The sequence below is a fragment of the Dermacentor andersoni genome, chromosome 1, assembly GCF_023375885.2.
Source record: "Dermacentor andersoni chromosome 1, qqDerAnde1_hic_scaffold, whole genome shotgun sequence".
Lineage (NCBI taxonomy): Eukaryota > Metazoa > Arthropoda > Arachnida > Ixodida > Ixodidae > Dermacentor > Dermacentor andersoni.
Window position 1 is genome coordinate 295,321,381 of NC_092814.1, and position 72,089 is coordinate 295,393,469.

At 47.8% G+C, this 72,089-nt stretch overlaps 1 protein-coding gene across 1 annotated transcript; it reads right to left on the reverse strand.

The window, feature by feature from the left end:
* Positions 1 to 9,085: 9,085 nt before the first annotated feature.
* On the reverse strand, positions 9,086 to 55,700 carry LOC126548578 (uncharacterized). Its single transcript, XM_050196825.3, has 8 exons — positions 53,676 to 55,700; positions 19,914 to 20,114; positions 18,594 to 18,977; positions 17,252 to 17,526; positions 14,850 to 14,953; positions 13,323 to 13,567; positions 11,800 to 11,963; positions 9,086 to 10,845 (listed from the first exon to the last, which is right to left on the reverse strand). The coding sequence occupies exons 1-8, from the start codon at positions 53,860 to 53,862 to the stop codon at positions 10,681 to 10,683; spliced, it is 1,725 nt and encodes a 574-aa protein (XP_050052782.1). The 5' UTR covers positions 53,863 to 55,700; the 3' UTR covers positions 9,086 to 10,680.
* Positions 55,701 to 72,089: the final 16,389 nt, after the last annotated feature.

The following is a 72,089-nucleotide window of genomic DNA, read 5'->3' on the forward strand; positions in this document are numbered from 1 at the left end:
AGGCGCACAACCTCGCTGTTCACGAACGGTTTCAGCAAAATATGGACTCACGGAATTCCGTTGGACACCATGTAATACATCGGACCACACACACACACACACACACACACATATATATATATATATATATATATATATATATATATATATATATATATATATATATATATATATATATACACACACACATATATATATATATATATATATATATATATATATATATATATATATATATATATATATATATATATATATATATATATATATATATATATATATATATATATATATATATAGTAGTTGTTGCAGGTCACACGGGGACGACATTAGGAGAAATGGGAAGGTGACTTGGCGCTCTGGGAACATACGGTGGTGGTGAAAAACGTTTATTGATGAGAAGAACAAAAGTAAAAACAGATTAAAAAGCAGCGTTGTGGGCTCCCTTCAGGCTGCCGGTTGTGATGCCTAGTCGCGACGTCCTCCGCCCAGTTCACCAGCCGGAGTTGGATATCCGGCTCGGTGCTGGGCAAAGCAGCCTCCCACTGCTGTGGATTGGTTAGGCGCCAAGAGGCGGGGGGGGCAAGTGTACCGGGCAGGAGAATAGGACGTGAGCGTAATCGGCGCGGGAGCCGTCGCATAAGCGGCAAGCCGGCGAGCGCGTCCCAGGGTGGAAGAGGGCAAGACGTGCGGGAGTAAGATAGGTATTGGCCTGAAGGTGGCGCCGCAACTGTTGGTGGTGCTGGGAAAGGGATTGGTGCGGAGGGGGGAAGGTGAGACGAGAGAGGCGATAGTGCAGCGTGATATCGCGGTACGTGAGGAGCGCGTCACGCGTATGCATTTCTGGCGGGGGCGGGCTTGCTCGGTCAGTCGAATCTCGAGCGATGGAATTGGCCGCCTCGTTACCAGGATGGGTCGCGTGAGCGGGCACCCAGATGATTTGGATGGGGCGAGAGGGAACGGTATCGGAACGCAAGATTCCGATGGCCGGGTGTGCCACCCGTCCAACCGCGTAGTTGTAGATCGCAGGTTTGGAGTCGCTGAGGATGTACTTCACGGAGGTTTGCGTGATGGCAAGGGCAATAGCTGCCTCCTCGGCCTCGACAGAGGTAGAAGTGTAGACTGAGGCAGTAAGAGTGGGTCGGAGAGAATCGTCAGTGACGGCAAGGGCATGTGCTGGGTAGCGGCGGTACGGGGCAGCATCTACGTAAGCCACGGCGGCCTGCCGTTCGTACTGACGCCAGAGCGCGGAGGCTCGCGCTGCTCTACGGGAGGGGTGATGTTCTGGATGTATATATTTAGGGAGGGGATTAACGGTTAGGAGGGTGGAGACATGGGAGGGGATGGGCAGTGTTGTGGGAAGAGGAATAAGAGGGGAGAGGTTAAGGGTGGAGAGAAATGCGCGACCCGGGCGGGTGCGGGAGAGACGGAGGAGCTGGGCCGTGCGATGGGCCTCCGTCAGCTCCGTAATGGAGTTGTGGAAGCCCATTGACAGTAACCGAGCCGTCGACGTAGATGCGGGAAGGGACAGGGCTGACTTATACGCCTGGCGAATGAGGCTGTTGACTTTGTCTTCCTCGGTACGAGAAAGATAGAGATACGGAAGAGAATAAATCAAGCGGCTGAGAACAAAGGCCTGGACCAGGCGGCGGAGGTCGTGTTCGCGGATACCGTGGTGACGATTTGCAAAGCGGCATATGAGGCGGACAGTGTGGTGTACAGTGTTTGTGAGTCGAGTGATGAGGGTGGTGTGCTTGCCATTGGACCGAAGAAAGAGTCCGAGGATACGGAGGGTAGAGACGAGAGGAATGGGTGTGCCGTCAAGGTAGATGGTGAGTGGAGAAGGCGACAGTGGGGCCATCCGCCCAGGCCGAAGGAGAAAAAGCTCCGATTTGGTTGGGGAGCAGCTCAACCCGATGGCCCGGGCGTGAGTCGCTACCGCGTCCACACCTGCCGGTTGAGTGGTCTTCATGTCGCCAAGATTGCCGGTGGTCACCCAGAGGGTGATGTCATCGGCGTAGAAAGCATGAGACAGAGCTGGGATAGCGCGTAGAGCACGTGCCAGCGGGAAGAGGGTGATGCTGAACAGAAGAGGAGACAAGACAGAGCCTTGAGGGATACCGTTGTTGCCAAGGGAGAAGGAAGGAGAAGAAAGTGGACCGTATGAGATTTCCGCTGTGCGGTGGGCGAGGAACGCGGTGACGTAAGCATGGACAGGGGGTCCGACATGGAGGGAAGAGAGAGCACCCAGGATGTCGGTGTGGTGTACTTTGTCGAATGCTTTGGTAAGGTCCAGCGCCAGGATAGCTAGAGTGCGTTTGTGGTGGGAGGGGTGTAGAACGTCCTCAGAAAGTTGGAGCGTGACATCCTGGGTGGACAACTGGGGACGAAAAGCGAACATGGAGTCCGGATGTAAGTCATGATCATCCAGATAGGTCTGGAGGCGGGCCAGGATGACATGCTCGAACAGCTTGCCGAGACAGGAGGTGAGAAAGATAGGGCGGAGGTGTTCGAGGGCAATAGGATTGCCGGGTTTGGGGATGAATGAGACATGTGCATGGGTCCAGGAGGATGGAAGAGTGCCAGCCTGCCAATGTGTATTGAGGAGGTCAGTAAGGGTTTCGAGGGAGGGGGTATCTAGGTTGCGGAGTGCCTTGTTAGTGATGCGGTCCGCCCCTGGGGCCTAGGTGGTGCGGAGTGCGAGTAGCGCCGCACGAACTTCGCCCACGGAGACGTCCGCCTCAAGATCAGGGTTTGGGGAACCGGAGTAGGTGGGAAGCGGAGTAGGGAGGTCGGTGCAGTGGTAGTGGTCCCGGAGGGCCGCCAGGAAGTCAGTATCGGTGAGTGGGGAGGAATGAAGGAGATGGGAGATTTCCTTGCGCTGGGAAGCTTTAGTGTGTGTAGGGTCTAGCAGCACCCTGAGAAGCGACCACGTGTCGCCGAGGCCCAGGTTGTCTGCCGTCCGGTCGCAGGTCTGGCCCCCTGTTGTCCAAGGAAAGAGGCGCAGTGCTCCTCCATGTCCAACGCGAGTCGGGCCAAACGGAGGCGCAGGCGGCGATTGTATTTCTGAGCCTGCCACCAGCGGTGGACAGCGTGATAGGCCTCCCAAAGGTGCAGCAGACGGCTGTCTGCCGTAGTGGAGAGTGGTGATGTAGGGAGTGTGGATGTGGCAGTACATACGTCCGCCAAAAGAGTCTCGGTCCAGGCAGAGAGATCGGTGATAGGAGCAGAGGAGGAAGTAGAGAGACGAGTGGAGCGGAACCGGTCTGAGTAAACTGTCTGGGTCAGACGATAGAGGCGCGAGCAAGGGAGGGGAGTGGGAAAGTTGTGCAGAAGACGTAGTGATCGCTACCGAGGAAGACCCATGTATTAGTCCAGGTCGGATTGGCGACATTTTTGGAGAGGGTAAGGTCCGGATTGGTGTCTCGTTGAACATTAGATCCTATGCCGGTGGGGCAAGCTAAGTCATTAAGGACCGAAAGGCACTCGTTGTGGATGATAGTGCAGAGTGAGTGGCCTTTCCGAAGGTTCTGGGGGTAACCCCAGCTGGTATGTGGGGCATTGAAGTTGCCGAGAACGACCAGGGCCACTATATTGTAACGATGCCTTATGCCTTATTCTATGCTATTCTTATCATCCACCACACACGGCCGCCTGATCCCATTGATAATGTGGGCAGACCGTCGCTCTGACCACTGGCCAAGCGCGAGAAGCCTGAAAAAACATAGAATCGGAAAAGGCACCGCTACAAAATACCGGCCCAGGGCGTTGCGGCCAGCGCAGGAGAGCGCTCTGCGGAGGACGAGGAGGAAAGGAGCTGAAGGGGCTTTGGGAGGACTGTACACATTGAGAACAAAGAGGCTTGTCTCAGTGCGACGGCGAGGAAGGATTTCAAGGAGGAGATGGGCACAGTCCGAAACGTCCAACTGGTGCTACACGGCAGCAAGGTTGCGCTGCACCAGTGTGGCAACGTTTGCGTGGAGCCCAGAAGGGGGATGGAAGGAGGTGTAGTCGCGCAGTTTCACGGGAATTAGGGGCTCCTGGAGTGCCAGCACGGAGAGGAGAGTGTCGGGAGGGATGTTCTGGAGGTGGAGCTGCAGGGTGTTCCGCTTGCTGCGGAACCCCCGACAGTTCCACTGCCAGAAATTAAGGCGCGTGGGGTGTCTGGCCATGATGGATGGCGGAGTCCCCCGACAGAGTTGGGGTAGGTGCCGGGGTGAGTGGGGCAGGGAGCGACAGGTGTGCGACGGTGGCCTCAGTCGCGCTTTGGCGGGTCTCTAAGGCCGCGACCCTGGTGTCTATAGGGCGGTAAGGTGGGATTCGATGGCGGCCACACGGGTGTCGATACTGGCGACGCGCTCCTCAAGTCGCGCAAAGCGGGCCATGACGCGCTGCTCAAACGCCTCCAAGAAGGAGGTTGTTTGGCGAAACACGTCACGCTCGGGCACGGCGGGGTCGGAGGAAAGTGATCGGCGTTTGAGCGGGGGTCTGCGGTTGGGAGAGGAGGTGCGCGATAATGCAGCCGAGGATGCCGTATTCGTCGGCTCCACAGCTAGCTACTGCGGCTGTGGAGGTGCGGGAGCTGGGGAAGGAAGAGGAGGAGTGGAGGAGGACAGACGCACTAGCGCCGCCTGCAGCTGGCGCGACAGCTCGGGAATTTGAAGCTGCTGGGCAGCGATAGTGGCTTCGAGGGCCGCGGTTTGGGGGTCCGACGTGTGAGGCTGCGGTTTCCAGCTTACCGGTGATGTGGTGGCGGGGGAGGTGGACGCCTCGGACCTAGGCAGAGGCGGGAAGGAGAGAGTGGCGGCTGGTAGACTGGGCACCACGGGAGACAGTGGCGGCGGGGGCGGGAAGGCCGCGAGGTCTTGAGGATGCGCCCGGTGGGTGGCGCTGGTGGGGGAGGCTGGTGCTTGGAGGTGGCTGGAAGCGATGACCAGCCGTTCCGGTCGAACCAGAGCCCGCACGGGCGCGAGCCTGTGATGTGGGCTCCCTTGCACAGGATGCAGCAGGGGACGCAGGTCGGGGGCTCGACTGGCTTGTGGGCCTGGCCGCAGCGGTGACAGAGGGCGGACTTGGGCTTGGTGCAGACATCCGCGCGGTGGCCAGGAGCCCAGCACTTCGTGCAGGCCTCGGCTCTCGGGCAGAACGGGTGGCAGCGGTAGGCCCCGCAGTTGAAGACGATGGTGGAGGGGAGGGTAGAAGCGCCGACGAAGGTGATGAAGATGGATTTGGAACGCCCCATCTGGCGTGCGTCAGCGATGGCGTAGGGGGTGTTCACGTTCATTGATTGGAGGTCTTGGACGATTTCGTCCTGGCTTTAGGAGTCCACTGCGTTGTATATGATGCCGCGGAGGGCGTTGTCGGGTGCGGCCATGTAGGTACGCAGGAGGTAAGAGATGGCACCCAGGCGGAGTTCCGAGACCCGGAGGTAGATGCGAGCGCGCGGCTCAGTGGGGTGCTGACAGTAAAGGGAGTTGTACGGATTATCTGTACACGGTCGGCGGTGCGTGCGGTGGCGTAGTCGATGGTGGCATGAGTGCAAAGGATTTGGAGCAGGGCTCCGTTAGTGGTTGTGCGGAGGTCAAGCCCTCCTCCCGGTCTGTAGACGATCTTGAAGTCCTCCGCTGGGAGGCGACGACGGAGAGTGGTAGTGCAGGGGGTCTTCGATGGTGGCGAGGCAGGCGGTGGCGAGACGATGGGATGGTGGGCCGCGGCTGTACGGTGTGCTTTCACGGCCCCGACCCAGCGTGAGTCAGCTTCAAGCTCGGCAGGGCTGATGGAGGCGTCTGCGACTTGATATTCCATGTCGGCGGCTTGGGGGGTGTGAGCTGTATCGACGTAGGCGGCGACGTAGGCGTTGCGCGGAACGCAGCTCCCGCGTAGGCCGAACATACGGTACGGTTAAGCCTTTGACACTCAAAAGGGCCCCATGGACCGCGGAACAGATTTCTACATCCTCATTCTGATCCGCAGCATTCTTTGCACCAATAATACACTTTGTGGGTGGCTGCTGCCGTGGAGTCTCTCACCTCACGGGGGTTGCGCTGCCGCTAGATGGCGTAGCTTGTCCAGAGAGCAGCAGGTGGGTTGTCAGCAGTGGCGGCGGGTGCGCGGTTTTGCCTCTGCGATAGCGACTCGGCCAGCGGATATCGCAATGCTCTCCACATACTGCGCTCCGCCCGCCGCGGCTGCTATGGCGTTGCGCCGCTAAGCACGAGGTCGCGGGATGAAATCCCGGCCACGGCGGCCGCATTTCGATGGGGGCGAAATGCAACAACGCCCGTGTCCCGTGCATTGGGGGCATTTTAAGGATCCCCTGGTGGTCAAAATTAATCCGGACTGCGGCTTGCCGGATGATCAAATCGTGGTTCTGGCACGTGAGACCCCACAAATCAATTCGACACGCTGCGCTCTATGGAGTTAGCTACAATAAGATATTAGAAAGGACGTGCATTTACTGCTAGTTTTCTTGCGGAACCTTCACCAGTTTTCTTGGGAGGGCAATCTTAAGCCAGAGTTGCGCCACTATATTTCGTGCCACTCGCACCGCCATTCACCGAGCGCCATTAATGTGTCAAAAATGGGCTCTGCTGAGCTGCGGAGAAGCCGACTTGTTGGGAATCATAAACACATGACCTGGCTTAACGGAAAGAAAAGACGGACGTCTTCTCCACTATTACCGGTCTAAGCTCCCTTTGAACAGGATAATTCACCAAAGGCCTGATGCATTTGAAGTGTCCATCGCCAACCTTATTTTTAATGCATACTTGTCATCAAGAGGACGTCAGCGGGAGCTAGCAATTTCCGCGGCATTGAAGAATTATTAATTTTTCTCGTACTTCTAGAATATCGTCTACCTGGGTTTGCTCTCTAATGGATGCTGTCGTCCGTTGTCTCTAAGAGAGTTCCATGACTTTAGAACCTCAAGCCTTTATTTTTTGTGCGCACTGTTACGTTCAAGTACAGTTTCTTTCTGAGAATCACTATTAATCATTGGGATTCATTATTAGGTGACAGGCGTACCTTACCACTGGATCAGTTTCTATGGAGCATTAACCATATTTAAAGGGACACTAAAGGCAATATTTAAGTCAAGCTAAAGTGATAGATTAGGGCTCAAGAATCTCAAAGGCGTCAATATTATCGCGAACGCAGCCCTAATAATCGAGAAATCGAGGTAAATGCAGGACATGGTTAGAGAGTCCCCCGGGACATTCAAGTACTTGCCCGACAACGAAAGCGCTCCTCAGTTAAATTCTGTCACTAATACTCAATCATTTGTTGCAAAAAACATCCTTGTATTGTATTATAAGACGAAACAAAATCCTACTTGTCTGGCTCTATCTCATTTTTAGAAAAAAGAACTAATTGAAATTACCCTTGATAACGACGCGGGCAGTCGAAAGGTTTCGCTTTCGCTCGACTACGCGCCGCCCACGCTTTCGCGTTTCACTGTTTTCGTTTTCGCGTAGTGCTGCGCTGGTTTTTCTGGCTCGCGAAACTCGCACAAACTGCAAGTAGCAGAGAATTCAACTTCCATGTGATGTCGCGGGATGCCTGAACGGTCTACGCCACTTCACCAAAAAGCAGCTGCAGCGGCGAATCCACCGCTATGTCTTGGCTCGGTACTGCCGTCTGTCGGGCGCCGTTTTACTCACCGACGGCAGCAAAGGATGGTGACGGCGTATGCAACGTCACCACTCCCCCGGTCGGCTGGCGGGAGACTTGAATTTCAAAAAAGGCATTTGTACCCTTCAGATGCTACTTTCTCGTAAAGTAAGTCTTTTCTCGGCGCGAAACAGGCGCTGCGAGGTTTCTCGAAGGGTATTTCAACAGTCCACATCGACTTATCATTTGCCTTTACTGTCCCGTTAATGAGCCATTTTTGGAGTGATTTGTATTCGTGTTATTCTGGCTATGTCTTGATTTCATGCGTGTACAAGCCTGACTATTCTTTTTTTTTCTGTATATGTGTTCCACTCATGCTATAGCCCCACTAGGTATCTATGTATGGATGGATGGATGGATGCATGCATGCATGCAAGCGTGCGCGCGTGTTTTCTGCTCCATCGCTTTTTACGCGGCTCCCACATAACGTTCAAGTTGCTTTGTGGTTCTGTATGTTTCGGCCCCATAGGTTAATACAGTCGGTATGCTCTGATTATATACCTTTCTTAAGAATATCGCCTAGCTATACCTTTACGGCTTGCGAATACCTGTCCATCTTTATTCTTCTGGATATGTCCTTCTCGTGATCAGTATCTGATGCGACTACTTGGCATAGATAAACGAATTCCTGCACAGCTTCAAGAGGACGGCTACCAATCGTCAACTCTCGCTCTGTTGCCAAGCTATTGAGCAGTTGTGCAGCTTCCTGCATATTGACTTTCGAATCTACTTTTACACTTTTCCGGTTCAAGTTCTGAATCATTTGTTGCAAGCCATCTCCTTCTGCTTATGTCGAGGTCATCTTCACGCGCTCATGTCAAAGACACATTTAACTCACTCTGGAGATTCGCTTATGAAGGTTCCGTAGGGAGTCATACAGGCCTCACACCCATTTCTCCTAATAGCTGCCTCAAGCAATCATTTAGATATGCTATGCTCTCTGCTCCGCCAAACCTGCGTCGAATGCGAAGAGACACTCACTGACTGAGTCAAATGCTCATTAATGTTTCGGAACTCGAATGTATCGGATGCACATGTGTCATTAGTTAACTCGTGCAAGACGTGAAGTAATGAGCCGTAATGGTTTTGAGGCATTGCGCTATCCGTCCGTTTCATAATCTTAGGCTCGTTGAAACAAAATCTAGATATCACGGCGGTCACTCTACACATTGCCACTCCCAACGACAGACAACTGGCAATGGGAGAAATGATGTACGCAGCGGGTAAGTGGGAGGGAAAAAAGGGGAAAGGTGGGTGGGTAGGTCGAGTTTCAAGGGGGGTAGCTTCAGTTTAGTGAAACAAGAGTTCTTGGGCAAATCAGTGTACCGCCATTTCTTCGTGAAACGAAGAATCGGCGATACATTGTTTTCTTTCATTTCTTTTTGTGTACAGCTTGCATTCAAGTGAGAGGCAAACAGCCCGACAACACAGGTCCGTTTTATTTACATAAGAGAAAATAAATAAACTGCCAGCAGCACCAACTGTTCACTTTCATCACCAGCCTTCAACAGCATCAACAGCATCAACAGCAGCATTCACTCCATCGTTCATCATATTACGGTCCCACCCTGGCCACTGACAGCATCACTGGCGTTACAGAGTCACGCCGAAGGGTCAGCGGTCCAGCCAAATGCGACCACGACGGTGCGGCATGGGGCGGTTGTACGAAGGCGGTGTGCAGGGCTTCTCTCCCGAGGAGGGCAACAAAAGGCCTCTACATTGCGTCTGACATCCTTCACACGTTGGAAGCCCGTTAGAACTCGTTTCTAGTATGAATCACATTGATACTTGAAATTAAATTGAATGGGTACTTTAGTCATGGACTGCGGTGATATTCCAAGAGTCCTTATTGCATCCTTGGAACACGAACTCCAACGTGCACTTGCAAGTGCAATCCACGAATAATTATTAAATAATCAAGCATTGTCAATGTTTCAAAGCAAGGTCCTATGGCAACGTCTTTCGAGAATGGGACCAAAAAAGATAACGATAATCAACGAAGACGAACCTGGGTACGTATTCCAAAAAAAATACGCTAGAATATTTTGCAAGAGTAGGTGCCAGACTATCGTGATGCTGTCCATATTGTTAGCGAAGGCGACCGGCCAACGCCAAGGCGCACTTGCGAACAAAATGTTTCGAGAATTAGATCCTAGAAAAACCTTATCGTACTCTAAATACTCTTGTTAACGCTTAATAAAGAACGAGAAGAGCGATGGTGAACGATTGCGGACGAGCCTGCGTCCGACCGTAAGTCCGTTTAGGTATGCGCTAGCGCCCAACGTATGCCACGTGCCTCTTCGTTAGAGCATGGGCAGCCATTTCTCTAGGCTTCCCGGGAGTTCCCTGCAATGCGGCTCTATGGTCGCGTTGGCCTACAGTCAATGAGTAATGTTATACAGAACCAGGAAAGGCGTCTGAACGAGAAATCCGGCAACTAAAGTCTGCTCGTTCCTTCGGCGTTAGGTTCATTTGGTAACCGATCAGAAGTTTCTCGAAACTACTGGATAAATGACAGTAGTATAAAAACAAAACAAAACAAAAAGTTGCCATTCGTAAGACCCATTGCTTTCACCGAGTTCCAATTCATTTCCCCGCCCTTTTCGTTACCGTTTAATCTGCGGTCACTAGTACTTGAATGGCATGCACGGCCTAGCATGAACTACGCCGCGGCTAAACATCTCGAGACAATGCAAATATTTCTTACTTTAGCATATTTTTCACTGCAGCCTTTAGTTAACGCGGTAAGTTCAACCATCGTTTCCGTGCGTTGTTAAAGCTGCTACCCGCTACCCGACACCGCAACTTCAGCGGAGCGCTGATCTGAGCTATCCGACGCTCGGCGCCAACGAAACCGTATAAGCCATTTCCGAACTGTCCAGCGTGTGACACGAACGCTAGCAGCAGCCGTAGTTGCCCACGGGGCACTCGTCTGCGAAAGTGCGCCGGCGTGACGCCCACTCGTTCCGATGGCCCGACGCCGTCCGCTGCGTCGTCACAATGGCGTGTTCATTAGCGCAGGCCAATCTTCTCGTAGATCCAGGTGACGTACGGTGACACGCGCGTGAACACGGTCGGGTACTGCGCCGTTCCGCTGCACGACACGCCGAAGCTGTACATCCCTATGACGGTCCAGTGCTTTCCGTCCTGTACCATCAGCGGGCTACCTGGGATGCCCTGCAACAATGGAGGTATATATATGGGAGGGGCGGACAGCATAACAGTCGGCGCTTGTCGTTTTCGAGGCCGTTATCGCAACGTACTGTCACGCCGGAATGAAACGCGCAGGAAAGAAACAAAGCAGAAAGATACACGAGGCGCAACTATTTCATATTGCCACGGACGATGTTGGTGTAGCCGCCCACCAAATGTGCTCTAGCAGTAGACAGTGGTGTGAATGGATCACGCAGTTGTCTCGCACATAGGTGAGAGAAGGCAAACACGCCTTCCGGTTTGTCTTCTCGTGTACACGTTTCATTCCGGCACGAAAGTCAATTATGACTCGGGCTTAAAAAACAAAGTATAGGTACACAACGCGTGAGGTGCGACCGCCGAGGGCTTTGTGGAGGCCGCGATGTAAATCGAGTGGTTAAATGTATGCGAGCTATAGAGGGGGGGGTGGGGGTGGCGGAGGCAAATAAATCAACGAAATGTAACGGCGTCCCGAACGCAAAGGAACGCAGTGTCCTACATTACATTGCTTGAATACGAGGATGACGCATGCTTTCACTCGCACTCGACCATAATAAGAAAAGAAATTATTTGCTACTTTGCCCTGAAACGCCTCCGATTGGAGCTACATCGACGTGTCAGGTGTTTCGCCTAAAAATGCCGCTAGCTGTATGTATGGGGAGGTTGGCAGCATGATCATTATTGGCAAATTATATTGTGCTACTTAAAAACATTAATAGTCTAAACTCACTTATCCAACTGAATCCCAGTTTCAAATAACGTTTCGTTGCTGAATGAGAAAAGTGCCGCAGTGTACTGACCTCGAATATAAGCAGTCAGCGAAACTTAATAGCATAATAAGAGAGAGAGGGGGGGAAGAAAACACGCACTGCGTCCGGTCGCAGGCTTTATTCCCCCAGCTGAGGGCCTCGAAAACGAAAAAGGGAACCGGGAACTCACCACGCATTCATCGCCAACGTTTGCGGTCAGCTGGGTGCAGATGAAATCGTCGTGAGTGATACCCGCCGGGTACGGGGACAGATCAACACCTGCGTATGTGTGGTTGCAGCTCGACACGTCGATCACTTGGTAACGCTTCTCGCCCATTGAGCCTGGGTGGAAGTCTGCGACGTCAGACAGGGAGAGAAGGCAGAGGTCGCTGTTACTATATGCGCACAGAGCCGACGGCAGGCTATTGGCGAACTCTCGATGAGGACAATAATCAATTTGCGTGTAGTCGAGTCGATAAACGTCTTAATCCTGAAGGATTTTGCAGTGTAGCTGAGCTGACATACGCGAGGTAGTTTGCACACGCGTATTTTACATATCTGTGCCAGGTCAATGCTTATAAATACATATCCAAGAAAATGGACGGAGGGCAGCCGTTAGCTCCACGCGCGGCCTGGGCACGCATGATGTGGAGGTTGTGGGTGCGCGTTCCAACGGCGGCCAAGTGGTCTTTTTCCCGATTTCGTTTCGTGTGTCCCTTATTAAGGGTATGGGCTCCCGTATACACACAATAAAACATTCTTACGCTAGAATCTTTCATAAAATCATACGCTAGCCAATCATGACTGAGCATATTTTCAGTAAAGGCAGCCAGCCGATTGCAAACTGAACTTACGAACTAAAGGCGGAAAACTTTGTGAATTTGGACTATGAAGTTTACTGTAAATTTAGGAATCATCTTTAGTCATTTATACAGTTCAACGAAATGCTACGGCTAGGAATTAAAACGGGAAAAATGACAAAAAGAAGTCCTTCACAAAGATACGCGATTGAAAAAAGTTGCCACAGCAACTTCAGGTTTCTATTGTACACTTTTTTCCCTGACGTGTATACGTGCTCTTGCTCATGAATCGTCGTTTCCGCCCTATATTGATGAACTTGCGGATGCTACGGCGGGGCATTGGGCCGTTATCCAAGATGTGACTGCAAACGACGCCTCAGAGATTTAGGCGCACGCCCTTGCGTCTTGTCCCTCCCTAATGCTTTTTTTTGCGTGATTATACATATGACATAAACGGGCTGCAGACAAGGCGATATGAAATGGTACGAACGACGTTAAGTATTACTTGCGACAGCAAGTAAACTTATGCGTGATTACACATCTTGTATTCATATTATGACGCACAAAGATTATGAGATATAAGCGTATAGAAACCAGAGCCTCGACTCACAGAGGTTTTCTGCCGCATAAGAACATTTCGTCACTCGCCCGCTGCCTTTACTAATATTATGACCACTCTTGCGATTGACCATGGCCTGCTTTCACGAACCGCTCCAGCGTACGAAGTGATTTGTGAACGCGAGCCCCGATTCGCGTGCAAGCGATCACATGCAGTTGGACTCTTTGGCTAGGTATTACAGTGCGAGCGGAGAACGGCCAAAACCAAGAGGAGATTACCAGCACGCAGCGCTGCCGCGTAGGACTTTCACGAACGAAGATTCTGATTACGTGGGCTGCCTGTCGAGGTCCTTACCCCTCTGTCGATTGGACCAACTGACGGCGTCAAGAATGCTGCCGTTGAGCACGCGCCTGGCGTTGAGCACCGTCGGCAAGCAGATGGGCGCCAGCTGTCCGGGGGTAAGCGCGGGCTCGAACCTCACCACGGACAGGTCGTGGTAGCCGTCCGGGACACGGAAGTGCGGGTGCGCCTCGGCACTCACCACTCGTCGAAGCGTGACCGGTGCGTTCGGAAGGTTCAGCATCACGGCACTGTTCCTCCTGCGACAACGTTGTTGTTGAGAACGTTCGTTCTAAAACGGGCAAAGATTAAGGCGATCGAAATTTAGGCCAACGTTCTGTGCATGACTTTCGTGTTGTTCTGAACTATGGGGCGTTACGCGCCAAAACCACGATTTGATTCTGAAGCACGCCGTAGTGGGGGACTCCGGATTGATTTTGACAACCTGGGGATCTTTAACGAGCCCCCAATGCACGGGAAACGGGTGCTTTTGCATTTCGCCCCCATCGAAATGTGGCCGCCGAGGCCGAGTTTCGGTTCCGCGACCTTGCGCTTAGCAGCGCAACACCAAAGCCGCTAAGCCACCATGGCGGGTTAGGTGTTTTTCGCGGTGTTAGCGCAGAAACGCTTACTTCAGTGTCATAGGGCGCGATCGAAGTGCCCGTCTTGCATACAACTTTGTTTGGAAACGATATTGAATGCGGCATAGGTTGCCGGCACTGAATTTCTCGCTATGATATATGTAGTTATCGCATATGCGTTATTCCGACTCCATATTTGGGCTATATCGTGACCTTTTTGATCTTTCGTTTTAACCTTTAGACATATTGATAGCGGTATTCGGCATATATTTGCTAAGACACGGGAGGAGGAGGAGAAGGAAAGAAAGAGAGAAGGCAGGGATGTTAACCAGAAATGTATCTGGTTGGCCCTACCCTACTCTGGGGGACGGGAAAGAGGGAATAGAAAGATGAGATAGAGAGAGGAAGATGGGGGAGGAAAGACACGGTGAGATCACGCACGCATGCGTAGGGGCTGAGCAAGTCAAAGGCGTTCACATCAGCCACTAAGACGCAACCAATGAATAAGGCAGCAGATCGTTTATGGGTTCGTGTTTGCAGAACAGGATAGTAAAGAAACATTAAGGAGATGTGGTTTAAGAAATGCTGGAAACAATGCTAGCATGTGAGAAGAAAGGAAGCTGCCTTGTATCATTTTGCTATGACTGGCAGGCATATGAAGTTGGCGACACTTTGACAGCGCATAGCATGTACAAAACTGTTTTCGACCACGTTTACACTGCAGCTCACGGGAGTTACAGAAAACGTCGGCGTGGCACAGTGTCACATAAACAAAATAAATTATTACGTTATCTGTGTCGCATTAATACACCTGGCTTAGTCGTCGAGTACCTGGGTCGTTTCATTTCGGTGTCCTTCCTTAAGCTTGGACACTGCGGCGTAAGTGAAGAAACCAAACTTTGTGCTCATGCACCGACTTGGCAGCGGCAGTCGTCTCACATCTAGAAAATTTTCATCTCACCCGTTGTCCGGTCCGAAGCATTGGGCAGCTGTCAGCACATGCTGCTGGTCGAGCAACACGCCGGCACACCGCCTTGCGGGGTTCACTTGGTCCACTACGGAAGCCTGCGAGTGACGAATCATCTTTCGCACACAAGCTGCAGCAAGCGGTGCTTTAATGCAAGTAGCAGGTCGCGTTTTGTGAACGTTCTTAGTAGTTTGTCGTGAGTCAAGTAGATACAAACATGTCGTCGACATAAATTACTTCAGTTGAAAGAGTTTATAAGTCTATAGGAAATATTCATCAGTTTCTACTTTCGTGGTAAAGGTTGATGATTCACGGGGCTCAATGTCCAAGCGCAACAAATGGGCTATGAGACACGCTGCAGTTGGAAGCTGCCAATAAATTTTGACTACCTGGGGCTCTTCACTTAATTGCTCGGAACACGACTGTCTTTGCAGCCTGTTTTCAGCAGAATGCGGCCGCCGGGGTCGGAAAGCGAGCACTAATGACACCAAGTTAGTGTACGCCGAACAGACCTCTCGCTTTGGCAGGGGCTACGGAGCAGCTTTGACAATTCTATTTCTCAAGTTCATCATGCGTTCTTGTATTTTATTGTTTATGAACAATTCTAACGTAAGAGCGAATGTGAGCCAATCCTGATGCTGGACATAACATTAGCGGAAGCTACCGGCGATTGGCAAAAAGAATTTACGAACGAAAAGTCCCCCGAAAGAATTTGCGGTTTCAATCTTTAATCTTTGCGTATTTTTTTCGTTTTCTTCTTTTTTTTTTTGCTTTAAGATATATTTAAGATATAGTTGGCTGCGTGAACGTGCGGGAACGTTTATACAGACAAGTACGTGTGGCGAGTCCATCGTGTACGTCTTGTGGCTGCTGCGAGACACTTCAGCACCTGATATTTGAGTGTCCCGCTGTCAGTGCGCAGCGCATGTCGTATAGTGTGAGACTATCATCTCCTTGGCCGGCGGTGTACGACACTCGACGAATGTTTGTACCCCAGTGGTTGTGCGTCTAAACCTCATCAGGCTCATCGCGCGCTACTTACTTTTCTAGAGTTAGCTAACTTAGGTTCACGTTTGTAGCGTCGAACATCTTGAAGGGGCAGCGCGAAAAAACGAAGACAGAAGGCAGGAACGCCTGTGTGTTCCTGCCTTCTGTCTTCGTTTTTTCGCGCTGCCCCTTCAAGATGTTCAACCAGTACCAACTCGCCCAAATGTCGATCCTTCTGTAGCGTCGAAACTATTCTATTCAACATTCTGTAGTAGCGTGATCTTCAGTGACCGGCCCTACTGTGTGTGATCTGTACTGTGTGCTGCTTTATTCTTTAGATTTGTCCTGTTGCTTTTCCTTTCCTCTTTCCTCCCCTCCTTCCTATCTTCCATTTCTGTGTTGCTGTCACCTCCCTTCTGAAGAGTAGGCAGGCGTTGTGCCCCTTACGGTGGCAGTTGCCAGCCTACTCCTCGCTTTCCCTTTCCTTGTATATATGTAATAATTGTATATATGTGTTCAAAACAAATAATAATATTAATAAGATATATTTTTCGGCACTTAAGCAGAAAGCAGAATCTTTGTCTTACTCTCCCTCTATCTGAATTTTATCTTCGCTCTGGTCCCTGTTCTTGGTAAAGTTTGCTTGGTGGTGGTGGTGGTGGTGGAGGTGTCAAGTTCGTAAGACAATCAAAGCCTAGCAGACGTTTTCTAGCCTTTTCCCCCTACCGCAAGTCGCGATATATATGCAGCACGTGGAACACAAGCGCGTTTAATTCTATATCAAACGAGTACTGACGGAATGTTTTCTAGTTTTCATTTTTTTCTGATTTAAATGAAGCTCCTGTACCTTTAAATCGCAGAAACATTACTGTCAAGCTTCACAGCACTATGAATTATTCAATATAATGGCTCCTCTACAGCCAGTTTCGGTTTCGTTTCTACTCTGTTGTGACGTCATGACGCAGTATGTGGTCACGTGACAGCCGGATCTTGCGACGTTTTCACACTCGTTTCGCCTCACTCGGTCGTCCGCTATGACATCGGCTCTCACAGCATACGAGGTGACCGAGCGCACCGAGCGAGTGTCCAAACGTCGCAATGTCATGCTCCCATACTCTGTCCAGACATCATAAAGCAGTACCCTCCTGGGAAAGGAAACAGAAACGGGTTGTAGAAGAAAGATATTGTATTATGTTTTCCAGGGCGCTATGAAGCTTGTTATTATTGTTTCTAAGGTTTAGAACTCTAGGATTTTCATTTAACGAAAAAAAAATTAATAGGGGTACATGTCACGTCAGTATCAATTTAAGCATTTATTCACTGTCCGAACAATCTCGCAATATTTGTGCCATCAATCATTCGTTCGAAAATGCTGACTGAGCAGAGACACAGCATAGGCGTCCACTTACCATCCATGGCCAGACATTCTCGGGTGGGGACGACTGCGTCTGCTGCTGCTGCTGCTGCTGCTGCTGCTGTTGCTGTTGGAGCCGGCCGTTGGGCTGCTGGCGCGGGAGCAGCGACAGCGCGTTGAGCGGCCGCCGCTTTCTCAGTCCAGGTCTTCGAACCCTGCGGGCGTCCAGAGAGTAGACGGGCTCATCCAAGAGTAGCCGCGCCGGTCGTAGCCGGGACTCGGTTTCCTCGGGTCGCAATCCGCAACTCCTGACTGGCGGCGGAGTTTTGTCTGCGGGGCCACGACGGAAGGGTGAAATTAAGGCCCACTATAAACCGACGGGGACGCGTGCAAGTAACGCCGATATACGTAGAGCCCTGACTGCAACATCGCCTAGGAAAACATAGTCCCGACGAGGCCAACTAACTCTTCCGGAAACTGCACGCATCGGTAGAGGACACATCATGGCCACGGATGTCTACAGGGGTGTTACTTTATACGCGTAGTGCGCGTCGTCGGCGTGTTTACATGTCAGAACATGCTTTATATGTATATCAGCGATGGCGCCGCCGATGAAATGCTTGCGTCGCATCTCTTGTCTATGCATTATTGTCCCATTTGAAAATGTAAACGCGGTGATAAGCTTTATCAACTGTTTTATTGGTAAACGTTTTCGTTGATGTGTTCTCGCAGATTTTAGTGCGCAGTTCCGCAGAGGGTCACTGTTGACGCGTGGTGGCAGGAAGGTTCTTTCTGCCTTTCTTTTTTGTTCTTTTTAGTACGTGGCCTTAGCGCTCGCTGTGCTCCATTACATGCTTCGATTGAAATAAGTGCATCAGAATGAAGTTGTGCTTCAAGCAGACACACGGCCTGTATGGCGCAAGCATATTTTTGCAGTAGTTGGACGTTTTTACTTTTCAGCACGCATAGGTAAACTTGCATGGGGCCGCGCTCATACTAATAGGCGTATGAAATAGGAAATTTAGTCAGACCAGCATAATCGCAATATGAGATGGCGTTTACTGTGTATAATGCACACTTCCAATTTCTTCGTTGTCTGCCTGCTCTTGCTTGCAACACATCATTCTGAAATTCAACATCATTTGATGAAATTCACACTAAGGTCATCTGTCGTCATTACTGCCGGCTCGCATGCTGTTTAGCGCAAATGATTTCGTTGCAAGAATGAAGGCAGGCTGGGATGACCAAACTGACGATTTGAGCTCATTGAATTATTAATTGCCTGAAGAGAAATTGCACTAACTGAAAAGGCGCGAGGAATTTGTGACTCCGACCACTCCAATTCACGGCTATTTGTGAAGTTACGCCTCGTTAAGTAAGCGATGCCAAGAGCGAACCTTCGTCGCAGTCGCAGCTGTCGTCTGCGCCGCCTTCTGAGGGCTCACGGCCGTCCGACGTTCCACCGGGTGCGGTGGCGGGCGAACCGGTGCCCTCCACAGACGGTGGCCCTGTGACCGGAGTCCCGGGGTTCGGCTGTGGCGGGCTCACAGGAGCTACAGGAGGTTCCACGGGAGGTTCCACAGGAGGTTGCACGGGAGGTTCCACAGGAGGTTCCACAGGAGGTTCCACAGGGATTTCCACAGGCGGTTCAACAGGAGGCTGCACAGGAGGCTGTACAGGGGGTTCCACAGGAGGTTGCACAGGTGGCTCTACAGGAGGTACAGGCGGTGTCACAGGTGGTTGCACAGGAGGCTCTGGTGATGGAACGTCAGGCAGTGGACCTGATAAAAGAGTGGCAAGATTAGGCTTTTTTGAAGGCTAAAGATGATAGCAACAACAACAACAACAACAACAACAACAACAACAACAACAACAACAACAACAACAACAACAACAACAACAACAACAACAACAACAACAACAACAACAACAACAACAACAACAACAACAACAACAACAACAACAACAACAACAACAACAACAACAGTTACTTGTTTGGGAAACATATACATTTGACAAGAAAGGGAAAGCGAATAGCAGGCTGCCACTGGAAAGGGAACAGCGCCTGCCTACTCTTCAAAAAGGGGAAGTCAGAAACACAGAAATGAAAGATAGAAAGGAGGAAAGAGGAAAGAAAGGGCAAGACGACTAATGTGCAGCCAGGGAATAAGAAGCAGCAGCGCGTCTGCGAAAGAGAATGTGCGTTGCATGTGAACAAGAGTCTACAATGCGCTTTCAATGCCCTCAAGTGTGTAAAAAGAAAGCTTGTAACATAATGCATATGGTGCGTATACGTGGTGCAATTAAGGCACTGCAGGACAACGAGGGATGTAGTTCAGCCGACCGAAATCATGCAATATTACGCACGCGACCTGATTTGCGTCATATATATTTCACGGCTTCCACGGTTTACGGTTGCCAATTGCATGGTGTAGTTGTAAGATTCTCCGCGACTGAACTTGACGACTGACGAAAACTTTACAAGGCTTTTCGCTTTCCTTCCTGCCAGTGTGCGACTGTGTCAGTGTTTAGTGGTAGAGGGTTCCTACATTATTTCCACTACAATCTTTGTGTTAATGCCCCTTGCGCTGTTCGTGCCTAATGACACCGTGTCCCATGTTATATAGCGTTGTGAGCCGATGAAAGAGGGAAATCAGTTCTACGAACATTGGGAAGAATAAAATGGACTACCGCAAACAGGCTGCGTGCATACGTACGGGGCTGATCTGGAGTCACCGGAGGCAATGCAGTGGGCTGCGCGCAGCAGACCAGTGAAATGGTTCCCTGCCAGTCGCAGATCGTGGGGTGCAGACCGCGCCGGATGTCCCTCTGGGCCTTCGGACAGTTGGCCACGGTCACGCAGTACGGCTCAGTCGGCGCACACTTGTTGCCTTCGTCGGTTTCAAAAACCACCTCGCCTGAAGTGGGCACAAAAAGACAGAGACGAACGTCATGCTCGGCAAACGTTACGGTGGGAACATTATTCCCCTGGCGCTGATTTGGCCTTTCTTAAAGAAGGATGCGATTTGCAAAATTTCAACTGTTTTGCGTAAGCAGTTGTGCGTCTTTATTTACATTCGGAAGCACCCGGCGGGTTGATTGACGCTGTGCATGTGAACAGGGGCGTCCCCATTGCAAGAACTTTGACAATTCTCTTACTCCATGCGAAATAAGAATTACGCTCCGGCCAAATATCCCGTAGTGAAAACGCTGTTCTGCTGTCTTTCCTTTCTAGATAGAGCTGTAACACATGTTATAATGGGAGCGAGGTGTTTCTGAGTGGATGGTCCTCCTGTAGATGTAATTCGGTTATACCGCTACCGCAGGTGGTCAAAACAGTGCCGTTGTCTTGACAGAGGGAATACCACACGATGGGGTGGAGATGAAACGCGAGTCATCCCGGTGTGTTTCCAAATACAAACTATAGGCCTTACGCAAAGCGCAAAGTACGTGTGCAATTGAAAATGACATGCCGAAAACGCTTGTTTCTGCCACTAAAATGAGCGAACTGACTAACAGCAAGTTCTGTGATATTTTGATGAATCCCGCGTCCTGCGATGAGTATGGAAGTTTCTGAGTCATTGCGCCACCGGTCGAGTTGAATCAGAGTGAAGTGAGAGTTTCAAGGCATGAAACGACCTATAAAGATGATCCTATGTACCAGCACAATGTATATAAACAGAACGCGCCAAATAATTTGGCGCACTAAAATTCTCCCTGCTCCTTGAAATGGGTATAACTTGCCATCTGTCCATTTAGTTTCCACAGTGATGGTTACTTGATTGTAGGCCGAACAATACGGGAGGGCAGTGTTAGTAAAGTGAGTAATGTCACCGCCAAATTGCGGAAAACGCTGAGTATACGGCTGCGCATTGGGTGATAAAGGATCAGTACGACACAGCGAGAAGAACGGAAAAGAAAAAAAAAAAGAACGGAAGGCCATGGCTAATAAGCTGTCCGGACAACAATAAACCAAACCAAACACGATTACATTCCATGGCGTTCCCGTTTCCACTTACGCCATACGATAGCAATCTAGGGATACTGAATGTAGGATGCTCTAAAATATTGTTTTCGATGAAACATGTATTTCCTTAATATTTTTATCACTCTCTGCGGTTCATATAAGCCTCTGATGGGGCTATCGTCTCTTAAGAGGAAGCTTTAGCTCGGGCTCAACCTCAACGCGGCCTATTAAAATAATGTAAAACGCAGAAACGCTTTTCTGAGATAACCCCTGGACCGATTTTAATGAAATTTGTTGCATTTGAGAGAGAAAGGTAAATTATAGTGTCTGTTTGAAGCGAAATTTCAATGTAGGCCAGAATTTTGTTTCAAACATCTTCAAAAATTCGGAAGTTCGAAAAAAGAAAGAAGCACGAAGTTTACAAATTAATAGCTCTGCAGCAAGAACAGATATCGGGGTTCTGCAAATGGAATCCATTAGATCATTCAAAGCGGACAAATTCCATAAGTCAATCTATAGTTTACGTGAATTCGTTACGTTGTGTACAAGGGTTCTGGAAAGCCTGTCTTTCCATATTAGTTATTTTTTTGAAATTCATGTGTAACATATCAATTTTGTTCGCTTTAGATGTACTATTAGATGTAATTCACATAATTGTGATATAGTTTTTCATTGCTGAGTTACAGAGTTGTAAACTTGATAGTTTCGTATTCTAAAATTTTGTGATTTTTGCCAATTTTTAATATAAATTGACGACCTAAATCAAAAATGCGAAACCAATAGACACTAGATTTTAAGTTTTTCTTTTAAATGCAACAAACCTCGTCAAATTTGGTGCAGTTTTAGCAAATTTAACGCGAGAAAAACGAATTCTCCTTCTACATGTATTTAGATGGGAGCACCCGCGCTAAAGCTTCCTCGTAACAACTTTCCTTTGTAAGGGTGGAGACTATACTCGGGGACGACTTTCTGTGGCAATAAAGGGAAAGCTACGGAGGCAAAGCGCGCACAAGTGACAGCGCTTCTGGAAAGAGTCCCGCGTTTTAAGCCACGTTCGTTTAGGCTGGGGAAGACAAAACACAAACAAAACATCTTACTAGCAACAGTTAAATAAGACAGAACACACCACTGAGTGTAGAGGTTTACTTATTTTGCGGCTTTTTCCTTCCGCGTCTAGGGAAACGCGAAACCGTCGCACGTGGAAGCTGCGTCGATTCAGCGTCTGTCCCGAGCCGCCAAAAGCACTGTCAAACGCTGCCGGACTACTTGGCGCGGTAACACATGTGCAGCAGGCACGCACCCGTAGGTTTCCCTTCATTGCCACAGAAAATTGTCCGCGAGTATACTGGCGTAGTCAGGAGGGGAGGGAAGGTCACAGGGCACGCCCCCCCCCCCTCCCCTTCGCCCCGAAATTTTCGTGTTGGTATGTGGCCTGCCCTGGCCTCATCACCCTCGCCGTCTCCGGTCAAGTGCGTGCCCTCCCCAAATAGGTGACCCCCCCCCCCCCCAAAAAAAAGAACAAAACAAAAAAACAAACAAACAAACAAACAAATTGATCCGCTGATCTGTCAAGAAAGTTGGCGTAAATGTTTATCTGAAGAGAAAGTATGACAACGAAAACATTCTTTCCAGCCCCTCAGTGATCGCCGTTTACGTGCGTCTATATCACATGCAAAAAAAAAAAAAAGAATTTAGTGAGACGAAAGTCATGGTAAAGGCATACTGACAAGTGCAAGATGTCTTGTGGCGCGAGATTTCTGTACAATTCGCGAATTCTAAGCACTCGCAACAGGCTTGAATTTTTTTTTAGTTATATTTTACACGCCCTAGCACTGCACACGCCGTTCAAGTTTAGTGATGATGCTGGACCGCTGATCCAGTCAGAGAAAGGAAATGAGTAATGGTGACGGGCTGATAAGTTATGGGCCCTGGAACGCAATTCGCCCGCCTCATCATTCATTATACTTTCTCCGCTTTTGCCCTTATTGTTCTGAGGATTAATAATTCAACAAGCGTTTTACTCCGATTGCTTTCCAAGCGTGTATAGTGACAACATGTTATTTTTTTAACGCACATCTCTTTCAATTTCAGTGCGGGAACGTTATCAAAACTAATGGACAGTGCACCTAAATTGTTTGCATTGGAGATTTCCGCAGACGGCCTAACAGGTTTGGTTTCTTTTGCTAAGCCGTTTAAAGGCAGTCATCAATTTTTACCCATGGTCTCTAATTATTTAAGAAGAGAGTTAAAGGTAAGAGAAGCATATATAACGTTAACCCACCCAATATTGACGAGTGTTGCCTACAGGTAACTTACCAGATAACAATTTTTGTCTCACCGAGTTTCAGTATTGAGTACGAAGTTTCTGGCTAATTGTCTTCGGCCAACACTGAATGACAGGCAGCAAGCGTCATTTGTTGGTTTGGAGCAGGAGCACGGGCTGAAGAAGTTTGGCATGCTACTCGCTTTATTTTGACTGCACTGTCAGAGGAGACAGACCAATGTCAGATCTCCGGCTGCAGTAGTGTCACAAACGCGATGTAAAGCAAATGAAATGTACACCTATGGTTCACATATGATGAGAGCTGCCTGTACGAATTCCAAATGAAGCCTTAGGTGGTTTGGGGTGAAGCCCACTTCCAGTTTTCTGCCTGTGGGGTTTCCCCCCTATTGGTGAAAAAAATTCCGCAACATATATATTTTTGTTTTTGTTGATTATGCTTATTATTGATATGTTTTGCACATTTAGTTAGAAAATAAACTTTTTTTTTCTGGGCATTTACATGTCTCGCCCATAAAGGGTTAAGGAATTGATTACGGTGCATGTTTACAGATTACAGCTGGCCGTACTGCAGCTATTTTAATGAATGCACTTGTTTGTGATTTTCAGCCGGCTGTGAATAATTCACGCGTGTTCACAAATCAGTTCGTATGCAAGGGCGCCAACCGATCTTGATATCGAGCATATTAGTGAAGAGGGCGGGTTATAACAGTTCTTACGAACTTCTTCAGTTCTTCATGGATTAGGCTCACGGTCGTAGCTAATTATTGCACCAATAAACAGTTGCCGCGAGCGAGTGTGGCTCTATACGCCATAAATATATGCAGCGAGCATGACAAGGCTTTTTCCTGCTTCTTTCTAGTCAGTAATAGTCACCACGGCTCATTGCTCATGAAAGTAAGTACTATGCCAAGTCATTGTAACGCGAGCAGCGGCGTGCGTGGCCTTTGCGTGGTCCTTGCGAAAGTCATGAGCCGTGTTCCGAGACACATCAGAGTTTGTCGTACATCTTCGCGCTCATTGCTTTTGGCTAGGCTGACCAAAAACAACGCGCCCCGCTGTTCGCGTTGCAATGGGTTGGTATATAGTATGCATCGAATTCTGCCCAGTGCCGCATCCGCGGGACTTTTCCTTCGTATGCTTGCTTGTCAGTGGCGAGCGGCCTTCGCTAATAATATGTTAGCTGTCTCGATCGCACGGCGCTGTGTTCCCGATAATTGTCCGAACAGACGAACTACTTTGCGAATGCGCCACGAGGTCTGCAAGCAGTGTGCCCAGAGAAACTGCAAAAAAAAAAAAAAAGTTTTTTATGGCTTTGTCATCACAAGAAAAACTTTTCTGCATTATGCACTTATTCACGGAGATGTGAGAAACTAGTGATCAAGCACTACGCAGTTCCGTGTCTTAAATTTCCAGCATGTACACGCCTGCAACTTCAGAGGAGCGCCGCAGGGCAAGAAGTTGGCGTGATGTGAACTTATCACGGAAAAAAAAAAGAAAAGAAGAAGGAAAAAAGAAAAACCGAAATAGCCAGGTGCCGAGAAATTCGCCCTTTGAAAATTTTTACAGGTGGCCGCTGTGCTAAGCACGAGGTCGCGGGATCGAATCCCAGCCACGGCGGCCGCATTTCGATGGGGGCTAAATGCGAAAACATCCGTGCACTTAGACTTAGGTGCACGTTAAAGAACCCCAGGTGGTCAAAATTTCCGGAGTCCCCCAATACTTATATGGTGGTTTTGGCACGTAAAATCCCATACTTTCACTTGTTGACTCGCCTCGGTAGTTCAGGGGCTATGGCGTTGCGCCACTGAGCTCGAGGTCGCGGGTATCATCCCGACCACGGCGACCATATATATATATAATTATATATATATATATACTTACCTACTGAATTAAAGATATGATAAATTAATGGCAATGAAAGAGTGGATGAAAAGACAACTTGCCGCAGGTGGGGAACGATCCCACGTCTTCGCATTACGCGTGCGATGCTCTAACCAATTCAGCTACCGCGGCGCCGTTTTTCATCCGCTTTCTTGAATATTTATGTTTCCTAGTAGAACCCTGGGAGTGTCAGCCAGCGCCACCGCTCACAAATCTTCACAGCGGATGTGGAACGTACTTTCTGCCGCAGGCGTCACGAGTACGTGAGGCGTAATGCGAAGACGTGGGATCGTTCCCCACCTGCGGCAAGTTGTTTTTTCATCCCCTTTCATTGCCATTAATTTATCATTTCTTTAATCGAATTAGTAAGTACAAGTCATTTCCCCTATGTTGTCCTTGGCTTCCTTGTTTGTTGGCTTCTCATGATACGTACCCATATATACTATATCCAGGAACGCGTATGTCGCCTTGAAAAAGACAAGTCCACTTGTCGAAACGTTAGCTACGGCTTTCGCCTTGTTCTCGTTTTGCTCATCGTGTTGAATTTACATCTCCCGCTTTCGTCGTGTTTTCCCTTGATTTGCCGAGTTTAGGGCATATGCTATAGCAATGCAGATCCGGAGCCTATGATTAGTAAATGCCATTTCGCTCTGTAAAAATAGATCTATCGAAATTGAGCGTCAAGATATACCTAGTAAACGATTACTCTTAATGTATATATTTCGTTTCGGAAAGCAGCGGCTCACCCGCCTTGCTCGTCACCAGCCTGCTCGCTCGCGACGTAGGTGGGTGGCGTGATAATACTGACCCTATGACGGGATTTGTTTTAATTTTCTTACTACATATATTTTTTTATATTGTTGTTCCTGTTATGCGAAAAGGAGTAGTCGTCACCATCATAAGGTGACTACATCTCTTTCCTTTATTTTCAGGTAAATAATAATAATAAAAAAACAGCTGGCGCGCTTTGCAGTATCCGTGTGTGCCGGAGCTGACCACTGCTCACAAACCAGTTCACCGAAGGAAAAGGTTAGCTTAGGTTTGGATCGTTTAGGTTAGGTGCTGGCCAAATGGATCAGGGGCATACAGTGGTGGGTTCAGCTCATTTAAAGAGCGCAGGCAAGCGATTTGAAAGCAGTTTTAACACAGCGTACATATAAGTGCGGAGCTGTGCTAGAAATTTGTTTAAGGAGAAATATTTCACGTTCTTGGATAATAATAGGCTTCAAACCTTCATCGTTAGGATATGCTCTAGACTTAGCAATTAAAAGGTAATTACATAATTTAGTTAGTTAGGTTATTGCTGCAGTACTTTGCCGCGCAGATAGCGCCTATCTCTCCATACGTCACGGGGCCTTGATTTGTTCGTTACACTTTTATTCGTTTCCAAATTATTTTTCCCCTTCATTATCGAGCTGCACGACAGCGTGCTGCTGTTATCTCTGGAATTAGTGACTCTGCGCAACGGATGGGACAAAGTGAACGCAATCGGATGAATCGAACCCTTACAAGATACGGTCTGAGGTCGGAAGACAGAATTATGCTGCATGTGTTCCCAATGTGTCATTTTTTCTTTGTTTTGAATGCGAGCAATGCGGGCCATGTAGTGTGTACACACAAGTCAGTAGTAGCCTCTGGCGGTTTCGTTTTGTAACTCGACTGAAGCGGTGCGGTCGTTATTGCAGGGAAAATTATTCCTATACGCAGCATGCGTTTTCACAACGAGCGCATGGCGTCGTGGAAATAAGACTGCTTCTCATCCATATAATGGTATGGACCTACGAGATCCACTCTTAATGCATTTTATGGAAGGGAATAAATCATCCATTGCGCATACATTTAACAAGCCTTACGCCTACAAGAACATACAAGAACATCTTATTTCAATATTCCAAGCTGACCTCGAAGTTCTCGAGATGCGACATCAAAATATAATTCCCTGTGTTCAAATTTAAGAATGAGTCACACGGCGGTCGACGAGCCTCGTTGTCGTGTTATAATTCGCAGCCTCGCTCGTGTTCTTCAGAATTGAGAGACAGCTATAACACGACCTTCGCACACCTCTGCACGGTGAAAAAAAAAAAATATCACCGTACCCACCTCACGATGAATGGCAACGTTAATGCGATTAGCATTCAAGCAACGTAGCGACACAGCATATTACCACCGCTGAAACGCACCATGCATGAGGTGCATATGCAGTCGGACTCCTCTCTCGAGCTTCCCACTGGACAAGCTGCTCCATCTAACGGCACCGCCGCGAAGTACGCACATGGCGCATGACTGAATATATATTCACAAGATTGTCTGAACATATACGACGCGAATTCGATCGCGCCCAGCACTGGAAAAAGTTTAGAGGATTTTTTTTGTCATTAAACAGCGGCACATACTCCGCGACCCAAGTTGGCATCACATAGTTTCACTGAAATGCGCCACATAGCCAGCGACCCAATTTTTCAACGGCTGGTTTCGAACACGGTTCCCTCAGCGCAGTAGCTCGATGCTCTACCCATTAGCACATGGAATACCCAGTGAACCAAGTTGGCGGGAAAATGGTTAGAGACATAGAAACACACAAACGTCCCTGAAACTGCATGAAGTGTCGCAAGAGTGTTAGTGGCAATTAAAAAAAGAGGCGAAATACAAGAAGACGAGGTAGAAGTTTCAACAAGAACATCAACAAACTTTAACCCCCCCTTCGCCTACTACTTACCCATCCGTTTCCCCCCGACCCACGAACCTATTAAAATAAAATCGCGTTTCGCCTTATCCGCCCTTCCGTCGACGCTCCGATGCCTTTAAACTGAGCGTCCCCCATTGGTGCCGTGTTCCGTGAATTGTGTTGTTTTTTTGTGGTCGCTACTTTTGCTCAGTGAAGCGCAGTCGCTGTTTGTTCAAGCCGCCGTAATTAGCTTCCGCAGGCTCGCTCCGATTGACGTCGTTAATGTGGTTCGGCGGAACCAGAAACTGCGCGGCCATGAAAACAATGCCTGACAGATGCTAATGGCCCCCGTTATCTCCTTCCTCACGCTCCGCGTAGCAGCGCAAGTTTTCTTTTTTTTTTTTGTCTGCGCACAGAAAAAGGCAGAGTACTTTTTGGCTGCGGGCCGTCGTGACACACGTGTCAGCAGACGCCAACGGCTGCTTCCTGATTCGCAGCAATTCATGAAGAAGCTTGAAAGCGCTAAGCAAAGAATCGGCGCAGCTCTTCTTTTTTTTCTTTCGTGCGTCCTTAGCGGCGTCCATGCCCGATAAGCAGCGAGTCGGCATTTTTTCCTTTCTTTGCTCGGAAAACACAGTCAGGCTGAAATTGCGCGACCTATAGGGGACTGGCTTGCATGGCGAGTAGGCGATGGAAGACCGCCTGCGTAGCAAGTATTTTTCATAAGCGGCGGCGTTGGTGCAGTGTCGTTGTTCAGCTGTTTCCTCAAGGCGCGAAAGCCAGCTTGTTGGCTTTTCTTCGCTGTACTTCGTTGCAGTTCAAGTGCCTCGGGAGCCGGAGCCGTACTCTGAGGCATGAATTTCTTTCAAGGGAATGGAAACATTGCCGCACATCTTAAGGAAAGCAGATTGCATAGCCTAGCACTTCAAGGTATCCTCTGGAATCATGTATTAGGCGCGCAATTAATGACGGCAAATCAATTAGGAGGAGATGGTTGACTAAGGCGAGTGGCTGACGAAGGCAAAATGCTTCGTATCCTATATACAGGGTGTTTCAGCGAACACTTTCAAGATTTTTTTCAAGGTTGCCTGTGGCACATAGCTCAATTCTAGTTTATGAGCCGGTCTACTCGAAGCGTCGGACACTACTTGCACAAAAAATTGATATGCAAAATCGACTAATTAACAATAATTCACTAATTAACTTTTAGCTAATTATCTTATGACCCATATTGCAATTTACCAATTCTAGCAGTGGACTTCGCAAGGCGGATCCACTTGGAACGAATTCTAGGACGACACCAGTTTCGAAATATAAATTCCCGAACTTTGCGGAGAAATGCATTGGCGTTTCAGTTACTTGTGTGCTTCAGTGCATGAAACGACGTTTTGTTAACAAATTCACTGGAACGCCAATGCATTTCTCCGTAATGTTCCCGAATTTATATCTCGGAACTGGTGTCGTTCTGAGAATTCGTTCCAAAGGGATCCGCCTTGAGAACTCCACGGCTATAATTTGTAAATTGCAATATGGGCCATAATGTAATTAGTTAGAGACTAAATTAGTGGATTTTTATTAATTAGTTGATTTTGCATCTCAAGTTTTTGTGCATGCCCGCCGCTTCGTGTAGACCAGCTCATGAACTAGAATTGTGATATCTGCCACAGACAACTTTTAAAGATTTTTGTAGTTGTTCGCTGAAACACCCTGTATATTCAAAAGCTTGGATAGCCACGACACTCCCTCTCTCACAAGCTTCCCAGGCCTGCCACTGGAGTAACATGTTATGATATTGCAACCACTCACTACCATCCATTGTCACTACGCATTCCTTTCATTGTCACGAAATGCGCTAACCTATGCCCCTTATGTACTAAATCTATCTACCTTACTACATTAAACAACAAAGGGTGCTGGAGAGAGAGATGAACGGAATGAGAAAGGCAGGGAGGTTAACCGGATAAGAGTGTGGTTTTCTGCCCTGCACTTGGGGAAGGATAAGGGGACATGAAAGATGGAAAGAACAGGGCGGAGAGAAAAAGCAACGAAACGGAAGAAATAAAGGATAGGGAAGGTTGTGAACGTCCATGAGCACTACAGCGTCTCCAATAGGCCACTCGAGCGTAAAAATTTCAAAAGTGCCTTCACTGTCTTGTGATGGCTGTATAGGTGGCCGTTCTAGGACTGTCTGCTCCGAAAGCGGTCGGTCGTCAAGACGCGTCATCACGGTCGCGAGTGACTGCCTGTGCCGGAGATATTCACGATGGGTACCGGCAGAATTCAATTGTTAGGCGGACAGCCCGCAAGTGGTTTGGCCAATTCGATATCGAAGTACCCACCCCAATTCTTGTCGTAAATCACACTTTACCGCGAACGGGTTGAACAATCGTATTAATGAATTAATTCTGGGGTTTTGCGTGCCCAAACCACAACTTTATTATGGGGCACGCAGTAGTGGGGGGACTCCGGATTAATTGCGACCTTCAGGGGATCTTTGACGTGCCGTCAATGCACGGGACACACGCGTTCTTGTATTTCGTCTATATCTAAATGCGGCCGCCGCGGCCGGGATTTGATCCCGCGACCTCGTACTTAGCAGCGCAACACCATAGCCGCTGAGCCACCGCGGTGGGTGAAGGTGAACAATCGCATCTTCAGGAATCATCGACTGGCCACTTGCGAGTACGAAAATTCTTATCTCGGCCGCTTTATGTTGAAATAGGGACCACATGAATCAGCTGTTCGCTTGTTGTCGTTCATTAATTCTGAATGCGCACAGTAACGTACTCTTCCCGTAGTCAACAGTCGCCAAAGAAGAAGAGTGGCACCTATGCCAAATTCAGCCGAACCGGTGCATGGCTGGGTTCACAAAAAAAAAAAAAAAAGCAAAAATCATGTTCGTAACAGGATCTTCATGTTCAGAACATGAAGTTTCGTGCACGGGGTTACACTGAGGACATTGGCCGTAGAGAAATGGTACAGAGGAATCAGACAGCGGTGCGCGGTACTCTGAGTATCTCCGCCGCATAGGGGGCGGACGACGCTGAGGCACTTCTTCCGAACAGAATTAGGGCTTGTGAAAACTTTCCTCTCAGAACTTGGCTACGTTCCAGAGACATTTTAATGTAATCCATTGATTGTCACCTGTGTGACGTGCCCTCGAAACCATTATTCATTGTTTAATAAGCTGCAGAAATTTTATTTTGGGATCTGCTTCAACAGTCTTCAAAAAGATTACGACATAAATCCTCATTCCGTGCGATATCCGGTGCAGCTAAAACAAATATTTTTCTTTCTTTTGGTTTTACGTGTCATAAACCACGATACAATTATGGGGCACGCGATAGTGGGGCTCTCCTGAATAATTTTCACCACCTGAGCTTCATTAACGAGCACCAATGACGAGCACGGTACACGGACGCTCTTGCATTTTGCCGCCATCGAAATGTGGCCGCTGAGGCTGGGATTTGAACCCGCAACCTCTTGCTAAGCAGCGCAACGTCACAGCCGCTAACCCACCATGGCGGGTTGTGCCAACTAGTTGTGACGATGTACCATTATAGGCTTGCATATAGGCTTGCATAGCCTGTGGAAAACACACATGTTGGAGCGACGCTCCGAACCCATAATTTCCTCGGCCACTCATTTCAGTCAAATGATCGTCCAGCTGAAGGATCTATGCGAACAAATCTAATTTCGTCCAGAGTGGTATACAGTATTGGTAAGATGGTCATTCTTATCACCATGTTAGTGTTTGTTGTGAAGCTTAACTTTTAGTAAACCAACGTGCCTCAAGGACGAATGGGCTTTATGGGGCTCTTCATGTGTGTCTGTGTCGTCGTGCGAGTGGAAGAGACTCATGTCAGCTCGTCCGTTTTCTGCAAGCCTAATTCATTTCCTGAAATAGATTTCATGAAAATCAGAAAAGGAAACTCTAGTCGTGGCTCACTGTTTAAGCTGCTGGACCTGAAATTCATTGGAGTCTTCACCGCGGCGGTTCGAATCTTGTAAAGTGCAGAATGTTCTTGCTATTATCTCATGCTTTTGTTACTACTGAAATATATAAAGAATGAAAACGCTTCAAGAAAATTAAATTACATTCTGGAGCTTTACGTGCCAAATATCCTGAATAATACTGTAGCGTTTCTGCGAAGATGCTTTATATCTTTGAACGATTAAACTAAGTTTTCGTCACTAATGTATCTTCTCTATGTTGCCATTACTCATCATCACTTATCACTACGCGATTCAATTGCCAGAGTGTGTCGAATTTTTGTTTCTTTTGCTGCTGCTGCTGTATATTACGGTTATGCATGTTGTGTATGATGGTTTTTTCCGTTACATTAAAGAAAGATAAAGCATCAAATGTAGAGACATTCCCACAGGCCTTTTTTCTGCTGAATTTACCACGGTCATCTTGAACAGTTCTGTATTCTGTCTCTCATTGCAATTTTCATGCATCACGTGTATCATGCAAGGCGCATATTTCTTCTGTATTTTCAGTACACTGATATATGCCAAATAATTCTTTCTATTGTTTCCTGCACTGCCGTGTAAGGGAAAGGCCGGCGCTTATTGAGCTGCAGTATGTATAAATAAATATAAAAGGAGTGAAGACCTTTTGTCAAGCCATTGCGGCTTTTAGTCCTGCCCCTCCCCCCCCCCCCCCCCAGCTGTCAAATGAAAATAAACTTGATTGGTTGATTGATTGAAAACCAGACATAATTATGGAGCACGCCTTAGGGGGGGGGGGGGGGGGACTCCAGATTAATTTTGACCACCCGGGTTTCCTGACCTGAACACGATAAATTGTCGCACAGAGCGGTGCCATAAGACTGCTCCAAGACACAATTCAATATCTTGGCTTAAGGCATACGAAAGAACACATTAGACTAATTTTATGGCGTGGAAGGTTGTCGATCACAAGTTTTGACGACACTATAGTTACTGAGAACCTAAACAGTAAGTCTAATTACCATAAACTGTGTAAATGAGAAATCATGCGTCCAGAAATAGGCAGCACGCGCGAAAAAGAAAAAAGAAACGCTTGACGGGATGTATATACATGCGCAGAACTTCACTAGCATGCCTTTCAGGCTCCTTCCTAGAGGCATATGTATAGGAGTAAAGACACTAGCTGTTGATAAATGCGGTCTCTGAACTGCTCACAATTGTGCCCGCAACTCTTCAAGCATGCCGTCACGCGTTCCCTTATCTTTACTCCGTTGCTATAACCGAGTGCACAAATTATGGACTATACAGAGGAACTTTCTGATCTGCCCAAAAGTTTACTCTCGTACCGCCGATCGACGTTCGCTTCCAGTGACCCCTGTCTCAATGCGACCGACATACGGACGCTCCCTTCAGCATAGAAAAACTACTTCTTAGCGCACAGTATACATTTACGAAGAGCTCCCTTGCTTCGTGTCTGGCATAGCCACGTTACGGCATCGCTCAGAGCCAGCGCGGTTCTTTTGGCGCCGAACGTTGCATGCTTATTCAACTTCGTCGTCCGTACAGTCGTTTACAGTGCGCATTTAAATATCATTACGTCACCGTGCGCCTCGGCGCTTCACGCTGTGCGGTGTTGCGCGACGTGTGCTAGCTTTGCGTTGTCGTGTGTCCTCACATATCTCGTTTTCTGTTCCTCAGAGCACTTGTTAACTCGCCGTTCAGGTTTCAAGAAACGCCTGAGGCTCTTCTGCGATCAGGCGTGTACGCCGGCAGTGGGAATGACGGAACGTTGTTCAATTTCCAGTAACTCGACGATTCGAGACCGGATGAGACTACGCGATTGCATTCGTATACCGTTGACTCAGGCCAGCGAAATTACGGTCGCATAACGAAGGGGAACATGGGGTGGAGGAGAAGGGAACGAGACATCGTGTTTTCCCGCGGGGTCTCCCCCACCGCCGACAGGTCAACATCGCGCGCATCCCAAGTGAGAAACGAACAAACCGGAGGAAGAGACAAAAAGGCACTCGGCTGTATCCAGCAGTCCCGTACTCGTATAGTTTACCGAACGCGTCATGGTCCGGCTCCGATCAGATCTCGAGGAAACACACGCCGTATATAATGCGATCAGGGAGGCGTACATGCCGTCGTGTGCGCCAAGAAGTGCCTCCCGGGGAATTCCCGGGTTATATAACGAGTCCTTTGCCAGAAGGAGCGTATAATTCGGAGAAATTAAAAGCAAGAAGAAAGTAAAGTTAAGCTCAGAAGAAAGGAAAGAAGTAAAAAAAGGAACGCGCATAAGAATAGAATGCCGCGAGCCGAGCTTACGGCATTTCCGACGTGTAATTTGTTACTGGTGGCTTTGTTTTATGTTCTTTTTTTCTTGGTTGCTTCCTCGCATTACCAGAGGGCAGAAGAATCGGGGTCAGGTTAAGTCAGGTGAGGGGACAGCTAGCCGGTTAACGATGCAAGCGTGGTCGTGGTTGTGGTGGTGAAAACGTTTTTTTTTTTCTGGAAAGAGCCAGAGTGATAGAGGGGGAAAGGGCGCGATCGCTCGCAACGACGATGGTATTATAGACGTACGCGTAGCGCCCGGAATCTTTGGTAAAAAAAAAAAAAACAAGAACAAAAGGACGAATAAAGATAAGCGAGTCAAAGACGAACAGAAAACGACACCTGGTGCTGGATCAGTTCATTGTATAGGAGCAGCCATGGCGCGCGGCGGTTCTTTGAGAGGCGCGACCGCGCTCCAAATTTCCGGGATGCGCGCGCCTCCTCCCGATATGCCTTTGTCACGCGGACGATGCGACGCACTTCTGGGGCGAGGGCAAGGTCGGCGAGGGCGTCTTGTCGGCCTTGCTGTCGCGCGTGCAGGCAGATATACCAGAACAGACTCGACGCCACGCAGGGGGAAACAGTGTGAGAGCGCGCACCAAAAACGTTCGCGAGGGCGTGTACATACAGAGAAATGACCGGGTACTTATTACGCCTACGAATCAAAATGAGGAAATAAAAGCAACTCACGTAGGCGCTTGTGTATGAACAGCCGGTGTCAGAAGTTTGCTGACCACGAGATCTGAGGAAACTTTGAATCTCCTAGAGTTTGCGCCCGCAGCCAGTCATGTTATTCGTATATGCTGTGGTGACAGGCTGGCTGGAAATATGAATAAGCAGGCTGTGTGAACAGGCTGCGCAAATAACGAGTGACCGAATTTACCAAGATTTTCGTTCGTAAGTGCAGTCTGCCGTTGGCTGGCCTCCTTGGCAAATAATATGTTCAACATCACGATTAGCTAGGACTTTCTGTTTCGAACGATTGTGCATCATAAGAGTCTTTTTTGTGAATACGGGTCCAGCTTTCTTCTCGAATACCACGTTCCACGAGGTTTCGATGCCGACTGTATAGTGTCTTTGTGGTGCGTTGCTCTCACCGCGTGTCGCGTTTCTTTGTTCTGGAAACAGTGTGAGCTTTCGTCAAACTCAATAATCCACCGCATGTCCGTATTGCGGCTCCCGCTAGGGGAAGGTAGCGGTCGATGAGACGAGTAAGCGCATGGATGGCTCAGGAGCAACGCAGATAGGTTGCCGCTGTGGCCAGAACATATAGCGTTTTCTCATAGAGCTTCCTACAAACATCGCTAGAGGGAACTCTGGCGCTAGTCCATCCATCCATCCATCCATCCATCCATCCATGTACGGAAGCCGCCAGTATGGTGGTTCAGCTATCACGGGTACAATGGACGGCACATTCAGCGCCAGTCCTGTCGTATGCGTTCCTTTCGTCTTTAGCGCGTTTTATGAACACTATCGAGATGAACCAACCCGCCCAAATCAAGGTACTGTTCCCGCATCCACAGATTTGCCTATAAACTTCCTCCTTCTGGCTTCAAACGGCTTTCTGACTTTGCATATGGATCATTTTCGAGTAAACAAGGAATTATAAATGCAAATCACAATGTTACGTGCATGCGCGCGTAGACTAGGTGCTGCTGTGTTTGGAAAACTATGAGCTCTTGGAAACTTAGAGAGAGTGTAGAAAAAAAAATGGACGTGACGAGAGCGCTTGAAGTCACAGGCACATAGATAAGACAAATCCATGTACTAACCCACCATTCCCATGGCAACTGCACGATAGCAGCGCCACAATTCCCGCTAGCAATTCTTTTCTAGGAAACTCTATGCGTTCCTAAACTCGCGCGCGTGCACTTGAAACGCTCAACAACGCGCATTCTAGAGTTAAAGGAAATTGATTAAATTGCGGAGTTTAACGTCCAGCAATTGCGTAATGACTTACGAGGGACGCCCGTTGTGGAGGGCTTTTGATTAAATTTGACACCCTGGGGCTCTTTACCGTGTACCCCCCCCCCCCCCGCAGAAAAAAAAAAAAAAGAAAAAAGGACGGCACACAATGTGTCTTTTTTTTTCCATTCCGCGCCCATCAAACTGTTGCCGAGGTGGCGGGAAATCGAAACCGCGACTTCGAGCTCAGCAGCGCACCGCCACATAGCCACATGAGATACCTCGGCGGGCAGCGCCGTTCAAATGGACAGCGCCACATAGTGCACGTAACAATGGAGGACAGACCGAGGCGATCTCGTGGACGGAGAGAAAGGCCGCACTCGAGAGCGCCTACTAACTGGGTGAGTAGGTTTCGGTAGCTAATCTAGGGGTGCGCACCACCATCTGAGCAGGTTTTTTTTTGTTCTTTTTTCGAATTTCACGTTCACTGGAAACACCGCGTGGCCGAGAAGCCCGCGTCACTGCCGGAGCCGCAATCATTTGCAGGTTTTTGCTGCGTGCGAGAAGGAGTGGAGAAGGTCGCGAGCAGAACTGAGTACTCACGTGTCACCTTTTTTTTCCCTTCACGCTTTTTTTTTTCTGCCGCGGCGGGAAAAAGAGAGAGAGGGCGACCAAAATAGCTTTAATGACAGCTGAACGGGTAAGCCCTGAAGGCAGCGCTATGTAACTGTTGCTGCCTTGCACGGGTGTAAGTGTTGGAAAATTCGGCGTCGGAACGAGGAAAAGTGAAGTGGATGGGTACGTTCGCGCGCAATGAGAGTGAGAAATCCTTATGTAAGCTGCTCTATACAGACACACGCACAAACGCGTGCGCGCACCCGCACCGTTAGAACTGAAGTATTATTATTATTATTATTATTATTATTATTATTATTATTATTATGGAAACACATGAAACACAAAGGAAACAGGGAGGGAGCAAGCTGACAACTGCCACCGAGAGGGGCTCAACGCCTGCCTACCGAAGTGAAAAACAACAAAAGCAGACAGAGATATCAGTGAGAGCGAAAGCAGATAAGGAAAACTGCCAGTCTAACTCCATTTCGGTGAAGGAGAAAAAGAAATTGGTCAGTAGTGCTGCCGGAGGAAAGCCTGAAGCACGAGGCATACTTTTTTCGCGCAGGGATGCATGTATGTTGCATGGGCTGCCGTGGGCCCCTACAGCCGCACTGAAGTGATGGGCGACTGGAATGGCTATCAGTGGAATGTTTCTTCGCTAGAATACCTATAGTATTCCCGCAAAATTTCTAATTGCAATAAAAAAACAGCAAAAAAGAAAACTAAGAAAAACGCCCTTGTTCTTGTTTGTAGCAGTGTCCTTTTAGGTTATTCTTTTGAGGGGGGAGGGGCTAAGTGATTTCACTATTGCTGACTAGCTGCAGATATACAACTGACGCTTAAAGCATTTTCGTTTGCATGTATGTGTAGAGCTGTACGCAGCTCTATAGTTCGGACCGGCTTCTCAGATGAAAAAAAAAAAGAAAGGTGTTAGCCTGCCAAGATTACTGTCTTTGTAACATCGATACGGGAACTTTGGAAGGTGAAGTACACGTGGGCGTATTTTACGGCGCATGAGTCGCGTCACACTTTCCCCTGTATACACAGCTTCTCTTGGTACAATAACGTGCCTGTTGTTACGTACGACTAGTGCACAACTGTACCTTCGCTTACGACACTCGATATACGTGCGTGGGCGTTTGACTAAGCACGCCGAACTTCTACGCTGTATAGAAGAGTAAGCAGAAGTGTTTTATTTGCTCTTTGTCCTTTCCATAGATTAACAGCAGTTTTTTTCATTGAAATGGATATTAGGAGAGGTTGGCGCCTTTATGGCGGCGCCGGCTACTCCTTGTCACTTAGCAAAGGAAACAAATATGCGCAAAAAGGGAGAATAATGTCACAAAATATGGCACTCACTTGAACACCAGATGAATAATAACTATATAGTCTTACAGTATACATGAATCGCAAGGTTTCGTGCATGAGTTCAATACACATTCGCATATATAGAGACATATATTTTGAATAGCCAAAACACACAACACATGTAATTACACTGCAAGTACAGAACACAATTACACATTGCGCAAACATTATTATCACCACATAAATCAATTTTAACCCAGAGCAACATTCATGTCACTCATTTAGGTTATTAGGAACAACTGAAACTTAATATTTCCCCGAAATGTTGGTGTCCGCGAAAAACGTTTTCAAAGCAAGAAGTGCCCTTTCCTGAAGGCCCGCAGTTGGCCATGGACTAAGTATCTGTTTTAGAGTGAATGGTCTTCTTTCTATCTTCTGTTTAAAAGCGACAAATTTTCTTGCAATACCATTCGTCGTGGATCGTATTTAGTGCACTCGAGGAGGAGATGATACACATCTTCGTCTGGATGGCCACAAGAACACTGCAGACTAGAGGACGTTTTATCCTGTACAAGAAGCGTCTCGTAAATGCAGTACCAAGCCGCAGGCGGGGCACATTCTTCAAGGCTGTGCACTTCATTGACTGCGCTCTCGGCATGTTTGCTTCGTTAGATCCATAACGTACGGGGTTATGCTGGAAATTAACCCTACACACGCAGCGTCCACTCCCCGTGTGCGTCACGTGTTCGTCGGTCATCTGATAGGCGCAGTGGCCTTCTTCTTTTTCCACGGGTTTTCATACTTTGCGTATCAGTGCGTCGGGTTAACTATATGCCCCGATTCGCCCAACATAGTACTCTGCCGGCCACCCTCGATTGTTCGAGTGATCGAACATCACTCGGATGAGCTACTTGTGTAGTCAAAGAACTAATGCACCACCTCGCTGATAAAATGTGTTACGTGTGCTTGAGCCCTTTCTTGATGCCCTTTGAAGTTCGTTCTTGCCATGTTTTACTGGGTACGCACGTGCGTCAGACGGTGCCTGTTGCATATGCGATCTCGCTTTGGAATCCACGCTCACGGGTTTTGCCCTATCACGATGTGCTTCATCTTGCTAAGTGCTGCAGTAATAAGGAATCACGGGCACAGATCGAGATGCATACCTACATAGCGTTACATCATATACGAGCTATGGGTCGTTTTTACAGTCAGGTGCCATGTAGCCAACGCCTCCTTATCACCATGTAATAAATAACAAACAGAAGCACTGAGAACTCTAAATGCTGACGGCTTTAAACATTTAAGGTCTTATTGCTTTCTTGCCCCCTCTTTATTATCATGGCTACTTCGCGAAACTTGAGGAAAAGAGGGTGGCGGCTGCTTGGATAGGTTACGCGTGACGAATTCCAGCCAGGTCCAGCGAACAATATACAGCATAATGAGGTAAACGTACATTCGGCTTCGCAGGACATTCGGCGTTTCAGGAAACCTAGGGCCACCAAGTTCTGTATTTGGTGCTTGACCGCACCAAATGCAGCACGACTACCCAAAATGATGGTTCAATTTTGTGCCGAAAAAAAAAAAGAAGAAAAGCGTGGCGTGGGAGCATATATTACTCTTCATCGCGAAGCGAGGTCGTAATTGAATACTCATGTTGCGAAATTCACGCAATTTCAGATACGGAGCCCGACAGCGCTAATCTAACCGCAAAAGAGTGGGCTTATCCTCTTAGTGAATGACTCAATACCGATGGAGACGGTATTCTCGGTACACAAATTACGACGCGGTTCGTTTCGCGTTATTTTCGAGTAGGCGTACATCATCGGCGCTCTGCAAAACGGTCTCCCGTGAGTGAAACACGCGCGCAACCTCCGCGTAGCGTCCCCATTCCGACATTCTGCCCGTCAATCGACGGGCAGAATGTCGGAATGGGGCAGGAAGGAAGCATTTAGGCGGTGAGAAGGAAATCACGGACGCGTGGCCTTGTATCGACACATCTGACAAGCTTGTTATTAGCGAACGCTTTCGTCGGCATGGGCGTAAACATTTATGAAACATCATGATGGGAATTCCAACATTTTGTTTATTGCTTAACCGTTTCGTCTACTAAAAAAAAAAAAGAAAGATCTATCTGATACGATCTGTATATAGCTGGCACAAATTAACCTGTCTTCGATGGAACGTGAGAGCCCCGGGGCAACGAAGTGACTTCTCAGTGAAGGAACAGACGCCGCAACACAAGTTACTGCTGACCTCTGCTGTCACGCATTCAAGGATAGAGCAAAGCAGTGATCGAATAATTTGTCCAGCTGACCAATTTCGTAACAACAAGAAATCGCTCCAAGTTGAGCTCGTATATAGAACTGCGAAAACCTTGCTTCCATGCCACATTATTCCTTTCATTGGCCACACCGTGTATAGTTGATTTTTCGCGAAACGTGGGGTGCTACTTGGGGTTGCAAGCCTCGCGATTCGTTTAATTACCAGCTACGAGAAAACGATGAAAATATTTGGAGCGGTCGGATGTATATTTTCAGACTATATACCGAAGAAACATCCTTGATCGACGTCGGCTCGCTCAACACCCCCCGCACTCCGACCTCTACAAAAAAAGAAAAAAAGAAGTTATTAAAACACAAATTTTGCATGCTTCGCCTTCTTCCGTGCTCTCTCAAACTAAGGTGTCATTAAAGCACAACGTGGCCACGCCCCAACCCAACTTGAGTTACTACGGACGGGGAAATCCATTTGCGCTCTTACGGCGAGTTTTCGGTGTCCTAGCGGCGAAAGTTAAACTACACACTACACGCAATGCCTTTCACTGCGGTCTCATGCTTCTCCGTCTTGCCTGAATTTCGGCAGGGCATGTCCATGTCAGGATAATGACTTCATACAGCGCTAGGTCAGAACCACGAAGAAATAGCCACAAATGCTACTTAATAAAAGATTCTGTGCCAGAGAAAGACAAATACGAGAGGGTATCTACAGGGACAAGGGCAAACTTTCAAGTAAATTTTACTGCCGCCAGTGGCCTCAATTTAAGGAGTTGACACTGACGGAAGAGCAGATAGAAGCGCTTTATATTAGACAGTTTTAGTTTAGCGTTTGAAACCAAGCGTAAACACATTACGTACGTAAAGAAATAGCGTTGTCATCATTGCGCATGCTCTGAACGTTATTGGGTTTCTGTGGTTTACGTGCGCTATGATAACATATGTTATTTGGCGAGTTTTTCGAATGTTTACGTATACTCTAAGAAATAGTGTTGTCGAACATGGCGGCACCCATGGCTCCCGCTTCAGCGTGAATTCTCGTGATGGCTGCGCTCTGACTCGCGTTGATCGCCAGCAACTACTGAAATGAGCTTTCGATTTCCCTAAACTCACCTGAAACGTTAATTATGCGTGCATAGCGCATCCAATTTCTGAGAGCGTTCAGCAATTCCGGCGCCTGTATGCTTAACGAGACCCGTCGGTATAGCAACAACAGGATGATTGGTAATGGGTTGTCTTGGCTTGGATACATTTGGCACGAGGCACCATACCTCGCCCTGTTTTACAACGTCTTCCTTACATTTGCGTTCTAAACTAAAGCTCTTGAAAGGACGCGCAGGGTAATGTCCCGCAAAGGTACGTAAGGCGACAAACGCTATTCTAAAGCTGTCTATTGCCTCGAGAGGCAACTTATGCGTTATCGAAGATCCTATTTCTTTGTCTAGCGGCGAGGCAAGCTTTATGCGCGGTATGTGGCGGTGACGCATTCATCATGCTCATATTTCACTGGGTTTGCTTGTCTGTTGCTTCACTGCGCATCCGTGGTCGTTCTTATATTGACGCCTCTGACGGAAATAAAAATCACTTGAAAGTTTTTGCGCTTGTCCGTATCGATACCCTTTCGTCCTTACCTCTTTGGCCCAGTAGATTTTTCTCAAGCATCGTGAACCAACTCGCCCATCAACAAGTTTTGGTGAGACGTGCACACATATAGCGCCTGTTGTTAGGTATGGCCGGACGCCATGGGCCATACCTCATCCCCCTCACCTTCTCTTGGTGTGGCACCAGGGGTGCTACCTCGTCCCCCTCACTCTACCCCTGCGCCGGAGCCCACGAGCGCCGGAGAGGTCATTCCCTCTTCCGCTCCTCTCATGGCCGTGGCATTGGGTGTGGTTACCTCATCCCCCTCACTCTACCCCCTGCGCCGGAGCCCACGAGCCCCGGAGAGGTCATTCACTCTTCCGCTCCTCTCATGGTCGTGGCATCGTGTGTGCTTACCTCGTCCCCCTCACCTTCTCTTGGCCGGAGCCCACGAGCGCCGGAGAGGTCATTCACCCGACCTACTCGCCGGATTCATCGAAAAGAGGATCGACTTCTCCTTCCCGTGCCTGGTATTGCAGGAGGAGGGGCCTTCTCCCTGTGCCTGTCACGTGTCATCGACGAAAGCAAGATCCCTCCCACACGATTGTAGAGAGCCTATTTAAGGGGCTCCGAAATGTACTTGATCATTCATTCTCTTCTTATTTTCTTTCAATTACCTTTGAATAAACAGTGCAAGTTTCGCACTAGCAAAACGTCGTCTCGCCCTTGCTCGGTCGCCATGGTCTACCGGATGCCTGCAGCTCGCCGATAACGCCACGCTACCCAATAAGTAATGTCGGCGCAGCTTCGAAAGACAGGTCATTTGCAGTGGGATCGCCTACAAGTGCAACAAACTGGTTGCTAACGGAGGGACCGCCCTGAGGTGCAACACTGTGCCGTCTGTGTCTCCTCCTTAGGGGTTGCATCCTTTAGCGCCTCGTTACGTTTCTAGACCTGCATTTCCACACTAGAGCAATTTTTTTTTGCGCACGCAGGTTAACACCTTTCGACATACTGCATGCGCGATGCCAGCGAGCACCAACTGCGTGGCGCTTTCCTCATGTTGAAATTGTCATCTTTTATATAACACGCGCGCACGAGCGAGCGTGCAGCGTTTTGCGTCGTGTTACCGTGTGCTTACGAGCTCGTTTTTTAACTTTTTTGAAACTTCTATCCCGTAGAGTGGCATTGTCGGGAAACCCTTCGCCACGCTGTGACAACGGTCACATAAATGCTGGCACGGGACACTTCGCACAGCCTGGTAGTGTGAATTGCGATGGTTGTATTAAACACATCTAGATATGAGCGATCGAAAGAGAGAGAGAGAGACAGCGGGAAAAATAAAGTTGGACTTGACATATTAGTCGACCAGAGTTATTAAAATAACATGCGCTCATGAGGATATACCGATGTTTGAGATATCGGTAAAGCAGCCTAGATGTCGGATCGGAAATTTAGGCAACCCGAGAGAAGCACCTCTGTCTTCACTGCTGCTGTGATATAAATATTATATTGCTGAGTCAACCAAAGCGCAGATGTTGCGTAGTTTTGCAAATGAAGTGATACGAGCCCTGGGAGGCTAGCTTGGACGATACCTTCAATACTTAAAAAGTTCAGTCGTCAAAATAAGTTCCCTTCTTTGCGCCCCGTTGCACGCGGACGGTACGTTAGTGCCACGCGTGCGCCCAGGTTCTGTGGTCGAGTATGCGAACGGGTAGTACTTTCCCGTGACACCTACGCACCTGTTTCTACGTTGAAACCAATTGATTTTGTACACATTTACTTCATTCGTACAAGAACAGGCTTTTTTGCAAACTTACGCTCCTGTCTTTTGCCTGCAGGCGAGCATCCGACTCCGAGCTGCATATCGTTGCTCACGCGTAAGTGGAGAGGTCATGGTGTGTGTGATGTGACTCAGTGACGACACCGCGCCCGTCTCGCAGGTGTTTTGTTTCCCACACTAGACCGACTTCGGATCTCGCCACTTTGTGACATCGTGCCCATATTACTCCTAGTAAGTGATGCCGTTGAGGTCTTTTTTTTTTCTTACTTTTTTTTTCCAGTAGCGAGAGCGAGGTTCCAGCACGAGGGCAACATTTCTTGTCGCGACCAGCGCACCACGTGGCCACGTGCTGTCAAGAACAGGATACTCGTTGCGCTCGCAGCCAGTAATCACAAGGGTCCAAAGAAAGAAGCGCACCATGAAGACATGGCGCGCAGTGCGGAAAACACTGGTTTCGAAATCGCATGGCGCTGATGTGTGTAGTCGTCGCTCCCTGAAGCGTAGAAAGCTAAGCTGCGGCGTACCGCCTGCTTGCCTCAGTAACCGATCGGTTGGGGGGGAGGGGGCGGCTCGGATGTAAGATCGTGTCCAACAGTGATAGGGTGCAGAAGGCCCGCAGCATAGTGCGGGCGACCACGTGCGACGCGACTCCTGTTCGCGATTTCTGGGCGCCAGCGTCGCCTTTGGCTGCGGTTGCTACTGCCACGATGACGCAAACGCCTGGTTTGCGCTGTCGCCGCTGTCCTTGTCTTCCTGTCACCTGTTGCGTACGCGTGGCCTTGAGCCATTCGGCGACCGCGTGGTTTCAACGCGATGAACCGCGTAACTGCCCTTTCGCTTAAATGCGATTCTTAGCTGGCATTACGAGTGGACAGGATCATCGTTTTGTTACGGAACGTGTGTTGAGCGCGCACTAAACAAGGCGAATAAAGACAGAAATAATGGAGCACTATGCGCTTGAATGCGAGAGGGTCAGTTCGTGCACCTTCTGGAAAGCACTTAATCGCGACAGACCTCGACGCGTCACACACAAGCGTCGTTTATAAAGAAAGAAAGAGAAAGCGAGACTTCTGGAGAGCCATTTGCGATGACGCGAGTTAAGCTGTCTTTCTAAACTGATTCACGTTAGATTGTATTATTTATAGCCACATCATTTATATCCGTAGGGACCTCAAACATATTCCCCATGCGGCGCAGCCTCGTGATGACCAACTGTATATATATAGTCCCGATGTGCAACTTCGGATGAAGTGGCACCTTGAGTGTTCTCTTCTTTATTTATTTCTTTTCATCCTTTAAGCCCCCATCCCATTGTGTAGGGTAGCAAATCGGACGTACTTCTGGCTGACCCTCCCTGCCTTTCCTTGGTCAGTTCTCTCTCACACATCAGATTCCTCTTGCGGAAGCGTTGGCGCTCCCTATGCGGGAGAATTTTGCTTTTCTTTGTGGCTTAATATCCACGTTGTTTGTGGCAATCAAACGGGCTTGTGCGGTGCACGCAATTCACTACTATTGTTGATCCCCTTCAGGTTATTATAACTAGAAGGCTTTTTAAAGGACATGTTGCAGCTTAAACGACTGCTTTCGTTGGTGGGCTTTGACAAGCTTGATATAGGTGTTACTACACTCGGCCATGTGACGTCAATTTCCACGTATCGAGTGGTGTCGTAGGTGTTGAAGGTCTTTATCAAGTCCTGACGCCGTCTGTCCGCCGTTCAATGCAGCGTGAGATGGCGTAACACACCCGACAAGCGCCTCCCGGCAACCAGCCTGCCTCGCAGCTGTTATTAGGCGCACGTTTACGCCATCTTCGCACGCGCATGTGGTTTGAATAGTGCGAACCTCTGACAATTTAATACGGCTAAGTAATATTCCTAAGGAGCTATAACATAAACACAAAAAGAATGCCGTAGAGAAATAAAAAAATGTATACTACGAAGCAGGACTGAATGATTGAGTTCACAACACCTTTTAACGTTTGGTACAGAAGGAAAGTTCCAGCACGAAATATTCTTCTGCTCTAAGACTGATTCATAAAAAAAGGCACTCAGGCACGACGAGGCGACCGTCAGACAGTAGATCCCGCAAATTCTTATTCTTTCCAAGGAGACAGAGAAACGAAACAAATCGGGAGACAAAACGATTGCCGCAAGAAATGAGTTGGGCGAGCGCCCAACTTTGACTTCGCGTTGTCCTTCGGAAAAGCGCGAAAGAAGGGAACGTACAGAAAGGCGACGTGCAGAGAGATCGCAATTGCAACCGAACAGACAGTACACGAATGTCTGTGAAGCCAGAAGCAGCGGACTGCATTGATAGATTGAGGATAGACATGAGGATGATGCCCGAAAATGTTCTTCCAGCGACATGGTTTTGTGGAAGAACACGGACAACCAATAACTTATTGTTTTTCCACTGTGCATTATTACTCGTAACCTAATATTTATGCTGATTTAACTATAGTGAAACCTTGAATATGACAGTTTGTCCACGAACTGCAACGGTAGTGGGTTCACAAGCCGTGGTGTACAGATGACATACTTGTGTTTGTGCGTAAGGAGAGACATGGATACTAAGGAGTAACGTGCCTAGTTTATCTCCCAAGGCTGGAGAAAATTATATAAATGTGAAGGAAATAAAATAGGTAAATAGGAAAACTTGATCACGCGCAAGTTATCACGCAAAACAATCACATCCTATATGAAGTGCTACATTGAGAACCTTTAGCGCAGAGGTCCGTAGTGACCACTGTCATAGCATACATGTACGTTGTCCTGATAGTAGACGACAGCCCAATCTTCAAAGCGCATGAAATAGAAGCTGCCTCTCCGCACTGTTGCTTGAGGCGATACAAAACAGATCCGTCATTCTCTCGTCACAAGAAGTCACAGGTATAAGACTATTGGTTAGGCCAATAAGAAATAAGGCCTAAGTAAACGCAGCACCAATCCACGAATGACAGTACAGGCGAATTTGTTACCATTGCTGTAGTCTATACAGAACAGAAAGCTGCATGTCAGGGACCAGCTATTGATAGGCGACATGTGTGAAAACAGTTGAGTTCCACAAGAGCAATGTATGAGCACATCCAGCGTAGGCCATCAAGTCGAATCCATTCTGGAGAAATAAACTGCACAAGTGTGCGACGCTGCGCTGTTTGGTTGAATATGGCAAATGCAGCACATGTGGATGTGCTTATGAATTTTTCAAGCCCGAAATGATAGGACGACAGTGCCGGACATTTTCTCACCTGATTGCCGAACCACACGCATTAACAAAAGGCGCGGTGCTTGCGCAAGATCGCGATGTTCAGCGTAAACTAAATAAAAGTAAGCACATACGTTGAAGGCGCCATCTAAAATCAGTGTGCAGACAGCCACGTCTCTTTTGTTAAGCGATATGCTTTCTCAGATTACCCTCACGTATACCGCGTTTGCTCGTCTATATCGGACAATGAGTTCACGTTTTCGCGTGTAGGCTGTTGACGTTGTTTATTGCTCCGCTAGCAATAAAACCTTCTACTTGATAGTCAGCGCTCCGTGATTGGTGTTCCTTCTGTGAGTCTTCGCTTTTTTGCGCTGTTTATTACCATACGCCGTGTTTGAGAGCGAAATCGAAACACGTCAGTCACTGTCATGGGCTTGACCAACTACGCGACCATTCCAAGCGACACCACAGATATGTGCCGGCAGCGCCATTGACAAAGTATGTCGCGTCCTTGGTTTCACTGCACGACGGCTGATCTGCCTGATTTCTGATACTGCTTGTTCGACAGATCCGCGGCGTATTTCGGTGTCGTGCTCATGCTTCAGTGTTGGTTCGCGGGCCTAAAATAGTTCCACCTTAATGTGTCCTACATTGCAGGGACAGTTATCACGGCCTCGGAGAAGCCGGTTTTATTTTATGTGGTCAATGGCGTCCTTGCTTTAAAATAAGTATTCCGATTTCCCTTCCTCAATGCAACTATCGCCGCGTTTTCTAATGGTCGGTGAAGTAAGAACTCGAATAATCTGCTTTACGAAAGGGTAGCTAGGCAAATTATTTGAGCTTAGGAATTTTTTTTCTCGGAAGTCTAAGGCAAGCAAACTGCGCCATGCTGTGAGCCTAAAATATATTTTCGCTCAGTATCAGGATGAATTGAACGTCTTTTTTTTCTCTACGTAATAACAGACGCCTAGGTAGCGGCAGGCATTACCCCTACGTGAACTTTGGTAGGCGCGGTCCTTTTTGTTTTTCCGCTTGGGTTGCTACGCGGCATAACGTCAGCATGGAACTAATATAAGCATGTAGGCCCGTTTCACAGAGATACTGCAAAGTGACTTCTACAATTTGAGTTAACATAGAGGGATGTAACGACCTCGGTCAATTCAGGTTCATTTAGCGAAATGCATGCAAAACACTTGTTTTCACAAAGTGGCGTTGGTGGCTTTAACCATATATCGCCGTCGTAGTGAGGCCCAAACTAATACTTATCGACACCCATTGATTCCCCACTTCTCAGCGGATGACAAAAACAAGTGCACGACAAAAGAAGAAAAAAAAAATAAAGGTGAAAAAACGACAAGCGTTTCATCTCAGACAGGTTTGAAGTCCTGCAGCGCGCAAAACTCCATCGACAGCTTCCCGTTCAGTGCGAGATGAGAACGATGCAGGCGATGCGTGACGCGCCAGGGATGAGTCAGCGGTGCTGTTTCTCACGAAAGACACGGACAGGAAGGCCATTACTACTTCAGAACAAATACATGGACGCAAAAGGAAACGGCCATGCGGCAACTCAAGGGCAAGGTGCCCTATCGTTTTGTGTAGGGGAAAAAATAAAAATAAAACACATGCAGGAAAATGCCCTTCACGCGCTCACGACAATCCGGATTGCGGAAGCAGCAGCTTGGGGTCGCTGAACTCCCTTCGAGCGCAGTGAAAGAAGCCGTTATGAGTGGTTGCCTTTAGTAAGACCGTCCTCTATTACGCTTGTTCGACTTCCGCACCACTTGACCTTAAAGATCGCCTTATCTTTCCTACAGCTCGACGGGTTCGGACATCGTCCCGCCTGATGGCCACAAAAATAGCGCGTGCCAGTTAGAGGACAAACGCGTGAAGAGAGCATTGCCTAGCGCGTTCCTTAGCATAAACTTCTGACGAAAGAAGGAGCCCAATCGCAGGGAGGTAAGTCGCATGATATGTAATCGCTGCTCGTGCCTTACGAGTCAAAAAGCCGTCGCTTCTTTTCCCCGTCGCTGTTATCACGGCCTGACCAAAGTTGAACGTCACTGCACTGCTATCAATAACGACGTGTCCACCACGGTGGCTCAGTGACTATGGCATTGTGTGATGAGGTCGCGGGTTCGATAGCCGCTGCAGCGGCCTCATTACGATGGAGGCGAAATGCGAAAACACGCGTGTACTTCGATTTAGCTACACGTTAAAAAAATGCCAGGTGGCAAAAACGAATCCGTAGCCATCCCTTATACAGCGTCTCTCATAACCCACTGCGAAGTTTAGGGACGTCAAACGCCACAATTTAATTTTACTAACGACGTGAAATAAGCGATTTTTCTTAGTTTAAATAATAATGGGCTATCGTGGATTATGGGCGTTGGGTCAGTACGCGATCAAGTTGCAAACTTTGTGCGATTGCCTGTTGCTATGGTAACATGATATTCATTTTCGAATAGTACCCTAATCTAGCGAGAGTGGCGAATGCTATAAAACACTGGGATTGATATCCAAAATTAGCGACGCCGCAAGATGCTCTACGCGTTTAGCCACTTCCATGTGCTTAATTGCAGTTAGCACGAGGACGTGGCTTTGATCCCGGCAACGGCAGCCGCACTTTGATGGGGCCGGAATGCAAAAACACTCGTCTACCGGGCATTGGGTACACGTTAGATAAATCCAGGTGGTCAACATTAATCCGGAGTCCCCCACTACGACGAGCCTCATAATGGGATTGTGGTTGTGGCAGGTAAAAGCTCAGAATTTAATCTTTCTACCAGGCGATAACATGCAGGAAGAAGCGGATTCAGAGGAAGAATCGGAAGACACTGCTGGTGGCGCAAGACCCTGACAACTAGCTACGGTTGGTGAACAGGGCACGGGCGGCGGCAGCGAGCCATGGCTACCTGGACTGAGGAGGCCGCCCACCTTTGGGCTCAAGAAGTCTGGTCTAGCAATAAAGTTTATTTCTCTCTATCTCTCTTTAGTTGCATTGAGGAATGGCTTCTCTGTTCTCCTACTTCGTCGCTTAATTCAAACCTCGGCCAGCTCACATGGCAACACACGTGGGCTGAATTCACAAAGCTTTTCATTGGTAAGAGCTGTTCGTCATTGTCCGGCCGCCTTGACTAATGACAAGGCGGCCTAACGACGGGGTCGATGGCATCTGCTTTTACGAACGCTTCTGGCGTATGAACATTCTTGTTAATATGGACCACGATGAGGTGCTCAACTGAGTCGCCGGCATATTACGACCATGCTAGATGAACGCATAGTTCTTTTCCCATTTGCTTTTCCAACGTTCCTCAAAATATAGCGGCATGTGGCCTTTGTGACTAATCATATTTTACACTACTAATCCTACGTAGAGAGAGAGAGAGAGAAGAATACAGGAAGGCAGGGATGTTAACCAGTCAATAGTCTGGTTGGCGTAGTTACTCGAGTATTCTTAAGGTCCAGCTGTCAGCGACGGTGGCGATTTGCTCTGGGAAGAAAGGGAACACTTTGTGCAGGTATAATAATAATAATAATAATAATAATAATAATAATAATAATAATAATAATAATAATAATAATAATAATAATAATAATAATAATAATAATAGGTCGGCAGAATAACGACGAATGTGAATACTCCGCCTAAAGATGCTGCAAACGAAAACTTTAGGGTGCGAGATCCGGGACATGCTATCTGCGCTTTTGGCCCTACGGCGCCTTTGCCGGAGACCAGTGTCGATTGCAGCTGCGGAAGCCACGGTGACTAGCAAGGCGAAAAAGGTGTAGGCATGTGCCGTTAGTGTAACTGCGCACGCTCATATTTAAGCTATCTAAAACCAGGCGTTATCGCTAGATGTCGCCTCGGCAGTCCAAAGGTCCAAAGCACGCCGTTAGAGCAACTAACGAGCGCTCCATACAACGCCGCCCCCTGACTACCATACAGAAAACAAAAACAGATTAAATTCTGCGGTTTTACGTGTCAAAACCACGATGTGGTTGCGAGGCACGCCGTAGTGGGGGACTGCAGATTAATTTTGACCACCTGGGGTTCGTTAACGTGAACCCTATGGATGGTACACGGGCGCTTTTGCATTTCGCCCCCATCGAAATGCGGTCGCCGTGGCCGAGATCGAAAGGGCAAGATTTTTAGCGAATGCAAAAGACCAACAACAAACACTTTTTACGAAACAAAAGCTGTGTGAATCCTTTTAATTCAGAAGCTAAATTTCATCCATTTGAGTACATCTCTTAGCAGCACAACGCCGAAGTCACTGCGCCACCACGGCGGGTGTTACTGTGCCCCCGTGAGCGAAACTACGCCGAGCATAGGCTCAGCAAGGGCAGTTGGGACGGCTGGAAAAGCACGTCTGACAAAGCAGAGGTAGTCTTGAGGATAAATCGCGCTACCAAGAAGACCTGGTGACCGTGTCACGTTACAGACCACATGGCATATCAGCGAAATTTATAGCGCCGCTCGAGCAGAACATCTATAAATCACGAGGCACTTTACTAAGTAAAAGCTACAGTAAAACCTACCCCCCCCCCCCCCCCCCGGTGTACGTGAGATGTTGTCGACACGATCTGACGCCGGGCGTTGACACCAATGAGACACTGTCGGAGGAAACAGCTCACCATAATAAGGGAAGAGAACGACGATACATCGGCAAATGCCGTCGTAGTTTTCACATATAGTGTTACCTCTCAATACGGCGATGAGCATTCCTTAGACGTTTACCACGAGGTAGCCCTGTCATCAGCGCGTGCCCAGACGACGACGGGGCCCGACATAGACTGTGACGCGCAAACAAAGGGGCTCACTTCGAGGTGACACCAGCCGCCGCCCTCCGTAGGAGTGGTGATTACCGCGAAGATCACTCTACCTGAACCTCACCCTGGCAAGCTGAACTAATTGATGAAAGGGGCCAACGCCGAACGCTATAGTGGGACCAGCGTCGACCTCGGATTCCATGACTGCTACACCCTTGAGCCATATGCGGGGGCGAAGGTGCAACATCATGGGAGGGCTTTTTGCGACAGATTCGACGATTGTGATTGGCCGCGATACAGTCATCAGTTTCCCTAGTCAAGTCTCCAAGGGAAGACGACGGTACTGCAAGCGGATACCTTTAGTGCAGTGAGTTGGGCTGACGTGTCCTGGTGTGAACTCAGTCGTTTAGTAGGCTATATGGAGTGGGCTTCCGTATATGCAGCCAGTGAAAATGATGTAAAATAACCCCTTTTTCCTTCATTCCTGCTACCGGACATACTCATCCCTGAGCCGGCTGGATTCCTGGCCGAAGCGCTACCCCGAGCCGCAACAATAGGCTACAGCTATGACCTCCACATGTGCACAGAATTACCTGGCATCGTACCGCAAGGTCGAGCTTGGAGTAATTGCGGCACGTGGGAAATGGCTCAGCGAGGGCACGCACATACGAAGGCACAGTATCTGTGATCTTCAGTTCACCTGTAATAATATGCCTCTTGCTCACATAGTACTTCGCAAGGCTAACGCAAGGATTAACACGTAGTCATACATCGGATCTGAATTAGATCTCGCAAAGGAAAAACAAATCACGGATACTTGGAGCTGCAAGGTCTGGGTAGGAAGTTCTGCAAGCTACTGGGTAGGGATGTAAATAAACAAACAAAGAACAAGCAAACGAACTAACAATCAAAGATATACGTCAAAATATTGGCCTTCTGCCTTTTATCTGCTGCTGGGCGACATGTATACGCGCGGCGCTCTGTGTATGCCATTGTTTTTTGGTCTTTCTGTATCGAAACCTCTCGTTTAACGATAAAATAATTGCACGTACCGAGTCTGATATATTGCTGCTCTGTAACACCGCAATTAGAGGTTACATAAGGGCTACACAGATATTAGATACCTACAGGCCGGTCATATCATTCTCACAGGCGACATTTCCACTCTTTCAGATGAGTACATGAAAATACACAGCAACCACGCCGCTTCGCGGATTGGAGCGAAAGGTAGGACTGCGTGAGTCTTACCGTTAGCCGGTGCTTTTTTTGCGACTCGAGGTTTGGAAGCACAGACCAAAAAAGTCAGCCTCACGCATTCGTTTTCTTCCGCAGATATCAATCAGTACATAAAATCAAGATGGATGAAGATAACAAGAGGGAACACCAAATATACCGGTCTCTGAGAAAAACTGGCCACCGAAACCGCAAATGTTAGGCTGCTACGAGGGCAAAGAGATCTTACCATGGCTATTTCTAACACGTTTAACTGGTAAAGTTCTGTGCAGGGCAGCAGCCGATTCTCATTGCACGTACAGCCACGGACAGACATAACCCGAACGATCAAGCCACATCTCTAGAGTGGCTTTAATTTAACGAACGCAGGCTGTAAGGAGCAGCACACATGGAATTCTTCGGAAAGTAGTCACGTCAGTATAGTACATTCAACGCACACCAAACCAGAAATCTCCAGCATCATCTGCAGGAGAAGCAAAGAGATGCTTAAGGCGTGTTCTGGTTAAATACGACGGTAGCTCTACACCATGTCGTCCGCGGGTAGCATCCTATACACTGAAGTTTTCCTTGCCGTCGTGTAACCATCATGATTGATCAACGATCCGAAGCATAATTAAGCAACGAAGGGACGTCTCTAAAGCTTGCGTTGGCTGGGAGCAATCGGAGACAACACAATTCGCGCCTTCTGTACTGAAAGTGACGTCCGCTGAGGCGCTCACCTGGATCGGATGTGACACACCCGGTGTGTCCCACAAGGAGGAGTAGCGCGAGGACAGGGCCTACCACGACGCCAGCAGTAGCGCGGGACGTCGTCGACTTGCTGGTCGCAGGAGCCGATACCATGGTTCGCGATCGGTGCTCTCTGTCGCTCGCCAGCAGCTGACTCCTAGGGGGACGAGCGCGCATACGCGACGTCCACACCGTCACGGGCCGAGGAAGCGACTGGCTGGCTGGGCTGGCTGGCAGGGCTGCTTTTTTGCCGCGAGGATACGCCGCCTCCGGCGGTGCCGTCTCGACCGGTGCGCTCGTTCCTTGTGCCCTTGCCCCCTCCTCCCCCAGTCTTCCGTTCTTTCGCTTTTGTGCCTTCGTTGTTCTCCGCTACGCGTACACGACGTCGTGGACGGCGCGGCAAGGTGTCGCAAAAGACTGCAACAGCAGGATAAAAGTACTCGAACGCGAAGAAGCAGTCTCCACGCCCATTTGGGGACAGGACGATGGCTCCCGTTACAGGGATTCGTGGTGTGTGCTAACGATTGCGTCACAATAAAAAAAAAAGCTTAGGAAACTTACGAAAGATTAAAGTATGAGCGGCATGGGCTCTATATTGGTACAAACAAGTAACGCTGCCGGATTGTGGGCATACAATACCCCCAATGTTTTTTGCCCAGTTAATGCCTGCGAAAAAAAAGGAGAGAAAAAAGAAGACCGGGAATAGAGATAAAAGATATATAATGCACGTCTGCACGAGTGCATAAGCTACGGAACGTTCAAACGGGAGAGGCAATGACTAGACCAGAACAATGGCAAAAAGTCGACCTTTATTTGGGCCGAGGCGTTGCGTTGAAGCTCGCGGCCGTGTTTTGCAACGATTCTGTCCGTTTTCTATTTTTCTCGTCCTTCGTAATTTGCTCAGACACCGCTGCGCTACCGTTATAGCCGGGATCAACCACTTGGCGTGACGTATGATAAGAAAAAAAAATATATTCTTAAGAAATAAGGCCACTGATAACGAATTACTCAAATGAGCTTGACCACGTATAAACGAAAACAATGGTCAAAAGATGACGAGTTTCTGTCTCCATAAGTTGGACAGTCTAATATATGGTGTCCTAGTGTTTAAAGAGGCCCCGCAGTCGGTTTCGAGTCGAAGAGGCCAAAACCACATGAAAGCAAATCTAAACACGTTAGTTCACAATATCTTCACACAGTAGTCGAAAGAGCACCGCAGATTTCATCTATTGCGTACGAAAAAAAAAAAAAAAGAAGAAGAAGAGAAGGAGAGAAATAGAGAAGCACACTGTAAGCTGTATTGGGAACGCAGCTACAGTGGTGCGCGTAAAACGTCTCATGCGTGCTGGCAGAGGGTCTATGGCACTAGGGTTAGAGAAATTACGTAACCAAATAAACAACTCGTCGATTAAGACGGATGTGAACCGCGCTGTAGTCAGCTCCCAGAGCCTGTGTTGCTCAGGCGCACGCGTAGTCGGCTCTCGCAGTAGTCCCACACTCGGGCTGTTGGGTGTACCCTCGGCGCTCCTAGCGGATACTGATGGGTTGGTTTCGTCGTCTACCTTCGCGGCAGTCGCAGACCCTATACTGGTGGCACTCAAGGCGGCCCCAGCTGCGAGGCTCGAGCCCGCCGCAATCGTAGATGGTTGGGGCTCTTGAGCTTGCCTCGTGTTCCTGCGCTTCCGCTCCCAATTAAGATGGAAACGTTCCGCCATGGTAAAACAAGGATGTGCGAGGATCGAATCCCTCTGTCTTGCTGCCCAGGTCTCTTCACGCCACTTCTGGAATGTTTACGTGTAGAACGCGGGGCGGCGTAGCCGAACGACCATCGAATATCTGTAGCAGATTGCACACTTGTAAGCATTATAACTCCTGATGAGCACCGGTTTGAGTTCTACGGATTATACCTACTATGGCAGATGGACTTCTCTCTAACGCGATTACTACTGCTCAGATCGACAAACGTACTGTCAAGCTACGCCTCCGTAAACGCCGCGCGCGAGGATGAGTTTAGCTCCGATTTCGTCATGCGTGGTGCGACAACGGTGCCATCTACGCTCGCGACACATGCGTTATCGAGTAATGGCTTCTTTCCGCTGCACAACGATTTCAAAGTAACGCGCGCGGGCAGTTACGGTTGCAAAAATATGAGAAATATTAGCGTTGCATGTTTTCGTTGCATGCAGTTTTAGTAAGCGACCCACTATACTGACCGAAACGAAGGACGCTTCACGTCAAAATAGAAATGGCAGAGGCTATACATTGACTGCCATTCTATGTGACTGCCATTCTTTGAACTAAATGCTAGGGTTTTATGTGGCAAAATCACGATTTGATTATGAGACACGCCACAGTGGGGGACACCGGGTTAATTTTGACCACCAGGGGATCTTTAACGTGCCTCCACTGCACGGGAGGCGGGCGTTTTTGCATTTGACCCCCATCGAAATGCGGCCGCCGCGGCGAGTGACTAAACTATATTCGCTGCAAGACACGACTTACACACTTCAGTCGAAAAGCTTACGGGGTCAGATGGAAAAAAAATTAATCTGGGCTTGCGTCAAATTTAAAAGGAAAATGTGTTGCCTGTAAACTCAATAGCAGGCTGGATACATTGATTATAGGCAGGGTTCAGCTTCACTGGACGCTGCTCACACATTTTTGGGCACGGTCGTAGGTGGTAATAAGTTCTGCTGGCCGAAAACTAGCTGCCTGTCGTGGAGCAGAGGAAATCACAAAATATTTAAGAAACAAAACAGAGAAAATTGTGCAAGTCTCGCTCACATTGGAACCGCCACTCGAGCTTTATTAGCGCAAATGAGCGTTTCAATTGACTCAAAGCTCTAGCTGCCATAAGTCAAGAAAAGAGCTACAGGCGAGAGGTGAAGTGCGTCATTCAAACATTCCGCGCTATGTTGTCGTTTCTATTGTTTTGACCAGCTGCCGCCACACGCGACTGTCGCCTTAATTGTGATTCTGCAGCGTACGCAAACGAGTTTAGATTATTATATATAAGTGCTTTTAGACGCGTTCACGCGTTTATAGGCGTTAATGCGGGTTCAAATATACTCTGAAAGCACTCACTGCCACAAGCGAAGAGTGGCAAAGCTGATAAGCGTGATTTAGAAACCTCTGCCTCTGACCAATGGAAGAGCGTCGAAATACTGTTCCTAGGGATCCTAGTTAAAATCCCACGTTCGAACACGTAGTTTTGTTTTATTGAGCGGCAGCTTCTATTAACCCGACCAGCGATCGGCTAGCGCCTGGCCTGCACCAAGCTCACAAACAAGTAACAAACGTCACACGTACCGGAACAGTGCCCCGACATTACGGCCTTGACATACTCGCCAGTGCCCGGTTCTAGCTTAGAGGACTAAGCTGTAAAAATAGTCCCTCATGCTCAGAAAAAAAAAAAAAAAAGAAGATTCTCGTTCATAAGTACAGTTGAAACGAGATATTGTCCAGCAGGCATAAAGCCAATCGGAACTTTAATGAACGAGACATCGAGGCGAGGGTGAGAAAACAACATACGTTTATATATGACTCAACTGGGATAACGTGCCCCAACTCTAAGAAGCGGGTAGACCCGAGAGCTTCCGAAGAAATGGTTTAGTGATCAACGGCCCACCGCTGAGCACGAAAATGTACCACCCTATCCGGGGGAAAACTCAAATTGCATGGCACGCGCTAGTAAACCAGCGTTATATTCATGAAGTGACTGTGTGCCCGGGGAAGACCGGTCAACACTCATGACCGATATACGTCCGCGTTCTTCGTCGTCGTCCACACTTGCGCAAGAACCGCACAGCTTCGCGGCGACTCAGTTTGATCGAGTATGCGCAACCCTTCCCTTCCCCCATTTCCCTCGAACTCTGCGTGTCTCTGGCGTCCATTACAAGACGCCGAGGCACTCACTGTCTGGAACTGGCATGCTTGGGGAAATCCCCTTACGAGAGCAAGGACTCTCGTGTTATAAGGATGTTGGCACCGATTCTAGGTGTCACTGTTGCACGCGAAGACATTACAATTAAATAAAGGAGAGGGAGAGAGCGAGAGCTGCCTTGGTCCAAGTTGTCCAGCCTGTAAAGAGACGACTGAAAGATAAAGAAAACATCGGATTTTTTTTTTTTTGCAAGTCAATTTACTTGCAGTTTTCATCCTGAACCACCCAAGAAGGGTGACCAATCAGGAACCGAAATGCAGCAATCGAGAAAATATCGTCCTTCCTCCAAGCATCGTATAGTTACAGCAATTTCAAATGCGTGAGTCTATCAACAGGTTCAACGAAAGTGATATCTCTTGATGTAACGGATAATACTGTTGCCCCGGGGCGAAAACCGCGGTTTTAGCAGATAGCAGACCTATTCATTGAAGCGGAGCACAAGCGACGCCTTACGAGAAAAGCAAACGAAAATAGTGCATGCAGCTGACAGTTTATTCGCTTCAGTTGCTGCGCGCAGAATTGTGCGCACCAAGATAACGAACATAAATCCGAGACACTATTGAAAATAATGGTTTAAATTGATTAGCGTGCATTTCAACACAATTTTAAATAGAACTGTGCTCCAAGTTTGATTCAGAAACGCAGATTGTGTCACAGAAAAGACCGGCGAAGACACATGAGTGTTTGCTACGAGAACAGTGCATCAACACGCAGTGGTTCTCTTTTGTTGTTTTTTTGACAACTGTTTTCACTGATGCCATTTTTTTTTTTGACGCGGTTCAACAGTTTTTTCAAGTAAAATGTTGCGCGAAATAGTGGATGTTGCTTCCGCACGTCAAGTAATTTTTAATGTTAAGGCGCGGAGTGCATGTGCTGTGTCCAGGTGTGACGTTGATGCGGTCGCACCGGCAAGCGACAGCTATCTCCGTCACGTCGCTCGTCGTTCGCAGAATCGCTCAAATGGAGTTTGAACTGCTTACTTTATTGCTTGTGACCTACTGAACTACAATAACGATAACGGGAAGTCTCTACCATGGTGGAGACTTGCCGCTGCGCGAGCCAAGGCCCATATACCTAGTAGCGCAGCTTCCATAGGAGCCCGTTCATTTAAAACGTGGCGGTTCCTCGGCGGTTCAAGGGGCTTAGCGCCGTCTCTGCGACGAGGGAACACTTTCGGCAGAAGGGAAAAAAGAATAGTGTGACGCCATATTCGTTAAAAACAGAAGCGACGTCATTTTGTTCTCGAAGGGGCGAAATTTGCTTTGCTGGCCTACCATTGGAGCTGTATATTTAATATACCCCGCAATTCGATTCGATGGACGTTTCGAGTTTTCAGCGTGGAAAGCGATGCAGCAAAAGGTGAAGCCGCACGGGGTTCGAATTTGCGCCCTTGCCAGAGTAAACTTTCTTTGGAAGCCGACGAAAGCTTTGGGCGCAGAATGCGGGTCCCATCGTTGGACGCCAAACCTGTCGGACAGAGCAGCCGCAAGAAAATAGCTAAAGTAAGCAATTATTTGGTGGTCGTAACTCACTAGTCTTTTTTTCTGAACAGGTTAAGAAAGTATGAAACCACCCGCACGGCGAAATTCAGACGAGCGTTGACAAGAAAAACAACACAAGGTGTGATGGGGACGTATTGTAACAGGTGAACTTTACGAGCGCGCCTTTCTGCGCACTTCAAGACCTCCACTGCAATACAAGTGTGATGTTAGTGATAGTGCCTCGAGCGGCCAGTCGTGCGGCAATTTAAAGTGTATTCGCGAGCTTCTTTCACGCTCGGAAAAACATTTTTATGTAGCACGTATTGACCAACAGAAAGATGTATCGGGAGTTTTTCATGTTCTACTGCACTTTTCTCATTGACACTTTTCATGTAATCATAATATCTGAAAAGCTGATTAAAAAATTAATACTAATTATGAAATTAGGCGGAATGCAAGAAATAATCTGAGTATCTCCAAGCGACGGCAAACCATTACCTTGGTTCTGTTGAGCTACGTGGCATTTGCATATTTTTAAAGTTTGACTAACGTAACTTGGGACATCCTGTATAGGGAAGCAATCAGTGACGTCATGTATGCTTCGCAGAATTACCACTAGAGGTGCACTATGTAAGACGCATTTCGAAATCGTCACAGCCATATTGACATACGTAAGTTTGTCGTTTTCCGGCGACCACTTTTTACCAGCCACCAATTGTTACAAGGTTATCCATCGGCGTGAGACGCGCCTTCATGTATCGGAACTTTGCTCGAATCTTGTCGCCCATTCTATAGCGAGAACCTCGTCTAATCAGATTGCGTGTGTGACGCGCATAGGAGTGTATGTACATTCTGGAAGATTCGCGAGCGCTATGCAGCCACCTTCATGAAGCGGGATGTTGTCGCTAGTTTCGTCTTTGATTGCCATGCCACTTGTCGTGTACCAGGCATAAAAAAAAGAAGAATGTTTCCGAATATGTCTTAGATATATTACTGCTGCCACTTTTTCTTTCACGCGCGTATTATTGAAATGAGAAAGACTGTAGAGGAGAAAAAAATTTTGAATAATTTTGTTGCTTTCCCTTGACTTCTCGCCCTCAGGCATCGTGCCCAGTGGCACAGCCATGAATTTGTCTCCTGGCATAAGAGGGGGAGGGGCAGGAGGGGGGGGGAGCTGGGCAAGCTGATGTCGTGGTGCACAGAAAATTCAGGGGGGGGGGGGGGAGAGGGGAAGTACGTGCCTGGTGCGCCCTTCCCTGGCTACGCCCCTGGGTTGGCTTGAAAATATACTCTAGCCGGCTGCTCTGCTCAGTGGGAGGGGGAATAGGAGAAAAAGAGGGACACAAAGAGTGACGATGAGCATATGCAGAAGGGTGCCATTATATACACGTTCTTGCTCAGAGACGAACAAGAAGCGCAGTCTTCCTCTTTCTTGTGTGATGTTCCTCGTGCTCTGCTTCAATGAATAGATTCCGACTCGTCCGCTTTGCCATTCTCTAAAAGCAGTCTTAGTGCGGATTTAGAATTACCTTGCATATCGACGGACACTACAGCGGCATATACATGATTCCAGCGTAGCTTATTGCGTACTTTGCAGTATTATCGTAATATTACGCGATAATAAATCTTTTATCGGGATATAGACGGCCCTAGCCCACTTCCCGAGTTCAAAGAGGTGGGATCATGACTCCCTCGATGCGTGCATGTGAAATCAGCCTGACTTAGTCGTTATTTGGCGTAGGTAACCGAAGCAGCAGAAATCGATGCCTAGCTCCCAGGCAGCAAAAAGCGCGGAAGCTCCAATTCATGAAGTGATGTAATTGCGCCGATTTTTTTCTCCCATCAGTGATGACGGCATGAGTGCTTTAAGCGTTTCCGCCGTTTTTCCGGTATCGAAACTTAAATGTATAGAGGCTATGTGCGCAATAGTCAGCTCAGAGCTTCGAGGCAGTCGAAAAATTGTTTAGATATATTTAAAGTAGTCTGGTTGGTTTTTTTCGGATGTGGTAGTATAATTTCAAATTTGTTGACTTCTCCAGGCAGTAATTGTATTGCGTACGAGCCAAGTCTAAAGCAGAAGGTAGTATTCTGCCTGGAGGCTACCTTCATATACAGCAGCAACATTCTGATTTTGGCGGACGACGACGAAGTGTTTTTTGATACAGCGCTGTTCTTTCTAGCTCCAGTTCATTTCTGTGAAAATCTAAGTTCATCCACTGGTCCTCGCTCCCTGCTCGGTCGTGATGGACGTGGACGACCTCACACGTCTGCCGGTGACGGCGGCGACAGCGGCGGCCGCCTCCAGGAAGCAGATCGGTCAGCAGAGTGACAGCGACAGCGAGGACACCCATGTCTACTCTCTCAGCAGCGAGGACACTTCCGATGACGACTTCCAGCTGGTGCAGAGCCGCAGAGCGAAGAGAAGAAACACCAGGACGTCTTCATCGTCAAGCACGCAAACAGTAAGACACACGCAGAGGCCGGACGCCAATACCATCATATTTGTGCCCTTGCTTCCCACCGTCAACATGAATCTACTCAACAGGCAATCTGTGTCGATGTCACTGAAGCCCTGGTGCCAAATGAAATATCAGACATTCGAGGATGGGGGCGAAATGCGAAAACACCCGTGTACTTAGGTTTAGGTGCCCGTTAAAGAACCCCAGGTGGTCGAAATTTCCGGAGTCCTCCACTACGGCGTGCCTCATAATCAGAAAGTGGTTTTGGCACGTAAAACCCCATAATTCAATTCAGACATTCGAGTCAACACCCGAAAAAATCTACTGGCGGTTGATGTCCAACATGCGGCTGCTCTGACCACTCTACGCAGCGTAACGGACATCGATGGCATTCAGGTGTGCTCTTACATCCCTCTGGGATCTGACGTAGTTACCGGCGTTATCTACGACGTAGACGTCGCCTCCTTAATAACGACTTGCCGATTCTTATCAAGCCAGCCAATGATGAGGTCATTGTTGATGTTAAACGGCTAGGCAGTTCACGCTGCGTGAAGATTGCATTCAAGGGTAAATATATACCCTCGCATATTAAGGTGGGACACTTCAGACATGCAGTGCGGCCTTTCATTGCGAAACCCCTTCAGTGCCGCAAATGCATGAAACTGGGACACGTGAGCAGCGTCTGCGAAAATCAGACATCATGCCCCCTTGCGCCGAGCCCCACGCTGCAGATAAATGTGGCGCGACTGTAATGAAGTGCTCAAACTGCGGAGGGTCGCACGAAGCTTCCTCGAAGAAATGCCCGTATATTAAGAAGGAAATGACTATCTTGAAAGAGATGGCGAGAGATCATTCATCTCATCGCGAAGCCGCCAATAAAATCAGGAAGCGACGTTCCAGTCGCCGCGGCGCTCCTGAAGGAAGGCTGTTGCCTCTGCAACGCGCATGCCACTTCCTACAACACCACCTTTTCCTCTACCACTCGGAATGGAACCTAGAGCGATTCAACATCTATCCGGACGCCATGACGGGCTTTCGTCGAGGTCGCTCGTCCATTGACAACGTCATTGACATCATAACCTGGGTCCAAAATCAAAAAAGCCTCAAGCGCCTATCAGTGGCACTTTTTCTAGATATAAAAGGAGCATACGACAACGTCGCCCATGAGGCCATACTGAACTCACTTGAGGCTGTTGGAGTTGGTGGCCGGATGTATCAATGTATTCGGGACTGTTTGACTGAGAGGTGCTTTTTCTTACAGACTGAAGACGGCCCAGCTTCGGAACATTACATCTGCCGTGGTGTGCCGCAGAGTGGAGTGTTGATAGGACTAGCGGAGTACCTGCCGGGGTCAGTTCACGTCTCAATATACGCCGACTACATTTGCATCTGGGCTTCTGCGGTGACTCGCCCTCAGGCTTCAGCGGGTGGCAACCATAACGGCGTCTTATCTACGAGAACAAGGCCTCAGTGTGTCTACTGAAAAGTGCGCATTGGTTGGCTTTACGCGCAAACAAATGTCAACGTATCGTGTTTCAATCAATGGTCAAGCTGTATCCTGTGCTAACACACATCGCTTTCTGGGTGTAATCATTGACCGCAACCTCTCGTGGAGCCCTCACTGCATATAACTAAAGAAGAAATTAGTTGCCATTGCTCAGGTCTTTAAATTTCTCTGCGGGAAAAACTGGGGTACACCAGTCCGTTCTATGATGCAGCTCTACAGGGTACTATTTCTCGGACTCCTACGTTACAGTCTACCAGTGTTGTCAAATGAATGCAAGACGAACTTTCGCGCTTTGGAGAGCATACAAGGTCAAGCCCTACGCACGTGTTCAGGGCTGCCTCGGTGCACCTCAACAGCAGCAACAATCGCCATCGCGGGAGACCATACAATCCAGACACATGTAGCTGTACACTCTCTCAGAGCGCACATTCACCATCTGTCAAGGATCCCCAACCATCATTTGGCCTCCTTACCAGCCGAGAGACCTCAAGCGACCTTTTCAAGAGTGATTAACGCTCATCAAGAGTGCATATCGTCATATTTTACACCGGCGACGAAGCCTTCATCTCCCCTGTGGTGCCTACGACAGCCTTAAGTGAATTTTTCTATTCCTGGAATTACAAAAAAGTTCAATCATCCATCGCTGGCTCTGAACCAACTTACGCTCCTATTACTGCACCAGACGTATCATGACCGCATACATATGTATACCGATGGCTCGACCTCACGTACCAGCTCAACTGCTGCATTCGTCGTTCCAGCCAAGAAGGTTACAGTTAAATTCAAATTGTCGCACATGACTATATCTACATCGGCAGAACTTGCAGCTCTCCATGCCGCTATGATGTACGTCACTGAAGAGCCAACAGAGAAATAGGTCGTATTTTGTGACTCTAAGGCAGCCCTTCACAGCATCAAGTCTGCATTACGTCACAGAACTTACGAGCAGATGATATCCGACATCAGGGAAGTGTACCACCATGGTCTGGAAAGAGGGCACACCATTATATTTCAATGGATTCCTGCTCACTGTGGCATCGTCGGCAACAACCTAGCTGACAAGGCTGCCCGGTCTGCCCACGAAGATACCCGACACGTTCAATACCTTCGGCGAGGTCGGACGCTGCCAGGGAACTTCACCTACATGCACGCAAAAAGTCGCAAGATTTCTGGAGTTCAAGTGCATTCAACTGCCGATTATATAAACTGGACCCCACGCTACGGCTACAACTGCCATCTAGCCTTTCCCGCAACGAAGCAACCTTGCTGTACCGCTTGTGGCTGGGAGTAGCGTTGACGAACTCATACTCCTATCGTTTGGGAATGGCCGGGAGCCTGATGTGCAATTCCTGCGGGTGCGAGGAGATCATCGAGCACCTATTGTGTACCTGCCCCTGCTACGATGTACAACGCCTCTCTCTGCGGGAAACTTTACACCGACTGGACCTAAGACCGTTCGCCGAGTCAAAGATACTCGGACCGTGGCCACACCCGTCAGTGGCACGAAAAGGGAATCGTGCATTAGTGCAATACTTGAAGTGCACCGGCTTACGAGACCGTTTATAGCGTCCCTGTGCATGGTGTCCCGCCCACACGCACTCAGTGCTCACTCTCTCCCTTTTTCATCTTTCTGTTCCTCTTCCCCCCCAATGTAGGGTAGCAAACCGGATGCTCTTCTGGTTGACCTCCCTGCCTTTCCTGTCCTTGCTTTCTCTCTCTCTCTCTGATTTTGGCTACTTAGTTCGTCGTCAAGGTCCATTGAAACAGTGCTATGCGACCAGAAAATACACATGACGACTAGCGCTGACTGAAAACTAAACTTTATACGGACGTTTACAGGCTAAAATGGTTAACAGGTCTCATATATATATATATATATATATAACCGTGCCATTATCGTACACGACAATAGCATGGCGCGCGCTGACAGGTTTCAAAGCCGCCGACTGCGCAGAATCGAAGGATGCTACTTTCCCGTCTCGGCACACGATTCTCCCTTCGCTGGGCCCATCGTGCTTGCCCTCGGTGCACCTTCATGGAACCGCATCGCCCACGCTGCTGATTTCTAGAGCCTGCGATGGTCGCATCGATGAGCGACCACGAAGGCTGAGCGAACATAGGCAGCCATCCGAAATATATTTTTTCAATGGAATCGATCGAATACGTGAATTAGCTATGCGTGCTCTCACAATTTCATACTCATCTTAAATGACGAGTCGTACTTTCTTGTTCTCAGGTCAATTCTGGTCACGTCAACAACAACAGTTTTTGTTCTTATTTAGGCCCAGTAACACTAGGACGATTGGTATTGCGACTTTCATTTGGTGTTCGATACGAGGTGAGCTAGGGGTGCTGGGAGGATTGGAAAGACGTTGACCGTAATGTTTTTCGCAAATTTTGTGAATGGTGTGCGGGACGAGAAATGCGCTGGCCAATGGTCACAAAGCTGCAACGTTTTGTTTTTAAAGAGGCGTCGAAAGAAAGTATAATAGGACAGACTGTGGTTCAAGCCAGCTGCCCTCGACGAACACTTGTAGCGTGCCTAGCGATCCATATGTCATGACAAATGTGAGAAGGTGTCCCACAAACAAAAGAGACACTATACAGCCATGAACGCGTTAAATGCCTTTTACAACGTTTGTTTTGGTGAAGTTGTAACAAAAGATACTACGTCAAAACAGAGAATGTCGACTGCATGGTAATCGTTTTGTTATCATATATCACCCATGTTCCAGGGAATATTAGCAGTAACGTGGACAGCAAAATGTTCTGCGAGCCAACACATGTACACTTCGTATGTAAACAGCGTCGCAAAGCTATGCAGGTCGGCTGTAAACTGCTGTAAAAAAGCGCGATATGCAGAAGATATTTTTTTTTCAAGGAAAGTCATTGTTCTTAAGCAGCTCGCGCACTTGCGAAACGCGGTCAGCGAGTGGATACGACAGCTGAAGACGGTAGTATACGACCAGTTCCTACCACAAATAATATATTAAGGACTGAAATGTAACAAAGTCGCTGTCGTCATTGACACGAACAAAGGTTTCGTGAGAACAGTAAAGCGGGATATGTTTTGGAATTTATTTATTTGGGCAAAACAAATACAAGGAGGCAAAAGGAGGGCGTCATCCTCCTGACTAAGGTCTTTACCTCACTGGAGTAGCAGAAGTAGCAGTTTACTAATAAAACAAAATACAACTAATAAAATGAAAACATCAAAACTATTTACAGCAAAATTTTAAACACATAGCAAAGTATCAACTGTATGCAAAATAGCAAGTAAATAAATACAGCACTGCAAAAAATAAGAACATCATCATCATCATCATCATCATCATCATCATCATCATCATCATCATCATCATCATCATCATCAGCCTAGTTACGCCCACTGCCGGGCAAAGGCCTCCTCCATACTTCTCCAACTACCCCGGTCATGTACTAATTGTGGCCATGTTGTCCCTGCAAACGTCTTAATGTCATTCGCCCACCTAACTTTCTGCCGCCCCCTGCTACGCTTCCCTTCCCTTGGAATCCAGTCCGTAACTCTTAGTGACCATCGGTTATCTTCCCTCCTCATTACATGTCCGGCCCATGCCCATTTCTTTTTCTTGATTTCAACTAAGATGTCGTTTACCCGCGTTTGTTGCCTCACCCAATCTGCTCTTTTCTTATCCCTTAACGTTACACCCATCATTCTTCTTTCCATAGCTCGTTGCGTCGTCCTCAATTTCAGCAGAACCCTTTTCGTAAGCCTCCAGGTTTCTGCCTCATATGTGAGTACTGGTAACACACAGCTGTTGTACACTTTCCTTTTGAGGGATAGTGGCAACCTGCTGTTCATGATTTGAGAATGCCTGCCAAACGCACCCCAACCCATTCTTATTCTTCTGGTTATTTCAGTCTCATGATCCGGATCCGTGGTCACTACCTGCCCTAAGTAGATGTATTCCCTTACCACTTCCAGTGCTTCGCTACCTATCGTAAACTGCTGTTCTCTTCCGAGACTGTTAAACAATACTTTAGTTTTCTGCAGATTAATTTTTCAGACCCACCCTTCTGCTTTGCCTCTCCAGGTCAGTGAGCATGCATTGCAATTGGTCTCCTGAGTTACTAAGCAAGGCAATATCATCAGCGAATCGCAAATTGCTAAGGTATTCTCCATCAACTTTTATCCCCAATTCTTCCCACTCCAGGCCTCTGAATACCTCCTGTAAACATGCTGTGAATAGCATTGGAGATATCGTATCTCCTTGTCTGACGCCTTTCTTTATAGGGATTTTGTTGCTTTCTTTGTGGAGGACTACGGTGGCTGTGGAGCCGCTATAGATATCTTCCAGTATTTTTACATATGGCTCATCTACACCCTGATTCCGTAATGCCTCCATGACTGCTGAGGTTTCAACTGAATCAAACGCTTTCTCGTAATCAATGAAAGCTATATATAAGGGTTGGTTATATTCTGCACATTTCTCTATCACTTGATTGATAGTGTGAATATGGTCTATTGTTGAGTAGCCTTTACGGAATCCTGCCTGGTCCTTTGGTTGACAAAAGTCTAAGGTGTTCCTGATTCTATTTGCGATTACCTTAGTAAATACTTTGTAGGCAACGGACAGTAAGCTGATCGGTCTATAATTTTTCAAGTCTTTGGCGTCCCCTTTCTTATGGATTAGGATTATGTTAGCGTTCTTCCAAGATTCCGGTACGCTCGAGGTTATGAGGCATTGCGTATACAGGGTGGCCAGTTTCTCTAGAACAATCTGACCACCATCCTTCAACAAATCTGCTGTTACCTGATCCTCCCCAGCTGCCTTCCCCCTTTGCATAGCTCCTAAGGCTTTCTTTACTTCTTCTGGCGTTACCTGTGGGATTTCGAATTCCTCTAGGCTATTCTCTCTTCCACTATCGTCGTGGGTGCCACTGGTACTGTATAAATCTCTATAGAACTCCTCAGCCACTTGAACTATCTCATCCATATTAGTAACGATATTGCCGGCTTTGTCTCTTAACGCACACATCTGATTCTTGCCTATTCCTAGTTTCTTCTTCACTGTTTTTAGGCTTCCTCCGTTCCTGAGAGCCTGTTCAATTCTATCCATATTATAGTTCCTGATGTCCGCTGTCTTATGCTTGTTGATTAACTTAGAAAGTTCTGCCAGTTCTATTCTAGCTGTAGGATTAGAGGCTTTCATACATTGGCGTTTCTTGATCAGATCTTTCGTCTCCTGCGATAGCTTACTTGTTTCCTGTCTAACGGCGTTACCACCGACTTCTATTGCGCACTCCTTAATGATGCCCATGAGATTGTCGTTCATTGCTTCAACACTAAGGTCCTCTTCCTGAGTTAAAACCGAATACCTGTTCTGTAGCTTGATCCGGAATTCCTCTAGTTTCCCTCTTACCGCTAACTCATTGATTGGCTTCTTGTGTACCAGTTTCTTTCGTTCCCTCCTCAAGTCTAGGCTAATTCGAGTTCTTACCATCCTGTGGTCACTGCAGCGTACCTTGCCGAGCACGTCTACATCTTGAATGATGCCAGGGTTCGCGCAGAGTATGAAGTCGATTTCATTTCTAGTCTCACCATTCGGGCTCCTCCACGTCCCCTGTCGACTAACCCGCTTGCGGAAAAAGGTGTTCATTATCCGCATATTATTCTGTTCTGCAAACTCTACTAATAATTCTCCTCTGCTATTCCTAGAGCCTATGCCATATTCCCCCACTGACTTGTCTCCAGCCTGCTTCTTGCCTACCCTGGCATTGAAGTCGCCCATCAGTATAGTGTATCTTGTTTTGACTTTACCCATCGCCGATTCTACGTCTTCATAAAAGCTTTCGACTTCCTGGTCATCATGACTGCATGTAGGGGCATAGACTTGTACCACCTTCAATTTGTACCTCTTATTAAGTTTCACAACAAGACCTGCCACCCTCTCGTTAATGCGATAGAATTCCTGTATGTTACCAGCTATTTCCTTATTAATCAGGAATCCGACTCCTAGTTCTCGTCTCTCCGCTAAGCCCCGGTAACACAGTACGTGCCCGCTTTTTAGCACTGTATATGCTTCTTTTGTCCTCCTAACCTCACTGAGCCCTATTATATCCCATTTACTACCCTCTAATTCCTCCAATAACACTGCTAGACTCGCCTCACTAGATAGCGTTCTAAAGTTAAACGTTGCCAGGTTCAGATTCCAATGGCGGCCTGTCCGGAGCCAGGTATTCTTAGCACCCTCTGCAGCGTCACAGATCTGACCGCCGCCGTGGTCAGTTGCTTCGCGGCTGCTGGGGACTGAGGGCCGGGGTTTGATTGTTGTATTCATATAGGAGGTTGTGGCCAAGTACTGCACCAGGGTGGCCACTCCTGCTCTGGTGAGAGAGTGCGTTACCGGTTCTGGTCACCGGGATCAGGCCGCACTCCAGGCCTGTTTGTGCAATTTTCTCAACACACGATTTTTTTTTGTATTTTCCGGTGGAGAATTGCGCGGCACCGGGATTTGAATCACGGTCCTCTTGCACTGGAGACGGATACTCTACCGTCCCCGCAGGAGTTAAATTAAAAATTAATTTATGGGGTTTTACGTGACAAAACCACTTTCTGATTATGCACGCCGTAGTGTAGGACTCCGAAAATTTCGACCACCTGGGGTTCTTTAACGTGCACCTAATTCTAAGTACACGGGTGTTTTCGCATTTCGCCCCCATCGAAATGCGGCCGCCGTGGTCGGGGTCCGATCCCGCGACCTCGTGCTCAGCAGTCTAACACCATAACCACTGAGCAACCACGGCGGGTCCCGCAGGAGTTGTACGCCTCATTTAACCTACAGTGGTCCCCTATTTGATCAGTCAAGGTGGACCAATCTGAGCTCGGTTATACCGCATGGATGGCACTCGGCTAGAGAACCTGGTATTTATGACCTGCGCATGTGTGGCCACACATAATTGAGGATATAAAAAGTAAGAACATTCTGTTACTAATAAAAGTTATACATTCAGAATACAACATTTATAACATCACTATTGACATCAAACAATTTAAAACTCCATTAACATTCGTTAAACATGCTGTAATCGGAAAATAGTATGTTTTGTATTGCATGTTTAAATTTGTGAGTTGTTCTACAATTTATAGCTTCGTCAACAATGTTATGTTACGTATTACATAAACACACAGTTTCATATTCGATAGCTTGCGTGCCAAATTTTGTCCTTGTTTTTTTTATTACTATTGAAGTGCGACGTAGGCTGTATCCTGTGCCTCTACTCAGGTAACGGTTTGAAAATTGTTCAGTGTTGCTGGGGATCTATTAAAATAACCGTATGCAAATCTTTGTTTTGTAATAGTCTCTAATATTAAGAATGTTGTAGCGCATCATTAATATAGAAGATCCTATGTATTGTTTTGAGAAGTTTAGCATCCGAACAGCTCGCCGTTGTAGTACTGCCAATTCAATTTTTCTATATCTGTTTTATTACCATTTCCCCATACTAAGAGGCAGTAGCTAAGATGCGAGTGCACAAACGAAAAGTACAGTTGTCTGAGAAGCCTGACAGGCACAAAGCATCAGATCCGTTGTAGCAAGCCAACAGATCGTGCAACCCTATAGTGCGTACCTTATTTATCTGCTCTGTCCAGCTTATATATATGTTTCTATGAAATGGAACACCCAGAAACGAATGGCTTGAGACATGTTCAAGTTGCGCTCCACAATAAAAAAGTTTTCCGTCGTAATCTATTTGCTTATTCTTGGAATAAAAAACTGTAAACTTCGTTTCTTTGCGGTTAATTCAAGTTTATTTAGATATAGCCACTCGCTAAGTTTTTGTAACCAATGAGTTGCGGTAACTTCTAGTTCGTGAAGGTCTACTCCGGAAAAAAAGACATTAGTGTCATCAACGTTCAGTATGATTTCATCTGTCAGTGGAACGTTTGTTAGGTAATTTATGTAAATAATAAATAATAACGGCCCTAAAATGGAGCCTTGTGCTACCCCATATCTAATTATGCTCTTTTCAGACCTGTATCCTTCCAAGGAAGTACTGAAATCTAGATTCAAGGTAGCTATGCATAAGTTCTAATGCTATGCCTCGAACGCCATATACTTGGACTTTCTCTAGTAATATGTTATGTTTTGTGCTATCAAAAGCCTTGCGAAAGTCTAGGAATATACTAATCGTAAATTTTTTTCTTCGGTATTATTTATAATTGTATCTAGGACTCTTAATAATGCCATTTCGGTTGATTTATTCTTCTGAAAACCATATTGCTTATCCGAGATAACGCCTTTGTCTAAAAAAAGAAAAACATAACTGTTTAGACGTTTATATATAATACGTTCAGCCACTTTGGAAAATACCGGCAATACCGAGATTGGTCTACAATTATTCAGGTCATTGTGTGTCACATCCTTAAAGATTACAGCGACTCGAGCTATCTTCATTTTCTTAGGAAAAATTCCATTGGATAAAATACTGTTAAATGTGTGCCATCGGGCCACAGATTATGTGAGCAACTGATTTAATAGGCTGGACTTTAATGTCATCCTCGCCAGCAGCTGATTTGTTACTCAAGGAATTACGAACAGACAAAAATTTCACTTTCAGACGTAGGAGTAAGAAATATAGTCTCGATTTATATAAGTTCAGATATTACGTTCAGGACGAAAAGCAGATGTAGAAGTTGAAGCAGCGGCATTAACAAAATGATTATTAAATAAATTAGCTGCATTGTTACCACAGTACTTAACTCCATTTACAACAATTGCGTGTGGCACACTCGGTGAAGATGACCCTATTAGCTCGCGGTATATGTTCCATGTTCTATGACCATCACTCATAGAGGATTGAAATCGATGCGCGTAATATTGGAGTTTTGCTTTCTTGAGATCACTGCTTAGCTTGTTTCTAACTTGTTTAAGCTCTTTAAGCATTTCAGCGTCGCGAGTCTTTAAAAGTTATTGAATAATTTGTCTTTGTCTTGAATGCGCTTGTATAATTGTTGATTTGCCCATTCCTTT

What these genes read in the sequence shown, in the direction of transcription:
- LOC126548578 (XM_050196825.3), bottom strand. Translation starts at nt 53,862, where the DNA reads ATGCGCGCTCGTCCCCCTAGGAGTCAGCTGCTGGCGAGCGACAGAGAG. An exon ending in GTGTGTCACATCCGATCCAG is followed by an intron (nt 20,115 to 53,675) that starts GTGAGCGCCTCA and finishes TGCCCACTTCAG; the next exon opens with GCGAGGTGGTTTTTGAAACC. An exon ending in CAGCTGCGACTGCGACGAAG is followed by an intron (nt 17,527 to 18,593) that starts GTTCGCTCTTGG and finishes GTGGCCCCGCAG; the next exon opens with ACAAAACTCCGCCGCCAGTC.